This window comes from Ascaphus truei, chromosome 5 (assembly GCF_040206685.1).
Source record: "Ascaphus truei isolate aAscTru1 chromosome 5, aAscTru1.hap1, whole genome shotgun sequence".
NCBI lineage: Eukaryota > Metazoa > Chordata > Amphibia > Anura > Ascaphidae > Ascaphus > Ascaphus truei.
This window is the reverse complement of record NC_134487.1, coordinates 119,992,752-120,064,840: the sequence shown is the minus strand read 5'-3', so window position 1 is coordinate 120,064,840 and position 72,089 is coordinate 119,992,752.

Below are 72,089 nucleotides of genomic sequence, written 5' to 3'. Positions count from 1 at the left end.
AAAACAGTAACATTCATTACGCAATTTAAATCAGAATATAGAAAAATAGAACATATCCTAAAAAAATACCACCATATCTTACAAGAAGATCCGCTGTTATGTGATATTATAACAGAAACACCAAATATAATATACAAAAGGGCAGATAATATTAAACAACGTATTGCCCCAAGTATCCCTAGGGGAGAAACAAAAATGAATAACTGGCTCAACAAATACCTACCAATCGGTTTCTATAAATGTGGCAAATGCATTTATTGCAAATACAGCTGCCCAGGAAAAGAACTTACATCAACCCAAACAAAGGAAACTTTCAAAATAAATACAATTATAAACTGTAATAGTATGGGAGTTGTATACCTCTTGGTGTGTCCCTGTAACCTTCAGTACATTGGACGCACCAAAAGGTGTCTAAAACTGCGTATAGGAGAACACTATCTAAATATTAAAAAAGGTCTTGAAACACAGTGTTTAAAATCACTTCATACAATACCACTCATGTAACCCAGAAGGTCTAAGATTTATGGGAAATGATCAAATTGAATTAACTAATAGAGGGGGAGATCTGGTTCAAAAAATATCCCAAAAAGAAACGTTATGGATTCATAAATTAAAAACACTAATACCTAGAGGACTAAATGTTAATATCGATCTGGGATCTTTTCTTACATAGTTCTTTATCAGTATGAGATCTCTCTTGATAAATCCTTATTATTCTATAAATTGTTTCGGGATTCACTTAAGAACACAACTTTAATTAAATCATTTATTATATGTTAGTCACAAATTATATATTAAAATTATATATTACACATTCTAAATTATTAGTTCACTTAAATAATTATTCATAAGTATCACTTTAAATATGTATAAGTTAATTTTATAACGCAAAAATATAAGCATAAAACTTCCTCACATATTTTAAAAGTATTATGGATAATTAGGGAAAAAAGGGGGAAAGTTTGCGCCAATAAAAGAATTTTGCCTACTGTTCAATTTGTGGTTCCAGTCCTTTCCACAGAGTGATTTCGCTGCCTGAGTCTTTCAGAGGTTATTCACCAACCTCTGTGTGGATTTAAGTAGAAAAAAGGGTGAAATGTCCTCAGGCGCGTCACTCTGCTTGCGGCTCCACGGCGTGTATTATATGCAAGGCAAAGGAGAGAGAGAAGGGCCACAGTGAAAAAAGACAGCTCAAAGTTTTGCACACTTTTTCATCAGGGTAGAGAGAAGGGAGGGGGGGGTTGGGAGGGGTGAGAGATGAAGACAAGGGATGACTGATATTAAATCACACTTGTTGACTGGGGACACACTCACATAAAAAATTCTCGAAGCTTGATTTGATGTCTCCTCCTCTTTTTGTAGTTGGTGTCTTGAACAGATGTCTTCTCTTCTATGTGCAGTTAGATGGATTGAGGCCGAGGAAATGCCTCCTAATATCTTCAAGCGACCGATCAATTTGAGCATAGGAAGGAGATGCCGCCAGGCTCCACAGCTTGTCCCTTTCTGGGCTGTGGTGTCCCGTCTCGGCTGGTTCCCGCTTGGCAGATGTATGCTGTCTGTGGCTTGGGTTGCAGGTGGCCGCAGTGCGGATGTCCAGAGCCTGTGCACAGGCTATGTCCTCCTCCTCCGGCCGCCTATCTTCTCCGTGCAGACAATTCCAGGCTTCCCTGCTCCGCTGTGCATGCGCATGCGCAGACGGTGAGACGCTGGGCCAGGGAAATCAGAACTCCTCGCTATGGTGGCTTGTAGAGACCAAAAAACGTCAGACGCGTTTCGCCAATGCTTCCTCAGTGACGTCCTCGCGTTTCGCCAATGCTTCCTCAGTGACGTCACTGAGGAAGCATTGGCGAAAAGCGTCTGACGTTTTTTGGTCTCTACAAGCCACCATAGCGAGGAGTTCTGATTTCCCTGGCCCAGCGTCTCACCGTCTGCGCATGCGCATGCACAGCGGAGCAGGGAAGCCTGGAATTGTCTGCACGGAGAAGATAGGCGGCCGGAGGAGGAGGACATAGCCTGTGCACGGGCTCTGGACATCCGCACTGCGGCCACCTGCAACCCAAGCCACAGACAGCATACATCTGCCAAGCGGGAACCAGCCGAGACGGGACACCACAGCCCAGAAAGGGACAAGCTGTGGAGCCTGGCGGCATCTCCTTCCTATGCTCAAATTGATCGGTCGCTTGAAGATATTAGGAGGCATTTCCTCGGCCTCAATCCATCTAACTGCACATAGAAGAGAAGACATCTGTTCAAGACACCAACTACAAAAAGAGGAGGAGACATCAAATCAAGCTTTGAGAATTTTTAATGTGAGTGTGTCCCCAGTCAACAAGTGTGATTTAATATCAGTCATCCCTTGTCTTCATCTCTCACCCCTCCCAACCCCCCCCTCCCTTCTCTCTACCCTGATGAAAAAGTGTGCAAAACTTTGAGCTGTCTTTTTTCACTGTGGCCCTTCTCTCTCTCCTTTTCCTTGCACATTATGGATAATTAGCTGCGATCAGGATATCATTACTATCTAATTTGTCTTCGGAATTGTTTTTTTGGTATATTTTTATATAGAACATTTTATTTTCTGATATGTGTATTTTACTTTGCATCATTGTAATTTTTAATGGTCATATATGCCTTCTTTGTTACCTCATTTGCGCATTTAAAAGTTATAATTAAAGTTTTTTCATACTGTATAACATTGCGGAGAGAGATATAAAAGAAAGGAACACCAGGATATACCATACCTACCCCTGACGAAGAAGGACCACCTTTGAAACGCGTAGGGTTGCCGGGAGGACCAGTTACGGTGTAACACCAAAGACCGGAAGTGACGTAGAACGCCGGCTGGATCGGTGGTGGATGTCGCAGAAACCGGAATAGAACACACGAACTGGTCTGTCCCTATTTGTTTTTACACTATGTGTTTAACCAATACCTGAACTTTTATAAAGCTGGAACTTTTACAAAATAAGTCCCTCTTGAAGTTATTATTACCAAAACGGAGGTGAATTATCAGCAAAAGATACCATTACGTGCCTGGTATAGGCACTTTCATGTAAGTGCGTATCTTACCACTTCTATGTGCTGATAATATTATGTGAACGTACTTCACTATATTGCTCTTTTTCTTTCTTACATCTTTCCATATATCACGAGGAGCGCTGAACATTGTGAACGTTTTTGCTGCTGCTGGGAATTGAGAACAATTCAACTGTTCAAACTGCACCACACCAACGTATCTCTTAAAAGTTTGGACTTTATTTATGTTAGAGCGCTTCCTATCATTGCTATAGTATTGGGAGAAGAGAGATTCGCCTGTAGTTTGAGATAGTGTTTTTGTCCCCACTTTTGAAGATTGGGACAACTCTGGCAGTTTTCCTTGTCTTAGGGATATGGCCTGCAGACAGAATTGAGTTGACTATGGAAGCAATCGGTTTGGCAATGGCTGGGGCACCCAAGGGCCTATTCTATAAGCCTCAATAAGCTACTTATCGAGGCCTTTTCGGCCAAAATGCCTACTGCTATTCAGTAAGCCTCGATAAGTGAGCGATAAAGGCATGAATCACCATTTTTTTCTGCCGTCCAAAACACATCACCGGGTGAGCGGCGATAAGCCACTTATTAGCATGTTCTGAAACTCGTGCAATTCTAGTAGCCTTGGTTAGATTACTGAGGCTAATCGCGGCTCTAGAATGGCAAGTTTCTCCCACAATCCTCACCCCAGGAAAGGCGCAAGGCTGGGGCGAAACTGCTGAGAAGGCAACGAGAGAGGACTTAGAATTTTTTTAATTTTTTTCTGCATCGGATTGATGCCGGGAGTCTCCGGAGCTTATACCCATTAATATCACCCCCGGAGGCTCCCGGCATCAATCCCGTGAAATAAAAATGCATTTACAGGCAACTTCATTACTTTAGTGGCTAACCACCAGGGCAATGAAGGGGTTAACTACCAGTGCCAGGTTTATTGTGGGTAGAGGGAGGGAGTGGGTGAAGGTGTATTTGGCCCTTGGTGGGTGTTTAGGCCTTGCGGGAGGGTTGCGGGTTGAGTTAACCCCTTCATTACCTTAGCGGTTAATACCGCTAAAGTAATGAAGGCTTTAGCCCCTCCCGCTACCACCCGGTAGGGCTAAACATCCATCCTTGGTGTTACTACCCCCTTCACCCAATCCCTTTGCCCAAAATAAAAAAAAATACACACAACAACCCTACTACCCACCTCCTCTACCCCCAACAACCCATCTACCCCCCCAGCATAAACAGTACGGTAATGGGCAAAATTACTATTACCCAAATATGAATAATAGCTCATTTGCCCATTCAAAATAAAACATTAGCCTCTCAACATAAATAAAGTAAATAAAATGTTCTACTTACCCCTGCCATCATGAAGGGCATTCTCATCAGCATACTGCAGGTCCATGTCCTCCGTTGACAGCAAGAGTACATGAAAAAATACAATCTAATGGTCCTACATCACCTTAGCGATTAATAACCACTATAGTAATTAAGGAGTTAACCCACCCTCCCCCACTACCCACCCGGGAGGCCTAACCACCCACCCTGGCCCCACTATACCCATTGATTGGCACAGTGGTATATCATACCCATATAATACAGTAGCGACATACTTTATCGCACTGAATGCCGACGGCATGCCGGGATCTACCCCAGCTGCCGCCAGTTATAACCGCGCGCCGCCGCGTTTCCCCCACGCACCCCCCCTCCAACTCGCGCGCAATTTAAATCCCTTCCCGACCCCGTACAAGGCTCCTGCTATGCCGCTCTGCTTCCCCGCACCCCCGCTTACCTTCATTTGATCTCCAGGGGTGTCGGGGAAGCCTGCGGAAGCCGGGGAAGACGGGGAAGCCGGGCGCGCGTGTGACTGTGACGTCACAGTGCGCCGCCACGCGCCGCGGCTACCCGCTTCCCAGCCACATACAGCCAGCGGCTTTTGCTCGAATAAGAGCTGCCGCTGCTGTATGGGCATGATAAGCCACTATAGCACTCAATGGCCAACCTAATACAAATCATTAAGGCCAAAAATACACAATAATAAAATTAATACACTAGCACCTAAACACCCCAACAATAAAATAATTAAAAAGCCTAATAGTACACATGAATAATGATCTATTACCAAAACGGCAAAAGAATAGAAATGATGTTATTCCAAAACATAAGAATAAGATTAAATAAACACCTATCCACCCAATTAAAGAAATAAAACCACTAGCCAACAAAACAATTAATGAGCTTAAACCAGCAGCCAACAAAACAAATAATTAATTTAAAACGCTAACCAATCCTAAAATGTACTAAAAACAAGCCTTCCAAATTCCAAACAATTTAATCAAAACAATAAACAGAAATAGAAAAAATTACAATCAATTCAAAACAAGCATTTGTCAACAAATGCATTACCTGTATTTATCTGTACCCTAGAGGGGCAGTCAATGGGCAATCAAAAACATAAAAATAAATAAATACAATCAAAAAACCTTAAAAAAAGACATTTACATACATTCAGTATTTTACTTACCTTTAGAAGTCTTCACCCTTTGACTCACGGTGTTTCAGGAAGCTCTCAACCCGCAACATCATCACCTGCAATCCGTCGCCATCCTCCTTGAAGATCTGCATCTGGTAAAAAATATCTTCTTTCTTTGATTATCTTTCACGTTCTTCTATCTTCATCTGTCATTATTTTCTTCTTTTCTTTAATCTTCTTTCTTCTTTTTTTCAATCCAAAGTACCCAATGTTAAATCCACAACGGATGTTGACCCATCGTTTTCTTGAGCTAAAATGAGACGGAACAGTCTTTATAAGGTCCTGTGACGTCACATTTTAGGGTCAGATGGTACAGCTCCAATCAGATTGGATGCTGTATATTGTGCCCGCCTCCTTTTTCTTTTTAATAGAATGTGACGTCATCTCCAAGGGAGGTATGTCACATCCTTAAAACCACATGTCTCATATCACATGGTAATACAGCCAATGGGATTGAAGATAATCCCATTGGTTCCTGTACCATGTGATATGATTAGTTTAAAGGATGTGACATCATCCCTTAAACCGGAAACTGGTAGTTAACCCCTTCATTGCCGTAGCCACTAGCTAGCCACTAAAATAATGAAGCTGATTTATTTTAAAAAATTTATACTAATGTGCATGAGCAGGGGGTCTCTGGAGCAAAACCGCGTTGATTTGAGGTCTGGGGACACCCTGCTTCCTGAGATACAGGCTCTGTTATGGGATGCCGATATCTCCTATGCATTTAAATCCCACGGTCACGTGACGCGAGACATTTAAATGCATAGGAGATACCGGCACCCCATAATGGGGCCAGTATCTTGGGAAGCAGGGGGTCCCCGGACCTGAAATAAATGCGGTTCTGCTCCGGAGACCCCCTGCTCATGTACACTAGTATTCATTTTTTTAATTAAAACACTGCGATCGCTGGCGAGATATGCGCAGGGAGAGGCGTCTCTCTCTGTGCAGCTGGGCCAGCTTGCCGGGTGAGCCCTTTTGAGAGAGGCGAACATCACATCACTGGCTCCTCACCAGTTTTAGGCTTTTTGCTATTGCAGGTCTTTGAGGCTTTCTGAATACCATGATAGCAAAGCTCAAAAAACTGGCGGCGTAAAAGGCCCAGCGATTTTTTTTGTATGAAGGCTTATAGAATAGGTCCCCAAGTCTTAGGAATTTAGATTGCAGTAAGTCAGGGCCACAATGGACGCTTTGATTTAATTTGAGGAGCACTTGTGTAATCTCCTCTTCGGATATTGGGACAAATTGAAAATTGTGGCCAGTGTTGGGAGAGGGTGGGGCTGTAGGGGTACTCTCAGACTGAGGTTCATGGTTGTGGTTTGGGTTGCGTTTCGCTAATAAGTTAGTAGCACACCCCACAAAGTATTCATTGAATGCATTTGCAATGTAAGTGGGATTTGTCAGAGTAATATGCTCCTTAATGATATTACATGGTTGTTGGTGGCTAGAAGTCTGGAATATATTGTTGATAACCTTCCACATGTTAGCTGGGTTTGATGTATTCTGGCAAAGATTGTGCTTTTGCGTGTCTTGTTTGCCTTGTGCACATATTCTGTAGGCATCTGTAGTTATTAAGATTCTTGTTAGTGCCAGTTTCTTTGTAGCTTTTTCACAAGGAATCTCTAAGATGGTAGAGCGCTATAAAGTCAGTTGTAACCCACGGAAGGTGGGCCCCCGTACTTTTATTCTGCGTAGTTGAGCATGGGTATCACAGAGTTTTAACAACTCGGATTGGATATAGTCAAGCGCAGAATCAGGGTCAGGTATTAAGTCGATTCTGTACCAAGGGCAGCTGGTAAGGTCAGCCAGAAACTGTTGTGGGTTAAAGTTTCTAAATGTTCTAGTGAGGAGAACTTCAGGGCTTGATTGGGGTGGTTTGATATTCCTTACACAGTACACTATTGCATGGTCACTGAAAATGTCAGAAAGGATGCAGGGGATTGGATTCTGCTGGGATTAGAGGAGACAATCCAGTCTTGCAAGGAATGGCTGTGAGATGTGAGGTTTGCCCGTGTGGGTTGGGAAATTAGTATGTCTTGCTACATCTGTATACAGTATATGTGACACTAATTACTGGCCACATTTTTGCCTTAAAATACAAGGCGAATAGCAAACACTAATAATTTTCAGAAATCAAACATAGAAGGTCTTCATTTCTTGCGCTGACTATATTGCATATTCATAACTGGAAAACACATCCAGTGTGCTTGGTACTTTCTTTACATATTATGCTAGCTTAATGTCAAAGAGGGCTTTTATTTACATAAATATGAACATTTTAACTTTCTATAAATGTTAACTCTTAAAATCTACAAATTTGTCAATGTAAAATAATATCATCCTTTTTCAGTGTCCAGTTTTGGGATGGGCTATTTACTGTATGTTGTGAATATGCTAGTAAGAGACATTTTTTAATGTCACTGATTGGCTGGCACAGACAGCTGGGGAGGTCAAGTATGTAAGTGTATAAAACTGCTAGGCGCAAGGCTAGAAAATTGGTTTGGCTATATAACTTTTTTGCTTTGTATTTCGTTTTGTGTTGCTAACCTGCCTGCTGTGTAGTCAGGACCAAAATTGAAAACAGATGCACCCAGTGAATTTGAAAAATGAACTGTTCGTTAAGAGAACTGAACATTGTAATCTGTTCTGACAGCAGATGAGTTAAATAACTTTAAATGGGCAGGAATGCTTTGAAATTAGACGGTTTACAAAATTGGCTTCTGTAACTTTTTTTTTTTTTTGGTGTGTGTTTCCATAATGGATGTATTTGCTGAAAGTGCTTAGGTTGGTTAAAGATGAAAAGATGCAAATATTTTTGTGTAAATGGATCACTGTTCTGAACTTCCCAGTTAAAGGCAGCTTTAAATTTAGGTGAAACATCTGGGCAATTTTGAGTCCTCACTACACATAAAACGTTGGAATGTCTGTACAAATAAATATGAAATCTAAATCTGCCATGCAATATATTACCACAAATGTTTTCAAAAAGATTTCAGCTTGTCTTCAATACTGGTAGTGATTTTCAATCATATCCTATTCCTTAGGGAACCACAATCATATTATGTTTTGGGAATAATGAACCAACTAGCAAATCAACACACATACTGTATAAACTAAGGGGGGATGATTTCAAAAGTGCCATAGCATGTTGTCTTCCATTAAATGCATTTAAGGGGAGATTCACAAAAATGTAAATGTTACTCTGTTCCTAAGGTCTAGATCCAGAGAGGTCCTTTAAATGCTAATAATGAGATATTGTCAAACTCAATATTTTTTTTTACTGAGGTTAACACACGTGAACAAGCTAATTATATGTATAAACCACGGTCATGGTATATCTCATAAATGTAGGCTTAACGTCATGTTAAGTTAGCAATGTCTTGCGTTAGCTTCAAATAACATAGCTTGCGTTACTCCCATCTAGAGGAGAAAAATAGAGAGAGAGATATGCAAATCATATTTAAATGATTGAAATGGGAATGTTTCCAGGTGTGCTCCTTTATGTGCACAGATATTGACACAACTTCTCTCTCTGTGTCTGGATGGGAGTATGTATGTACAGTATGTATGTCTTTATTTATATAGCGCCATTTATGTACATAGAGCTTCACAGTAGTAATACACGTGACAATCATATAAATAACAAATTATACAAATAACAGATCATGGGAATAAGTGCTTCAGACATAAAAGTAACATTGTAGAAGGAGTCCTTGATCCGAAGAGCTTACAATCTAATTGGTGGGGAGAACGTACAAAGACAGTAGGAGGGCATTTAGGTAAGTGCATCTGCAGGGGGCCAAGCTTAAGCAAGTGTGTCTTAAGGTAGGTCTTAAAGGTGGATAGAGAGGGTGCATGTCGGGTATTGAGGGGAAGAGCATTCCAGAGGTGCGGGGCAGTCAGTGATAGGGCTTTAGATGCAAGAGGGCTTTAGATACAAAGGAGGTAGAGAGAAGACATCCTTGAGCAGAACGCAAGAGTCGGGATGGGCCATAGCGAAAAATTAGGGCTGAGATGTAAGGAGGAGCAGAAGAGTGTAATGCTTTAAAAGTGAGGAGGAGAATTGAGTGTGAGATGCGAGATTTGTTTGGAAGCCAGGAAAGTGATTTCAGCAGGGGAGACGCTGAGAAAGATTTAGGAAACAGTAGAGTGATTCTGGCAGCAGCGTTTAGGATAGATTGTAGGGGAGACAGGTGAAAGGCTGGAAGGCCAGACAGCAGGAGGTTACAGTAATTGAGACATGAGAGAATGAGGGCCTGAGTCAAAGTTTTAGCAGTCGAGTAACAGAGGAAAGGGCGTATCTTTGTGATTTGTAGGTTTTAAATGTGAGGGGCGAATGTGAGAGAGGAGTCAAGTGTTATCTCTAGGCAGCGTGCTTGGGCTACTGGGGAATTATGGTACTTCCAACAGTAATGTGGAAGGAGGTAGTAGGGCCAGGTTTGGGAGGAAGAATAAGGAGCTCTGTTTTAACCATGTTAAGTTTAAGTCGGCGGATTGCCATCCAGGATGATATCCCAGAGAGACATTCAGAAACTTTGGTCTGTACAGCAGGTATAAGGTCAGGGGTTGAAAAGTAAATTTGTGTTTCGTCAGCATATAGGTGATATTTAAACCCGGGAGATGTGATTAGGTCACCTAGAGAAAGTGTGTACAGAGAAAAGAGAATAGGTCCCAGGACAGAGCCCTGGGTACCCCCACAGAGAGATTGATAGAGGAGGAGGTGTTAGCAAAAGAGACACTGAAAGTATGATGGGAGAGGTAAGAGGAGATCCAGGATAGAGCTTTGTTATGAATTCCAAGAGTATGGAGAATGTGAAGGAGAAGAGGGTGGTCCACGGTGTCAAATGCTGCAGAGAGGTCAAGTAATATGAGCAGAGTGTAAGGACCTCTGTCTTTTGCAGCATGGAGATCATTAGTCATTTTAGGGAGGGCTGTTTCAGTGGAGAGAGCAGTGCGGAAGCCAGATTGTAGAGGGTCTAGGAGAGAGAAAATGTAGCAATCAAGAGAATACAAGACGTTCAAGGAGTTTAGAGGTAAAAGGCAGGTCGATAGAAAGACAGGTAGGGTCAAGCTTGCTGTTTTTGAGTAATGGTATCACTGTTGCATGTTTGAAGGAGGAAGGAAAGATACCAGAGTAGAGGGAAGAGTTAAAAATCTGTGTGAGCGTAGGGATTATAGTAGGCGCAAGAGGTTTTAGGAGACGGGAGGGAAAGGGATCAAGAGGGCAGGTCGTAGATGGAGAAGAGGAGATCGGCAGTGACACATTCTCCTCCGAGATAGCGGAAAAAGTCAAGGAAGGCAGGAGGAGAGTTAAGAAGCGGTGTGGGATGGGAGGAGGCAACAGATGGGATGTTCTGACGTATGGATTCCACCATACGGGAGTAATATCATCTTTAGGTATGACCTATCTAACATCATGTAAAATCCCTGCATTAACCATAATGAACCTCTGTAAACAGGCATTGTAGGTGGTAACACCTCTTTTGCATATAATTAGCAGTAACAGCGTTATACATATTCAATGACCTTTCTAGCCAAGAACAGCAGTTACACTGTTATTGAGCTTTTAAGATAGATATTAGCACTTTGGGTAGAACCTCGTTAAGGCAATAACACACTTCTGTGGATCTGGGCCTAAGTGCCTTGTCAGAAAAATGTATTTATACCAGTAGCTATTCTTAAAGACTGGTGTTGCTGTAGTTCCCAGAGTAAGGGGTAAAAAACCTATGTTGAATGAATGTCTAAATCCGATTTTAGGGGTTCACAGTGAGCAGAGCCATTAGAAATCTGCCTCCCCATGCTGCCTCCTCTTCCTCATTGGTGATGATGAGTAAAGATGGGCGAAACTTTCAATATCCATTTCCCAGAGCTTTCCATTCAAAATCCGTTCCGCGGTGTGAAATCTGTCGACGGATTGTGCCAGTTTCAATCAATGTGGCTTAATAAAAAACTGCTATTGGATACAATCCGCTGGTTGGGTTTTAGAATCCAATCCATGGATTCCACAATCCGCGCGCTTGATTCTCCTTGATTCTCCTGGTTCAATTCCCAGGGTCGGCTCCTTGTGACCTTGGGCCAGTCACGTTATCTCCCTGTGCCTCAGGCACCAAAAATACAGATTGTAAACTCCACAGCAGGGACTGTGTCTGCAAAATGTATCTGTAAAGTGCTACATAAAACTAGCAGCACTATACAAGAACAAACAATTATTATTATTATTATTATTATTAAAATCCACCTGCGGATTGCGGAATCCACGGATTTGATTGTCAATGATAAAAAAAAATCTTGGGAAAGGCGACTCGCCCTTTCTGAGATTCATCCGCGGACAAAAGGAACTGGCCGATCCACAGTGGGTCCAAATCCAGCCAGAAAAATGTGCCCATCTCTAATGATGAAACCATATCCAAGATGAGAAAGAAGGATTGGGGGACACTAAATCCTAAAAAAAATCTTTAGCTTTATTAAACTCCAAAAGATGAAAGAAGGAGTGATATAAACAAGAGATGTCATAAAATCACTATTTCAACAGTCTGTGAGCTAGAGCAGGGGTGCGCAAACTGGGGGGGCGCAATATTTTTTTGGGGGGCCATGGTGATTACAGAGGCTTCGTGCTCTTCCCCAAGGCATTTAAATGAAATGCTGGGGGACCGTGCAAGGCCTGCAAGTTCCCTTACCTTGACTCAGACAGCTTAGGGCGACACGTTGCAAATGACTCCGCAGGGTGATATGACATCACATGATCCGTGGCATCATTGGACGCTTGAGACATGGTAAGGGGGGGCATAATCATCCCTGAAGAAGGTGTTTGTACACCGAAACGTCAGATGGTTTGTGACTGTAACCAATCAATTATATGAACATTTTATAAATTATTGCATTTATTTTGGTGTGCTAAGCTTCCCTTCTGTTCTAAGGGGGCATAAGCAATGGGGGAGAGCAGGCAGGGGGGTGCAGGGCAAAAAGTCTGCGCACCCCTGAGGTAGAGTACAATATCAGTTTGTACTGTACATGCTAATTTTATTGTTACTTAGAGCAGGGGAGCGCGAACTATCCTGCTGCGCCCCCCTGTCTTCCTTGTCCCGCTCTCGCGCCCCCTCCCCCCCACCTGGTATCCACGTCAAATGACGCTGCAGGTTTATGAGATGTCATGTTGCCATGGCGATGCGTCACAGCCGGCTGAATCCCGGTAAGTGAAGTGTTGCAGAGGCCTCACGCGATCCCCCGGCATTTATATTTATTGTATATATTTATTATATATATTTATTGGGGATGAGCACGGGGCCTCTGCAACTGCCGGCACCCCCCAAAAAAATCTTCCGCCCCCTGTGGGGGGCACGCCCCCCAGTTTGCGCACCCCTGACTTAGAGTATGTAGAGAGTCTATTTTTTTTAGTCATAGTGATACTGCCCTATAGATGCTCAATAAGAATCAGATTTTTTCTGTCTTAGAAATAAGTTTAATGCTGCTGCTGTATAACAATTAACTGATCAGACTGTGGTGGGGAAGAGGTTAACCAGGCTTATAATAAAGGTCAAGCCCACTTGGTTAACCCTGACCCGTGTGTTAGGGTGTTAGAGTGTCAGCTCTGGCACCCTGATGTAAAAAATGTATTACTGCAACTGTATACTGATTTTGCGACATTAAAGAATTCTGTGATTTTTTGCCTTTACTGGGATGCTGGGATTGGGAGATTTCTAGGCTGTAAGTTTCAGGGTGGGTTTGGCGGAGAAAGTCTTTGCAGAATGTGGTCATGTAGCGGGGTTCCGGAGTTAGGGGATAACCCAAATGTTATATCTGGAGATTCAGTGATATCTTCGGATACAGCTAAACGCATTACTCCGCCAACCTCAGACCCTGGAAAAGTTCTTATCACTCACCGCCAGAGTCCCTGCTGCAGCATCTTCCAGACAAGGTAAATGGGTATGAAGGGGTTAAAAGATATCTGCACAAGGTAAATGGGTATGAAAGGGTTAATAGGATATCTGCAGGTATACACAGAATCCTTAGTATAGCAAGGGCTCCCCAGTATAGCAGAGGTATCCACATACATGCCCAGCTATACTGAACCTAGTTTAGGGGTTCAGGGAATAACGCCAGCTAGGTGATAAAGCGGAGAGTTTATTGGGGAGTAAGGAAAATGTTTAAGTCATGTTAGCATAAAACTGTGTAAGTTAGGTTTTAAAGTGTAGCAAAAGTTAAGGTTTTCACTGTCTCTTTCACCCCAACAGACTGTTAATACAGAATTGTAGAAAAGTATAGGTTATTGAAACCAGTATATTTTTTAAGCAACAGTGTTTTAAGATATGGTTAACCTTTATGCATTAAACTAGACAGGATCTTTAGTCCTGCAAAGACCCAGCGGGGGCTTACGGCTAATAGATGAAAGAGACATTTGTCTCAGAGGTGCGATCTGTTGTGTTAGCAGCAAAAGGCTAAATAAGCACCCAATATTCGCAGCTTCAGTCAGTACAAACACAAGGAACTAGAGGTGTGAATAGTTTGTTAGCCCTTCCGTGCTATTTGAGGCCCGTATCCTCAGATCAAAGAAGCCATGTTGCCAAGGCCAGACTTAGTGGCATTTGAGCCAGGGGGAGGGCTTTGAATAGTAAGTGGGCAAAATGGTGGTTCTGGCACATGTTCTCTCACTACTCTGAAGCCAGGTGACAGGTGGGGGAAGATGACATTTTTGTTGCACATGCTCAGTTGCGATACTGAGGCTGTGTGCCAATTGTTGCAGGACTTGAAGAACCTAACGATAGGTGGAGAAATTGGTTCCCATGCCAGAGATTAGCTGTACATTATGGAAATAGGACCTGTAAAGTTTTTAAAAGTTTGTGCAGTTACTGGGGAAGTTAGTTCCATCAGTTCCATCTAAGTTACATCAGTTCCATCTTGTGTGACTCACCTGAGATTCAGTCCCATTTGAGAAGTTCCAGCTCTGAGTAAATCGTCTAAATTTCTCAGAGGATAAGTGACCAGATTCCAACAGCAAGAGGCTAGGGGAATGAAAAGTGGCCGGGATAATTTTGCTGTGTGTTTGCAACTAAGAAAGATTAGTTTTGTTATCCCAGTTTCCAAAGTTAGTGTGTCTTTTTCCTATAATTTATGTTCCTTATGTGAATAAATGCAATTTATTTTATCTCTCTGCATTTCTCAATCAATGATCCCGGTAATTAAAGTGTTAATAAGCTTGGTCTACCGTGACACAGACTTTATATTATTATATTCTCTGCATACTGTAAATATACAGTATAATACCATATTGAAATGAGTCATGATCAAAGATGTCCTCATTACTGGAGTAACAGGGCAGTACTTTTACAATGTTACCAAAATGTTATAAAATACTTGTATATTAAAAACATATTACAAAAAAAAATATTTTCTTCTCTTAAGAATATGATCATTTAGCATCTACAACGCTGTATAAAATTTAGAGATTATATCTAGATTAAATGTATTTGATTTCTATACACTACTCATAGTGGATAGAAACTATTTAGCCTAACCTGGTTATTGGCTTTTCAATGAGAATCTATCTAAAAGAAGGTCAAAAATCCATTAACTACAGTCCTAGGCAAACCAATAGAGGATATTGATCACAAAAATACAAAAATTGATTTTTCATATTCTAATGGCAGCAAGATGTTTGATCTCTGTATATTGGAAGAATCAGAATTCTCCTTCAAAACGTATGATTGGGAGGAGAATAATTGAGGTTATTAGGATGGAGAGGCAGACAGCCCTCTGGCGCCATAGAACAAGTTCCTTTTTTTAAGTTTTGGGAACCTTGGATACATGTCTAAAAGTCAGGAGTCCTAAAATAGGGATTTTGATTTGCCATCCAAATAAATCCTTCGGGAATACTCAACCAGAGATTGCTGTTAAAAAGTGGCCCCCTAAAGCCACCCCTATTCATCTGCAAAAGTTTTGAGATTATTCAATGATGTTGATTGGTAGTTGAAGATTTTAACTATGCTGTTTTATGTGTTTTGAAATTATAAGTCAGTATTTTGTGAGCGTTGTGATGGTTCCTCGTTTTATGTTTCCCCCCACCCTCCCGCTTTTTCTTTCTTTACCCTCTCCCCTATTGAAAACTCAATAAAACTATTTGTACAAAAAAAACCCATTGTGGTTATGGTAAGTAAATAGTGGCTTAAACATTTCTACATATAAAGAAGAGTAAAAGCAAAAAGACTTTAGACTCAAGCATCCAAAACAATGAAAATATTATTCCTGTTCATCTGTTTTCCATTTGAGATGATCAATAAGGGTAAGTCAAATGTGCAGTCCCAGGTAGTGGGCTACAAAAATGAAAGTTAAACAACTTGTCAGTGTGATTTTATCACCCTTAGGGCCAAATCCACAAAGCTCTATTAAGTGACGACGGCCATTGTTTTAAGGATACGCGTACCAGAAAATAACTTACTGGGACTGATTTAGGCTAGAGGGGGGCTCTGACTGTGCACACGCTTGTTGAACACACTGTGATATAGGACACAAAGGAGTCGCCAGAAGAAATAAAGCCCACCATGATTACAGATTAACTTAAAACATTATTTCAAATACTAATCGATCCCACATGATTATAGAAAAAAAGGACCTCAATAAAACCTTAAACATGTCACTGCTATTAATACATTCTTTTTAAATGTTATAATGTTTTATATATTTTTCTTTCTTTGAGACCTTAGGAGGCATAAACCTCTCAAGCTAATGATCTCTGTCAAATGTAAGATATTTTCCTTAAGTTTATTACATTTCAGGCCGACTTAAGTGTAAAATAAAAAAAAAATGCTGTCTGACTGCAGATTTATTTGTCTTCACACATAGACCCATTGATGTGTAATCGTGGTGTGTTACAAACGGAGACGTCTGACAGATTCCAGGTCTTCTTGTGGTAAGCAAAGAATAAACATTTTTGTCTCCACTCTCAAATGTACATTTCCAAAGATATTATGATGATACTTCCAGGAGACAACATGGCTACTCTGTGCAACTGAAGAAGCCATGTAGAAATTAGATAAAAAATATGTTTTGGCAAGAGTCTGGTGAACACAGGAAGTGGACAAGACGAACTTGTAGATGTCAAGTACGAAAAAAAATCATTATTGGACCCATCTAAAAGGAATAATTTAGGAGTTTATGAGCTGAGGGAAGAAACAACAAAAATGATTGAAAATGATTACCAATTATTTTTCATTTTTCACTAGTCACTATCTCAGTGTTTTATAAGAAGAAACGTACATACAGTATATATATTTTTAAATTTAATGGAACTTTCTGTTAGTAAAAATACTCAAAATATATTATGGTGAGAAAAAAAAAAGGTGAGAAAAACCCTCCACCAGCAAATAGAAATACCACTTGTGAGCACATTCACATGTCTACGACAGGACTGCAAAACTGCTTTTCCCATTATCTTTTAGCATACAATGCTTCCACAGCAACCTCGGATTCTGGGTAGTGACATGAAAATGAGCACACCGTTTGTAACTTTTTGTTTCGTGTCCATTTTAACATGGAGCCCTGTAAGCGTATGCCTGTCGTATTACGCTGGCTTTTTTTCTCCCCTTTTTTAATTTTTTATTTTTTTATTTATCATAACTTATTTTGTGTCTAATTGTAGCCACTACCAACTTCATATTGCATTGCCAGTAACCAACCTCACACTGATTAGGACCAAAAGATTGAAACAGCACTTCTTTGACCCAGGATGTGCTGAAAAAGACTGCAGGCATAAGCTCATCAGGGACCATGTTAAAATGAACAAGAAGCAAGAAATGACACCCTGTGATTGCTCATTTGCATGTCATCACCCAGAATCCCTGGTGTAGTGGAAGCACTGTATGCTAAGAGATAATGAAGAAAGACGGGGTTGAAGACCTGTCCGAGATTTCTGAATGTGCTCACAAGTGGTATTTAAATTTTCTGTTAATAAAACAATTATAGTTTACTCTTTAGCTGAACATATTTAAATGAATGCCTGTATGGACTGATTTAACCTTTTTACTGTTGATTACAATGGACACACAAAAGACTTTAAGAATTCCACTAAAGCCTAACCTAATATTGCTCCTAATACCTGTGTAATTAGAGCAAATAAGTGACCTTGGACTTGGGGTAATGAAGATTTGCAGCATAGTCAGTCACTGCCAGTTTTGCAGTAATTTTCATGGCTTACACATGTGTAGCCAAGTCCCCTTTGGCTCCCCGGTTCCCCGTTCCTCTTCCCCTTACCTTCACCAGTGAGAAGGCAGTTGCGGGGGCGAGCGCGTCTCCTGTTAGGGTTGCCAGATGGCTTCTCCAAAAATACTGGACTCAATGGTGAAAGGTGCGTCAGGTCACTATGTCCAGGGAGGAAAATACTGGACACATACATGTCCAGTATTACAGTACCCTCACTTTTTACTGGACAGTGTATCCAAATACAGGACAGTCCAGATCAATACCGGACACCTGGCAACCCTATCTCCCGGTGGTGTCGGAGACAGGGCGCCGCCATCTTTGCTGTGTCCGCGCGGAGGCTCGCGCATGCGCAGACGCGATGCGGTGGCCATTTTGGTGTGGGAGTACTGGCCCAAGAGCCGATCCGTAGTGCAAGGACCCCTAGAAGTTGCACATGCGCAGTTAGGGCGATGTGGCCGCCATTACAGGTTTGCACAGGCTCCGTGGAAAGTAGCGGCGGCCATTGCACAGCACGCACGCGGCCCCAATGTTAAAGAGGGCTATAACGGATTACAACTCCCAGCAGGCTCTGGGGACTGCCCTTTCACCCAGATCACATGTAGCCAGACAGCAAATAGTGTTTGCATCTTCTCCTGCTGGAGAAGGATACATTGTATGGGCAATGTGCTGGAAGTCAGTCAGACTGAGGAGACAGTGGGGGAAGGAAGGGGGGCAGAGAGCTGCGAGCTTCTGCCCTAGGCCAGAAGTACCCCGGGCTAGAGTTGAGGCCCTGACTCCCCACTAGTGAGGGTGGGTGTTCATTGTGACAGGCCCTTAGGTAAGGACTCTTCAGCTGTGTGCTAGGCAGGGGACTTAGTGATAGGCCCTGCTGCAGTTCCTTAAGGCAGGGACTCAGTGATAGTGTTGCTGCATGTTCCTGTATGCTGGGCTGCTGATTCAGAGACTGTCCTTACGGTGGGACGTCCATCGTGAAACCATCCCACGTGGAGGTACAGATCAGCGCTAGACCAAGCAGATCCGGTAGACTCTTTGCGAAGACACCCAGGTGCAGGGGCACCTGGGCAGGTATTTACACCCTTCCACACGTGCACCAACTTTACCTCGCTCCTCACATGTGACAGGCCTGTTCACACACTTGGGTGGGCTTGGACTCTCTGGAAATGGGGTTGGGAAGGGGGTGTAAAGGTATATCCCAGTTAGGGGCAAGGGTATAGCCACCAGTTAAAGGCAGAAGGTGGCCTATATATATTGTTGTGTATGCTGATGTGTATTGTGTTATGTTTGATTCTTCATATAGTAAACTGTTATACTTATACTCCTGTGTATGTGGTTACTATATGTGGGTCCTGTGTGGGGAACATTCTACACTCCTAGAATCCTACACAGGTGGAGGCGCTGTAAGTAAGAACGTTCCAGAGGATTCACCCCAGGCTCTCACTGGTGAAGCCTCAGTCCTCCTGTGAGCCTGACAGGTATTTTGCACCACACCTGGTAACATATAGGTCCCCCCTCACATGCACTCTATCTGCAATTGGGGAATACCCGTTACACATGCATCAAGCCAGTCCCCTCTCCCGAGTCCCCAAGAACCACACCAAACAACTAACTGGGAGGAAAAACCGGACACAGCTGTATTATAATAACAACGTTTTAAACACAACATGATAAACATATCAATTATCCATATTAGGAACACAGCCAGATTGCTCAATTATCATTAACCTCGAGCTTGCGGGATACCCTCAGGTCATGCCCACATTGCCATTCGCCACCCATACTTAATGGTACAAAACACCATACGGAAGGGCACCACCATTCGGACTGTCTGAGCTGGGAACAGCACAGCCTTCCCCAAATTTCCAATTACAAGGTCCAACACGTCACCACAAGGAGCAAATACTGGCCGAGTCCCCCCTCATGTTATAGTACTTCTACCATGGGGAGCATATAGGGGAATAAGAGAACAAAATACACAAATTTAAGTGCAGACGTTTCTAAAACAAGTGTATTATATAGACTGTGTCTTGGCTCATATAGTTGCTCTACTCACAGGATTCTAGAGTTTATAAAGGCAGCTGGCAAATTGGGTTGCCACCCGTACAGGTACTGTGCACTGGACCCCCTATCGAATTCTCCGTCAGCAATGTTAGCATATAAAATGAGAGAGAAAGCTACATAGTGCGATCAAATTGGTAAACTTTATGTAATAAAAGAAGGGTTAAAAATGCGCACTTACAATGTGCCAATATAAAAAAAGCATGTATCACACAAGGTGAAATGGAGGTGTCCCGAACAGCTCACCGCCTCCCTTAGGTGTTTGGCTGGCTTCCACGGCTCTGTGTCCCGAATCGGAGCTTCCCTCTGTGCGCCCGTCTGAATCTGTGACGTCACGGCTGCAGGGTTGGTTTGCTACGGGTCGCCTCCAAGCCCAAAATTGGTCCACTCAATGTGTTTCGCCCAGCTACCAGGAACTGTTCTCGGCTTCGTCCTGACGAAGCCGAGAACAGTTCCTGGTAGCTGGGCGAAACACGTTGAGTGGACCAATTTTGGGCTTGGAGGCGACCCGTAGCAAACCAACCCTGCAGCCGTGACGTCACAGATTCAGACGGGAGCGCAGAGGGAAGCTCCGATTCGGGACACAGAGCCGTGGAAGCCAGCAAAAAAACTAAGGGAGGCAGAGAGCTGTTCGGGACACCTCCATTTCACCTTGTGTGATACATGCTTTTTTTATATTGGCACATTGTAAGTGCGCATTTTTAACCCTTCTTTTATTACATAAAGTTTACCAATTTGATCGCACTATGTAGCTTTCTCTCTCATTTTATATGCTAACATTGCTGACGGAGAATTCGATAGGGGGTCCAGTGCACAGTACCTGTACGGGTGGCAACCCAATTTGCCAGCTGCCTTTATAAACTCTAGAATCCTGTGAGTAGAGCAACTATATGAGCCAAGACACAGTCTATATAATACACTTGTTTTAGAAACGTCTGCACTTAAATTTGTGTATTTTGTTCTCTTATTCCCCTATATGCTCCCCCTGGATGTTTTGAGAAATTGCTAAACCTTGGAACCCGTGAAACAGGTCCCACCAGAGAGGGTTTGAGCTGGGTGTTTGGATAATTTATTTATTTTCATCATTTAAACACTTATTATTATTATTATTATTTTCACTTTTTACTAAGTTGTTCGCGCCTTTTATCACTTCTTTTCACTACAAATAGTACTTCTACCATAACATGGTATAGAACTTCTACCATAACATCCCCAAGCAGTGACGTTTTAACGGAGCAATGCCCAAGTCTTTTCAAACTTACACCCCATAATATCATATAAAATAGCGGGTGGGTCTCTTCAGTAGATTCTTGCAGAAATAGGGATGTAAGATCTCCTCCCCCCTACATAAATACCCCTCTAAACCCCTTACCCCTAACTGACCTCACAGCTCCTTAAGGGAAGGGCCCTTTGGTCTTAAGTCATGCCGCCCCTACCCATACAGGTCCAGGGCCCTCTTTATCTGTGCTGGTTAGACATTTTTCATGCATTTTACTCTTGAATCCCTTTTCTACTAGGTAAAATGTATAACAAAATATATTTTGAAACCAAATAAACGTATGTAAAGCTGCACTGTAAACTATGAACCTGCTGAATCTTGAGGCAGCATCATGTTTGTAATATTCAGCAAGCAATCAGTGTGATTGTAAAATTAACAATAATAATGAATCTATCTTTAATGCATTAAGAATGTGTCTCTTTTTTTGTCAGGTTTTTCTGTCCCCAGATGAATGCATGCATTTTATTCTGCACATCATCAAGGGTTTAACTGGGATGTGTACTGGAGGGCAGTAAAACAGGTAGAGCAGTTTGGAGAGAGAGTTAATCTTAACGATGTTACAGTATTCTGCGTATCCATGATATGCAGTACTTGTTCTACTCTTCTAAATCTTTTTTAGTAGACATAAGCATCTCTGTATAATTTGCTTTGTAGAGCTCTGACTATTTGTGAGTAAAGTACATCCCCAAGTATTTAATACTATCTTCCATCCATCTGAAGTTATTTAATTTGAGAAATTTCAACATTCCTACCGCTTGTGAGGGCTGGGGAGCCAGGTCGCCCTCGGCGTACTCCCCACAGGACTGTAGCCACCGCACCGGCGTGCGCACTCCCCTTACCAGCAGGGGACTCCGGAACCGCCACTCCTCCTGTCCTCTGCCTCTGATGCACGAACGACACACCACCGGGACAAAGGCGCGCACCCACGTCTGCTGCCTCCGGCCTTGGACGCGCGGTCGCATGCACGCCCCTACTCACGGACGCACGCTCTCCTCTAAAGTATAGGTGCCCCCTGCACCTAGGAATCTATTTTGCTGCAGGCTTCTCCCCCCAGCTTCTCATTGGTGAGTCCTCCTTTTTATTTATTTATAAAATATTTTACCAGGAAGTAATACATTGAGAGTTACCTCTCGTTTTCAAGTATGTCCTGGGCACAGAGTTAAGACAAATAATACATGGTTACAAATACAGTTACATAAATGAGCAGGGTATACATTATATACAAGACATTGGATGCACAGTTAAAGATAATATATATTATGGGCGTATGAAACAGTTACAGACCAGATTAAAATGTGTGACAGCCTTAGATTTGAAAGAACTTAAAATGGTGGTGGATGTAAGAGTCTCTGGTAGGTTGTTCCAGTTTTGGGGTGCACTGTAAGAGAAGGAGGAATGTCTGAATACTTTGTTGAGCCTTTTTTAAATTCCCTTTTCTCCATTCACTCAGCGGCTCAGCATAGTCTATGTTCCTGTGCTCACCTCTCTCATGCCTTGCCTTGTTCCCAGTCTCTCGCTGCCTTGCCCTGCTCTGCTTCAGTGACCTCCTGTGTATCGACCCGGATTTACTTTTGGACTCCGCACCTCTTGCTCCCCGACCTCGGCTTACCCACAATGATCCGGACCTCTCCAACCCCGACCATGGCTAAGTACCCGCAACGATCCGTACCTCTCCAACCCCGACCATGGCTAATACCCGCAACAATCTGTACCTCTCCAACCCCGACCTTGGCTAAGTACCCGCAACGATCTTTACCTCTCTACCCCCGACCTGGCTACCCTGACCAATCTACAATCAAGATGCGCCCTCGCGGCTGTGGGTTGGGGTTGTTTCTAATCCCCACCTCGGCCTCGCGGTCCCGTCTAGTTTGTGGTGAGCACAACGTGACACCTCAATCCCCAATGCCAAAGCTTCGGATTTTGAGTTGTGTATCCTATAATTTTAGAAACAAATTGAAAGAGGAAATGTCATCAAATAGATTAGGAAGGGATGTCAATGGTCTAGTGAGTGTTAGCTTTATATGCAGACGACATTTTACTATCTTGTATTCCTTAGAGACCCATTACATTCTTGTTATTTGGGATTTTGTTCACCAGCGGCTCCAAGCATAGTACAAACAAAAAGGGTTGTCTAGTGCCATTGTTTATATTGATTATCCTAAAGCTGATTCCAGCCATCTTTAGTATGTCCCCTTGTTGGTTATAAAGGGCCCAAACTAAATTATAATTATACAGCTCTGATCCCTGTTAGAATAGGACACCAGATACCAAATTTTTTCAGGCTGTGAACATGTAACACCAGTCTACCCGATCGAAAGCTTTTTCAGCGTCCATAGAAATTAGCAATATGGATATCTCGGAAACATTTGCCAAAGGGGTGAAATCTATCACTCTCAAGATATCTGCTGCATGCTAAAATCCCACTTAATCTGATTGCAATGATTTTGCCATCTGTGTTAATAAGGAAAATGGGGCAATAATTACTGCAAAAATGGTGATCTCTTCTGGCTTCGGAATGACTGATATTTGTGCCCTTAACATTTATGGTGGAATTTCTTTTCCTCTCATAAAGGAATTGAAAAGCCTTTTAAGAAATGGTGTTAATTTTGTTTTAAATGTTTTATAATAGACGTTAGGGAGGCCAACAGGGCCTAATATCTTTGAGTTTTTAAGTTCTTTTATCACTGCTAATATCTCATCCTGGGAGATTTCTGCATTTAATAGGGCCCTATCCTACCCATTCAGAGTCGGTAACTGGCAAGAGCCTAAATATGTTTCTAGTCACTTTTCGAAGGTTTTTTTTAAATTTCTTTTATGATTATTCTGTAAATTGTATAGGGAAGAGTAATAACCTATGAACTTACCCTGCACAATTTTGGATTATATGAAATCTTCCAATTTCCTAATTTGATTGATTTAATAATGGAAGATGTTTGGACTTTTCTCAGCTGGCGCACCAGTAATCTATTTGCCTTGTTGTGGTAAAATAGTTGCTCGGTCCATTTGAAAGCTTTTTTTGCTTTGCCCATCTAGAGGATTCTTAAATACCCTCTGAGTTTAAGTAATCTATGATCATATGTGTCTGTGGGATTTTTCTTGTGTGTGGAATCATCTTAAATTTAAGTGAGCATTTTATGGCTTTTTAATCTCTTTCTGTTTTTCTGTGCTTCCCGAATTGTTTATAAAGAAACATTGGGCGTATCATTAAAGGAGAACTCTTTCAGGTGTGAGTCCAACTCTTCAACTACTACTAAATCACTCAGGAGAGAGTAATTTAATTGCCACATAAATCGTTTTAGATTAGGATTTATATAAATAAATGTGCATGTTATTAGAGTGTGGTCTGACCAGGTAATTGTGTGCATCTTTGTGTCCCTCACCACTGAAATCAAAGAGTGCTCAATGAAGAAGTAATCTATTCTATGCTAAATGTGGTGCCAAATCCGGCTAAATCCTGTGTGCACCTTGAAAGGTCTGTACCATGTGGGTATTGTGTTTTGTGGGTTCCAACCAAAGGGTTTGATTTGTCTAATTTTGTTACATACCCTATTAAAATCACCTGCCATGATTATCCATCCTTGCATGAATTTAACTTGCTGCGGGAAACCCCTCTGGAAAAACTGAGCCTGTCCTTCGTTCCGTGCATAAATGTTAGCAAATATAATGGACATAGCCCCGATTTTGCCACTGAGAAAAAGGAATCGATTCTCAAAAGCAAATGGTACTGACTTTCTCACCATTACTCTTTTCTTCACATGTGCTGATGTGAAAAATACAGTCGGGAAGACCTTATCAAAGAACCAGGGCAGATCTCGTCTCCTGAAATTAGCCTCCTCTATGAACAAAATCCAACATTTGGTTATTAAATCTTGTATGGCCATTTCCCTTTTTTTGGTGATTTTTTTTTTTAGCTTTTTAGCATTTAATGAGCAAAGTTTTAACATATAACTAAACTGGATCTAATAAACATTTTTATTGCTCTAAGTATGTACTTAGCCTTTGTTTTACTTATTTTACAGCCTATATCTGGATTAAATTGGGGAGTGGGGGGGTGGGAGTCAAAAATAAACAGAAACATGCCCAAAACACTGAAACTGGGGCTCCCGGAAAGTGTGGAACTTCATCTTAACCCTTAGGGAATGTGATATGGAGGGATTCTCTAAGGGTGGGGGTTCCCTTTTCCCTTTTATCAGGGGTAAACTTCTCGTATACCCCCTAACCTAGGGTCTACAGAATAAGTAGGGTAAAAAGGGGTGTATAAGGGTGGGACCCCAAACATAAAATAAAACACAACCAAAATAACTTGTAAGGGCTTATACAACTCCAAAATCCTCCTCCCCAGTGCAGGGTATTGTAACAAGGCACAGCTGGCAGCCAACACCAATGTAACCTAAAGTTTGGCTAATGGGCCATCTTCATCTCCCAGGCGGGTATGATGTAAAGACCTCCAGACCTTCTTAGATGTGAAGTCCTTTCAAAGTCAATTTTTCCTCTTTTTGGCCAACTTGCCATTGTGCTTAAGTGTTTAATTGCCTGAGGCCTGGATTTCCGCTGATTCGTTGTGTTTGCTTTCTCTCTGCGATTCCTCCGGTGCTCTGTTTGGTGTTGGTGATCCTGTTTATTGTCTTGTTCATAGCTTGACTAGTGCTCTTTCTCCTTCTTCTGGCGTTTTCGCCACTAGTGTTGATCCATTACGTTATATTACCAGTTTAAAACGGGAACCCCCATGTGAGGTGGAGGGGGCGCAATTGCGGAATTTTTTAATCTTCAAATTCTATCTGGGGTTATGACATGGCGACTGACAATCGTCTCCTTAACTGTGTAGTAATGAGCCCGCAGTATGACATCCTTCATTTTGTTAGGGTCAGCATGTCTTGGTCCTAATGCCCTATGCACACTGTCCATCAACAATGGGGCATTTGGAAGCAGGGCTTGATAAGATTGTGCACAAATTTCTCCAGCGCTTTTGGAAGAAGAGTCCATGGAATATATCTTAATCTCAGATTATTTCGCCTGGATCTATTTTCTGTATCTTCTAGCACCTCAGATAAGGTGCTCAATTGTGCCTTTAAAGCTACTATTTCTTGGTCTGTCACATTCTGGGATGAAATGAGTTCATCCCCTCTAGACAATCAGTTCTTCCTCCCAGACCATGAATGTCCTGTTTTAGCTCAGTGACTGCTTTATTCATATCTATCTGTATTTTTTGTACCAAATATTTGACTAAATTGTCCAGATCACCTTTGGTTGTGGGTAGTGAATGATCCTCTGTCTCTGCCTCTTTCTGTGTCTCCACTTCTGATTCTGAGGGGAGCCACGTGACACTGTCATCTTCTTATCCTGTGTGCCCCTGCAGGTTTCTCCATTTGAAGAACTGCACTACCTCCCGTGAAGTTTGTTTCTTTTCTGACCTCGAATCCTTGTCCGTGGGTGTTCCGGCAATGTCGCGCGGTCTGGAGATTTTTAGCATAAAATGCACCCGGTATCGGAGGAGCTTCTCAGCTAGGTGGCCAACTTGCCTGCATGCCGCGCATGTGCCTGTCAATTTTGCACCTTTCTATTGGTGACATGAAAGCCATATTTGTAGTTTTTTGTGTCAAATACCAGCATAAAAAACTACAAATATCTTGGGAACTGGGTGGTACCTATATGTCTATCGGAGGACCAAGGATTAGCTCCTATTGTAGAAGATATGCTTTAAATCACAGGAAAAGCAGCTGTCACTGAGTAGTATTAATGTAGTGAAATGATACAGCTACCGTTGAGGGAGAATAGACACACATTTTGGATTAGCAGCAGTTTTTATTTGACAAAAGTATAATGTACTGTTTATGCCTAAATTATTTTAACAATGACATATCTGTCGTAATCAGTAGACGCAGTGGCCTAATTTACAAGGTTATAAAAGTGTAATGTCAATATTTGTTGCACAGTGAGTGTGGAAAACTGTAAATGAAAAAATACATGGTGGTATTTAAAAAAATAATAGATAATGTAATGTTTTCCTTTTTTAATGAATACTACTGATAGTTAAGAGGACAGTTGAGGTGAAAAGTAAGCTGCCGTTACCCACATTGTATGTGTGTAAGTTCTTGCAGTTTTCTCTGCTGACGGTGTTTGACTGGCCGCAGGGGAACCAGGGTAAACATTTACCATGTCTGAAGAACTCACCAGCCTTCTCTACAGTTGCGTGACTGCAGGCTATGGTCTACACTATTAGGCTAGCTGCTGTTTGATTTGCATCCCATGCAGCAGAGTCACGTATCATCATATAATCCCGGGTTGGAAAGATGATGCTCTGCGGCTGGACCAGCATCATGTAATGATCCTGCCTCCATATTGGGTGAGGGGGTGTGGAGGTTGAGCATGGGGTAGCGGAGGGTGTAGCCACAGTCCAGAGCAGGGGCAGAACATTAGGTACCCAGCACATAAGGAACCAAAAAGCATTGACAATGGGTGGGTCCTTACAATCAGTTTTGCCAGTCGGCCCTAAATGCTCGATGTCACGGGAGACCATGTTATTTACACCTTTTTACCAGGATCATTCATTGAGCAAAACAAGGTAAAGAAATAAATTGTAATTTATTCGGCATAAATTTGCTTACACACAATGAAACACAAAATAAAGATGAAAAGACACACTTACTTTGGGGCTGGGGTTGAAATCTAGACTTTCCTAGTTCAGGGAACTCTTTGGGAGAGTTTTACCCAGACTGGGACTTAGCCCGGAATCTCCTAAAACCGAAATCGGCATAAAATTACATACACCACCGCTACGTTCTCTTCTGAGAACTTAGTCCCTCTTGACCACAAGTCAGACCAAATCTCCTGGAACTCAAATTGGCATAAAATCCCAGCTGCGTCTGCTACGTTCGATTCTAAGAACTTGGGCGCAAAAGTCGTGACTCAGTCTCTGGCAGGCAGGCTTTTCAGGCTTGAAATCGAAGCCGGTTGCTTTGCTATTAGAAACAAAGCATCTTTGAAAAGCCCGCCCACGCTCTTTCAGGTCAGACTCAAGTGGAACACACAATCTGATCGGCTCACGGCTTCTTATATATTTCTGGCTTCATTTACAAAAAAAAGCAGACTGAACAACCAATCAGTGCGTGGGAACTTTCCCAAGCAGCTAATCAGAGCCAAGCCGGCTAGAAAAGCCTGGTCAGCGAGAAATTCGAAATAGCCAAGAGACATGCGCAAGAGACACCTCTCTCCCTGGCTATCTCAATGCCACCCACTGGGCAGGCTCCCCTATGTCTGGCAGAACATCTGGTATCCCGATGGACTGCCATTGATCTCCGGACCTAGTTCTCTGCCTTTCCCCGCTGACAAAATGCTATTCACACCTCTGGGCATCATCTGGCTGCTTTGAACTCTGATGTCCAGCAGACATACCGGCGCCTTTGGGTTTGCACGGGCTGCCTGTTTGGACATCGATTCCGAATGTTTAAACACATTATACTACATTAAAGTATATTTTAATACACTCTGAGTCTTGGGGAACCCCTACAGCTATGTGGGACTTTAGGTGAAGGTCTTAGGGGTACAGGGAAAAGAAAAGGAAAAATGTTGTTGTTTTATTTCTGCTTGCCTTATTCCCCACACACTTTCCCTCTGACTCAGTTTGGTCTCTCAGAGTCTCTCCAACCTTATATACGGTTGGGCACCCACAAACCCTATACTGATTGTTGGTCACCTTGGCACTAGCTGGGGTACCCCCCTTAACCTAGGGATTCCATCAGCTACAGGAATACATATTTATCCCTGTGCCTCATTCTCTTTTCTGGGCTGTGCTGAAGCAGGTTACCCTAGTGGTGAGTCGCGCTTACATTTTCAAGGGGAAGCATTCTGGGACAATGTGCCTACATGTATCCAAGAATCAGGCATGATTCCCGGGTACATTTATGGGGGAACCGGCAACTCCGGACCCCAACCTCCTTGACACAGTCAACGGTTCATCCGCAAACCCCCCCTTGAAACTCATACACTAGCAATCCCTGCTTGATGGCATGCCCGGAAAGGGAAAAAACCCCCACAAAAAATGGGTTTATTACACAAAGTACAATGTGATCATGCAATGTTACTGGGTCCAAGAGCTAGCTCTCTGGGACCCTTATTCACAGAGCAGGGGTAACCAAACGGGCTTGACCTTTACTATAGAGCCTGGTTATCACCTTCCATCACACTTGATACCTAGATACTGTCTACTGTGGAGGAAGGCATTCCTGGCACAACAAGGTAGTTTTGTATATTTCTTGAGACAAAATCGAGCATGAAATGGGTAGAGGCGCAAAGATGGTTTATAGCGAACATATCATTTTTCACAACTTTAGAGTATTACACTATCTTAAAACCAACAGAAAAGCAAAACTGTTAAAAGAACTTTTGACACCTCATAATTGCCAATCTTCTCCTTATGAGCTGAAAAAAAGATTGGAACAGAATGACATGTTAAAAGGTTTGCTGATTGAATGCTCCAAATTTAGAGCCAGCGTTGAAAGAAAACAATGTAGGGGCAGCGACTACGCTGACAGATTTATTTATTTTTGTCTACAATAAGTGATACTGCGTGACCTCTGAAACTGTAATGCTTTTGAGTTAAAATTATTGAGATTTTTGTTGATTGCAAGCATTTGATGTATAGTCATGCTTGGAGATGACAGAGTCAAGAAATATGATCAATCAATAATAATTTTCCACCAATCTTCTGTAAACTAGAATTACAACATAGAAAATTATATTTAACATTTGAGAAGACATAACAAAATCCAAGACGCTATTATTTATGTTCTTTGTTCCAATCAGATGTATGCACACCCCTTAGGCTGCGCGTATAGTTTTTGCCAGCAACTGCTATTCACAAAGCTCCAATATGCAAATTGTGGGTTAAACACACACATTCTTTTCTCACTACCTGGTGGTGAGATCGGAATCACAATTTGCATACCACAGAGTTTATTTATTTTTACTGCATATGATTGAATCCGGTGGTCTCCGGAGCTGACACGCATTAAATTCAGCTTCAATCCTTGATTATAAAAATAAAATTACAGCCATATCTATTACATTAGCAGCTAACCACTAAGGTAATGAAGTTGTTAAATGGCAGGAACTGATTTGTTATTGGTCAAGCTTGTAGTTGCCCCAGGGTGGGTGTTTAGGTCTCCTGGGAGGGCTGCAGGAGGAGTTAACCACTTCATAACCCTAGCATTTACAACTGCTATGGTAATGAAGGGGTTAACCCCTCCCGCAAGGCCTAAATACCCACCCAGAGGCAATTACCCCTTTCACCTAACCCCTCTAACACCACACCAGAATGGGTAAAAGTGCTATTAGCCAAAGATGGATAATAGCACTTTTCCACATTCCAATAACCATTACAGTGCAATACAATAAAATACATTACTATAATATATACATTTCTATAAAACAAAACTCTAGTCATTTAATCCATTGATTGGCACTGTGCTCATCTATACCCTCAACGGGTCATAGATAGCCACATTGGTAAGCAATTAATACAATACATTACAATTAAATTAAAACAAACATTTGGCAAAAAATGCATTGTTTCTCACTGTTCTTATCTCTACCCTGAAAGGGGCATAGATAAACACATTGCCAGTCAATGGGCACCCTAAAAAAAAAATACAATTAAATAAAATACAATCAATGTGTTTCTTACCTTTGCCGTGATGAAAATTCACCCTCCTCATCCAACTGTGACACCAACTCTTGACCCAGGACACAATGATCCTTAACAGCATGATGTGCAGAAGTCCATGATCCTCATTTGATTGCAGAGGAATCTCCATTACGTTCTTTCTTCTTTCCTTTCTTTTCTTCTTTTTTCTCTTCTTTGTAATCCAACAGGTCAGGTTCATGACAGGAGATGCTGATCCGATGGCTTCTTGGGGTCAAATGAGACGTGGCAGGCCTTATATAAGGCCTGTGATGTCACAATTGACTGACTAATAGTACATCCCCCAATCCAATTGGCTGATGTGGTGGCTTCCATTTTTTTAAAATGCTGTGACGTCATCAAAAAGGAGGGAAGCCAGCCAATCAGTTAGCATGTCATGTACTGTATGTGTTTTGCTGGGGGAGGGGTTGTTGTTGGGGGTAAAGGGGGGGGGGGTGTAGTAGGGTTGTTGTATTTTAATGTTTATTGGGGCTAGAGGGGGGTGAGGGTGGTAGTTGCCCAGGGTGGGTGGCTAGACCTCTCAGGTGGGTAGCGGGAGGGGTTAACCGCTTCATTGCCAAAGTGGTCACTACCGCTACTATGGTAATGAAGGGGTTAACTCCTCCCTCGACCTTTCTGGTAAGCCTAACCACCCACACTGGGGAAACTACCCCCTTCACCCACCCCCTCTACCCCAATAAGCCAGATACTCTGGCTTAACTCCTTCATTGCTGCTAGCTGTTAAGGTAATGAAGCTGTATTGAAGCAGAGGGTTTCCGGAGCTGAGCCGCATTCATTTTAGCCTTGGTAACCCCTTGCTTCCTGAGTTACAGGCCCCAGTATGGGGTGCAGGTATCTCCCTGCATGTTTAATTCTTCCGCATCATGTGACCGGGCCATTTAAACACACAGGAGATACCGGCATCCAATACTGGGCCTGTAACACACCAAGACTGAAAGGAATGCGGTTCAGCTCCGGAGACCCCTACTTCAATACGGTGTTATTAATATTAACATTAAAACTATGCGACCGCCTGCAAGAGCTGTGCACGTAGATGCTGTATTTCCCTGTGCAGCTGTTCCACACGGCTGGAGCGAAATAGAACACTAAGTCAATTTTGCTCATTAAGCAAATTCAAACTGGTGCAATTTGGCATTTTTTTACCAAACGCAAAAAAAGTCACGAAAGTCTTAGTGAATACCGTTTTTACACAAATTTCATCGTGTTCGGTAAGAACATTCCAACCAGATCAGTAATGCACTGAACTTACCTAAGTAGTATTGCATGATTTGTCAGGGAATAGTTTAAAATAATGTCAGAAGAAAGTAAAAGTTTAGTAAATTCTGTTATCCTCACTATTATTTGACAAAGCTTTGTAGAAGTCTCTATTGAAGCCAGCGAGAGAAGGAGCAGTTTATTAATAGAGATGTAAAAATCTTGAAGCATAATATATGGGGGAAAAGCATTGTTTTCTGTTTAGCTGCCATGTCCCTGATAGATTGATTGTCACTAAAGGTTTTCTTTATTCGATCCTTGAATATCTACAGTTATGCCCAGGGCTGATGACAGGGGGGACAACTCTTGTCCCAGGCCTGGTGAGTCAAGAGACCCGGGCCCCCTGCCGGTAACCTAACATGTAGTGCTAGATTCGCAGAGGTGCCAATCAAAGTAATGGGGGCCTTCTGGTGGGTGTCGAAGGAGGTGCCTGTCAGAGGAAGCATGCTTGAAGCCGGTGGAATAGAGGTCCCTCTGACATGCACCTCAGTGCGCACCCTCCAGCAGGCAGTTCTGTGCGCCTCCTCAATCCTCCAAGGCAACGAGTAGGCACATGACTCACACCCCCTCTGTTTTAGCTCTCGCTGCCCCCCAGGTTCCTACCTAAACCTCCGGGTCCCTACTTCATTCTCCTCATCCCCCCATGTCCATACTTCCTTTTCCTATCTCCCCCCAGGTTCATAACTCCCCTCCCTCTCAGGTCCAATCAATAACACCACCTCCCCAGATCCATTATCCTCTTCCTCCCAAGGCAGACTCATATTTCCTTCCCCCCCACCCCCTCAGGCATATCTTCTCCTCTGCACCTCCACCAGGCCCATATCTCCTTCTCCTCAGGCCAATAACTACCCCTAGCCCACCCACAGGTTCATAATTACCACTTCCTTCCAGGTCTCAAATAATTTAATCTTTAATGAATTTTGTATGGGAGAGGGGAAGGAAAAGTCTGTAACAGTAATCTTCATCTACCATTATATACCACAACACTACTTATCCTATTCAACTTCTGGTGAACTGTTTTCAAATAATAATTATTTATGCAGAAATACTGTATGCATGATATTTTCAGGAATATACAAAAATATATATTGAAATATAATTATACTGTATATACATTTATTAGTATATTTATAAACAGTGGTCGACAAATCACCCAAAAATCTACTTGCCACATAGCCCCGCCCCCAGCCCTGCCCCTAGTCCTGCCCCCAGCCCTGCCCCTTGTCCCATCCCCCGCCTTGCCCCTAGTCCCCCCCCAGACCCACTTTTAAAAAAAAAAAAGGAATAAATTCCTAATAAGAACAACATTCGTTTTTGACATTAGTTTATTTATTGTATTACATTATACGTCAGAGAATGTTCAGTCCGCGCTCTTGCTTCGTATGGATATGGAAAAGTGATTCCTCTCTTTCCTCTTGCAGCTCCTGTGATTCGAAGTGTCTCCCCTCACTTTAAAGATGGATCCCGGTGGAGATCTCCGTCGGCAGAGCCAGGCAACCAAAAAAGAAAACACAGGTGCGCACTAAGGTAAGAGTAATATAGTGTATTACAGTAATAGAAAAGTAAACACTTAACAATAGAAAAGTAAACACTTAACAATAGAAAAGTAAACACTTACATAAGTGTTTACTTTTCTATTGTTGTAATACACTATATTAATCTTACCTTGGTGCGCACCTGTGTTTTCTTTTTTGTATTACATTATACTACAATTAGTCCTTGTTACGTGTGTGTGTGTGTGTGTGTGTGTATGTGTGTGTAAATGTTCCTGAACCCCATAACTAGTGCCTGGACGCCCCCGCATCACAATACCTAAAGCAGCAATTCCGCCTGGGATCTTACCTGATCCGCAGTCCCTCAATGTCCAGGTACCCTCATTCCCGCAATGTTATACATTGGAGGGGAGTTGTTACCTACCTGTCTTCTGGTTTAGGGGGGATTCCGTTGTCTTCCGTGTGAAGCTCGAGAGTTAGATCTGGAAGAAAGCAGTATAGGTTATTTCGGTGTAGGTATAGGGCAGTTAAGATATATAGGGTAAATAAGAGATCCAGAGTGTGAGAGAGAGAGAGAGTGTGGGTGAGAGACAGACAGAGAGAGAGACAGTGAGAGACACACACACACACACACACACAGAGCGGCACACACACACACACACACACACACACACACACACACACACACACACACACACACACACACACACACACACACACACACACACACACACACACACACACAGAGAGAGACACACACACAGAGAGACACACACACAGAGAGAGAGAGAGACACACACACACACACACACACGCAGAGAGAGAGAGAGAGAGAGAGATGCACACAGAGAAAGAGAGACACAGAGAAAGAGAGAGAATGAGAGAGACACAGAGAAAGAGAGAACACACACAGAGAGAGAATGTGAGACAAAGACAGAGAGAGAGTGACAGAGAGAGGGTGAGAGAGAGAGGGAGACAGGGAATGGGTGAGGGCGACAGGGAAAGGGTGAGGGCGACAGGGAAAGTTTGAGGGTGACAGGGAAAGGGCGACAGTGAAAGGGTGAGGGTGACAGGGAAAGGGTGAGGGCGACAGGGAAAGGGTGAGGGCGACAGGGAAAGGGTGACAAAGGGAGAGGGTGAGGGCAACAGGGAAAGGGTGAGGGCGACAGGGAAAGGGTGAGGGTGACAGGGAAAGGGTGAGGGTGACAGGGATGGGTGAGGGTGACAGGGATGGGTGAGGGCGACAGGGAAAGGGTGAGGGCGACAGGGAAAGGGTGAGGGCGACAGGGAAAGGGTGAGGGTGACAGGGATGGGTGAGGGCGACAGGGATGGGTGAGGGCGACAGGTATGGGTGAGGGCGACAGGGAAAGGGTGAGGGTGACAGGGATGGGTGAGGGCGACAGGGAAAGGGTGAGGGTGACAGGGAAAGGGTGAGGGTGACAGGGAGAGGGTGAGGGTGACACAGGGAGAGGGTGATACAGGGAGAGGGTTACACAGGGAGAGGGTGACACAGGGAGAGGGTGACACAGGGAGAGGGTGAAGTTGACACAGGGAGAGGGTGACAGGGAGAGAGGGTGACACTCACAGACACACACACTCACTCACAGACACACACACACTCACTCACAGACACACACACTCACTCACTCACAGACACACACACTCACAGACACACACACTCAGACACACACACACTCACAGACACTCACACTCACACACACAGTCACTCAGTCAGTCACACACACACAGTCAGTCACAGTTACACACACACAGTCACTGTCTCACACTGTAACACACTCACACACTCACACACTCACCCAATGTCACTCTCACACAAACACACTCATCCGCAAGGCAGGGGGGGTCGCACATTTTTTAGCAGTGGGGCCTCCGCATGGCAGTGGGCCCTCCACACAACAGGAGGGCCTCTGCAAGGCAGGGGGGTCGCACATGACAGCGGGGGCCTCCGCAAGGCATCGGGCCCTCCACATGGCAGGAGAGCCTCTGCAAGGCAGGGGGGCCGCCCCCCTCCAGAGGCGGACACAGCCGCAGCACCCCCCCCCCCCCAGAGGCGGCCGCAGCATCCCCCCTCCCCCCCAAAGCGGAAGCGGATGCCGCCGCAGCACTGCATCACCCCCCCGGAAGCGGATGCTGCTGCAGCCCCCCCCTGAAGCGGACGCTGCCGCAGCCCCCCCACCGCCCCACCAGGCAGACGCCGCACCCCCTCCAGAGGCGGACACCACCGCTGCCGCCCCGGGCAACAAGCAGGGACCCCCCCAGCCTACCTCCTGCCCCAGGCAGCAAGCGAGGATTGAGGGCAGATTAGGGGCAGGGGGGGGGGAGATCAGGGGTAGGGGGGAGGAGATCGGGGGAAGGGGCTAACCCAGCGCTGCCAGCCGGCCCTCTTCCCCGCGTCAACCCAATGAGGGAGGGGAATTATTTATTTATTAAAAAAAAAAAAATTGGCGCGAGCAGGGGAATTCATAGAGCCGCAGCACGACTCGCCAGCGGCCTAAATCCACTCGCCACGGGCGTGTGGTTATGCCTATTTGTCGAACACTGTTTATAAATATATTATTTAATTTATATTTTTTCCATATATAATTCATATTTTAATACTTACATTATAACCGTCTACCCACAATTTAATTAGGTTAACTAATGGTGGTGGTATATAAGGACATTAATATCTCTCTCCGACAGTTTGATCAGGGTAGGTGACTTGAAGAAGTGGGGCCTTACTGTTATTCTGTCTGCTAAACTGTTGGTTCAAAGCTTATAATGTTGCTTTTAAAATGCAATTGGTTTAAAGGAAATTTGATTTCCCGGATTACAATCGTTTTTAAAGATTAGGTTTATAGAGGCTGCGCTAAAAAAGGGCACATTTCTAAAACAAGTGTAACATGGCTGGCCCTGTTGCTTCTCTGCCTCCTGTCACACAAGCCCGTATAGGTATTGCAGGCTGTGATAGGATGATCCAGGGCCATTGATCCCCTTTCTGCTAGCCTCTGATTGACAGGAGAGGAGGTGACATAGTGTGTGTAGCCAATGGTGGTATAGACACTATGCCCTCCCCTTCTTGATATCAGGGGGAAGTGCCAAAAGTTAGTTGGGCAGTCCAGTCTGAAGTTGGAGACTGGAGGAAGGGCTGTGAGTCTCTCCCATCGGGGATGAGCGTGTCCACTACAGCCCCTAGGAGGCTGGGGAACATCTGCTGCCACAAAGGCTTCAAACCTAACAATTAGGCCTCAATACTACCGGAGATCATGCACCATCCTGAAGACTGGGAACTTTTGATCAGCATCTGCATCGCTGTGTATGTGTACCATCTGCCGGTGACTGCAATAAAGTACCCCTTGTCTATATATAGTCCTGCCTGAGTTCTCAGTCTATTGGGTAGGGGTATGTCTGTAATGTGCACCAGTGGGAGACTGACTCTGGCTACCCTAGAGCCACTGGAGCTGGAGGCGCTGACACCAAGAGCGAACTAAGACAAGCAACCGAAAGCCTGTCCTGTTGCCCATGCCATCGCGGACCTCTCAGCATCTCTTGGACCTCCCAACACCGGTAGCAGCCGTAAGATCTCCCAGAGGAGGGGGGGGGGAAGGGAAACAGTGCTACACAATTAAAATCAGTAAGTGGTTTATTAATCTGGGAGGAAAGGGATTTACAAATTCAGAGGAATAATCGTGAAACCACATTTTATTTTTTAGCAGGATATCATACAACCTCAGCGTTATACCCACAGTGATATAATATTAATAAATGTTGTCCATAACAGGGAATTCCCTGAAGTGTGTAAAAAAACAAATAAACGTGTATACAGTATATGAAATATAATCACGGGTGTTTAATGCTCACCTCTATTTCGGAGGTCCTGCAGCCTGGAGATCACACGAATTGTCCAAATCCTTCTTGATGTTTTTTTGGGAAATAGTCCTCCTTGGCGCTGGTCTCCAAAAGTCAGTGTAACGTGCAATATGTGAATGAAAAATACATAAAAAGAACAATGTATAGTATCAAACAGTAGAAATGGTACACTTCAATATCCATACAATATTGAACATTTGGTATCAGGAGAATCTAATATTAAAGGTCACCATACATATAGAGATTTAATACCTGCAGTGGTTTGGGTATTAATTCAAGAGTACCCTTGATGTTTTTTTTTTTAGATGTAACTAATTGCTTATCCCCTATGGTTCACACAGTGCATAGTTATATCTCACAACAGTGCTCCTATAATATAACAAGAACTCACAACGCTAATGCGTCTTGATTCGAAATAGAATGTTCTAGAAGCAGGTTTCTTGGAAGTAGCAGTGGAGAGGACCTCACTGTAAATTAAGTATATATGTCCAAGTGTACATTTATGTGTAGTAAGGATCTCCTGTCACCTTTATTGTTTTATCTGCCATAAACTGGCAGAGAAAGAGTAAAAAAAAGGGAAACTAGCTGGATACCTTGATGCTGAGAGATGCAAGTTTCAAATCCATCTCTTTGTGTAAATGATCGGGCAACGTTATTATTAATCTTAGCACCTTTATGGTTCTGTTTTTTTTTTTTTTTTAAATAATGCAACGTTTTTACCTTATTGATTTGCCTAATTGTACCAATAAAATTGTAGAAAAATATAGTAATGATTCTTTTTATCCATTGGGTCTTTAATTAATTGTGCCATTCTACAAAAAAAATTATCTTTTGAAAAAAACATTATACAAATACCAATTGTTTTACTGTTTAGTAATTGGAGTTTGCCCCTTTTTGATAACTGGCACCGATATTAGTTACTCAAAGTTTTTAGTTATTTATTATAATTATTCATTATCATTATTTTTTATAAATAGATTGTAATGACATACATACTTAAATCAGAAGCCAATAACAGCTCCAGATTACAGAATAATATATAATAACCCAAAAACAAAACTAGACGTAAAACCGAAACCCGGGATGTAAGGCAAAACTGGAACCATAGCCGAAGCCTGAATTGTTTTTAAAGGGAAATCAAAACACTTGATCAATAGCACATCTCTACTCTACAGCACTTCAACATATGCTGCTTAGACTTGAGCATGTTTGACCTGCTATAGGAAGGTAAATATTAGACAATGTAAACCAGAGAAGGAAGTCAGTGGAATGAACAACTGCCAGCTGTCTTTCCACTACAAAGTGATAGACTTCAAACTAGACATTATAATAGGGACAAAATCCACCTCCATATAGATCTCAGAGCATAATGAAATCTCTTGAGCTTACTCATATGCCACATGCATGCTTTTCATCCCATTCCAGACGCCTGAATATCAGACATTGTGAGACAGTGCAGATGGAATGGATCTAGTTGTGGGCATGGAAATGAAAACATGTATTGGTCACTTACAATCCAAAATCCTTTCAAATGAATTTCCCTAGGCCCATTTCAATTGAAAGACACATATTGTACAATTCAATCATGAGATTAATCTTATAAATACAATTTATTCAAGTATACAGTACATTTTTTTAAATGTAATATTACCTTACTCTAAATGTTGAAAGATTATTTTGTAGTAGCAGTTTTAATACGAGTATGTCATGTAATTGTAGATGAATACAAACTTTCATGCCATGTCTACTGATGTACAGTATACCAATTTCTAAATTACACAAAGACTGCACATTTTGCACAGCTGACTTCCATAAACGAATACAGTATGTAGTGTCACTGTTGTATGATGACTTGCTTATTGGCCTCCACTTTAGGTAAAATAAAGTCAGTTACATTAACAGTACAAATTAACAGCTAGAGCACAAAGCAATAATGTTTTCAAGGACAAACGTAAAGTGATCAAGGATATTTAATGCAGAATTTCATGTTCAGATAAATTACTATTTATTAGTGCTTTTTCCCTCCTTTGAGGCTCACACTGTCCAGATCTTCTCTCCTCTCCCTGTCCATGTGGCGTCATCTATCACCCACCTACCTCTACTCATTCCCCTTCTGCCTTTCTCTCTCACTTTGAATCCTGGCTCTCTTTCTTTCTCTCCTCAGACTCCCCTGTTCTTTTCCTTGGGGACTTCAATTGCCACCTTGATGACCCCTCTCTCCCTTGGGCTTCCCGCTTTCTCTCTCTAACATCTAACATCCTCTAACAAGGATGGCCACTACCTAGACCTGGTTTTCACTAAAAACGTATCTCTCTCCGATTTCTCCATTTCTCCTTTTCCTCTCTCTGACCATCACCTCGTCTCATTCTCTCTATCTAACTTCTCCCCTTCTCCACCTCCATCTACCCAACGATTCTGCAGAAACCTGCGCTCTATTAACCTACCAGACTTTGAGTCCCTGTACGCTCCTCCCTCTCCTCTCTCAGCTCTGCTACAGACCCTGACAACCTGGTCAGGAACTACAACTCTGCCTTATCCTCCTCTCTTGATCTACATGCCCCTCTTTCTCTCTGCCGTCCTCGCCCCTCTAACCCCAGACCCTGGCTAAATTCCCACACGCGTATGCTACATTCCTCCACTCGTTCCTCTGAAAGCCTCTGGAGGAAATCTCATACTCTCGCAGACTTCTTTCACTACAAATGTATGCTATCCTGTTTCAACTCTGCCCTCTCGCAAGCTTAGCAAGTCTACTTCTCTTCTCTAATCAACACGCACAAGTCTAACCCACGCCGACTCTTCTCTGTCTTTGACTCTCTAATCAAACCACCCTCAGCTGCCTCTTCTTCCTCCATCTCAGCTCAGGACTTTGATGACTATTTTAAGGAAAAGGTGGAATCCATACGCCATAAAATCCCTTCTGTTTCTTCCTCCCATCCTACACCTCTTCCTAACTCTGCTCCTGCCTTCCTTGACTCTTTTTCCACTGTCTCAGAGGAGGATGTGTCATTGTTGATCTCCTCTTCTCCCTCTACCACTTGCCCTCGTGACCCCTTTCCCTCCCATCTCCTAAAACCTCTTGGTCCTTCTATAATACCTACACTCACACACATTTTTAACTCCTCCCTCTACTCTGGTAACTTTCCATCCTCCTTCAACATGCAACAGCTATACCATTACTCAAAAACAGCAAGCTTGACCCTACCTGTCTTTCTCACTATCGACCTGTCTCCCTCCTGCCTTTTGCCTCTAAACTCCTTGAACGTCTTGTATTCTCTCGCTTGCTCCATTTTCTCAACACCTATTCTCTCCTAGACCCTCTACAATCTGGCTTCCGCACTGCTCACTCCACGGAAACAGCCCTCACTAAAATAACTGATGACCTACATGCTGCCAAAGACAGAGGCCATTACACTCTGCTCATATTACTCGACCTCTCTGCAGCATTTGACACCATGGACCACCCTCTTCTCCTTCACATTCTCCATACTCTTGGTATTCGGAACAAAGCTCTATCCTGGATCTCCTTTTACCTCTCCCATCATACTTTCAGTGTCTTTTTTGCTAACAACTCCTACTCCTCTATTGATCTCTCTGTGTGGGTACCCCAGGCTCTGTCCTGGGACCTCTTCTCTTTTCGCTGTACACACTCTCTCTAGGTGACCTAATCACATCTCTTGGGTTTAAATATCACCTCTATGCTGACAACACACAAATTTACTTTTCAACCCCCGACCTTACATCTGCTGTACAAACCAAAGTTTCTGAATGTCTCTCTGCTATATCATCCTGGAAGGCCTTAAACTCAACATGGCAAAAACAGAGCTCCTTATACTTCCTCCCAAACCTGGCCCTACTACCTCCTTCCACATTACTGTTGGAAGTACCATCATTCACCCAGTAGCCCAAGCACGCTGCTTAGGGGTCACACTTGACTCCTCTCTCACATTCTCCTCTCACATTCAAAACGTTTCTAAAACCTGACGCTTTTTCCTCTGCAATATCACAAAGATAAGCCCGTTCCTCTTTTGCTCGATTGCTAAAACTCTGACTCAGGCCCTCATTCTTTCCCGTCTTGATTACTGTAACCTCCTGCTGTCCGGCCTTCCTGCCTCTCACCTGTCTCCCTTACAATCTATCCTTAAAGCTGCTGCCAGAATCGCTCTGCTCTTACCTAAATCTGTCTCCGAGTCTCCCCTCCTGAAATCCCTCTCCTGGCTTCCGATCAAATCCCGCATCTCACACTCAATTCTCCTCCTCACTTTTAAAGCTTTACACTCTTCTGCCCTCCTTACATCTCAGCTCTAATTTTTCGTTATGCACCATCCCGACTCTTGCGTTCTTCTCAAGGAGGCCTTCTTTCTACCCCCTTTGTATGTACTGATTGTAAACAGCAGAATATCAACGTATAAAACAAACCAAGTTTTTCTCACAACTATTAAGTGCTTACCTGCAGGTCCTATATCCTCCCCTTGTTTTCTGGTTTATGTTATTACATGTTGGTTTGTTTTATACGTTGATATTCTGCTGTTTACAATTAGTACATTATCAAGATTTGTCCTTCACCAATTCTTTTTAACTAATATAATAAAGTAATAAGTATTAACTTTCAAAACCATATCAACCGAGACAATGAGTGCATGTTAAAGGGTGTTTCCTTTTCTCATATTACACTATTACCCTATTCCCCCTTTGCACCTTTGTCCCTATCCATTTGTCTGTGAATTAAGCTGAAGCGAGAGTCATTTCCCATCTCCCCTTCCCCCTCCCCTTACCCTATTAATATTCTACTACCCCCTTTGTATCTAAAGCCCTCTCCCGCCTTAAACCTTTTTCGCTGTCTGCCCCGTACCTCTGGATTGCCCTTCCCCTCAATACCCAACTAGCACCCTCTCTATTCACCTTTAAGACCCACCTTTAGACACACTTGCTTAAAGAAGCATATGAATAGCACTGTGGATAATACTGGACACATGATACATAAAGCTTGGCCCCCTGCAGATGCACTTACCAGAATGCCCTCCTACTGTCTCTGTATGTTCTCCCTACCAATTAGATTGTAAGCTCCTCGGAGCAGGGACTCCTCTTTCTTAATGTTACTTTTATGTCTGAAGCACTTATTCCCATGACCGGTTATTTATATTATTATTTATATTATCTGTTATTTATTTGATTACCCCATGTAATACTACTGTGAAGCGCTATGTACATTAATGGCGCTATATAATTAAAGACATACAATACAATTAGAAAAAAGAATTTAGAGATGAGTTCTACTACCTATTAATTAAATAAGCCAATTCATTAAACCCCAAATTATTTGAACAAATATATATATATCTCAATGGTGGTGCACACAATGAGTCTGCTATACGGCAATACCGTCTAAAAACACAGGTGGGCGTTCGCGAGCTGTTGTCTTAAAAGTCTAATAGCCATTCAACCTACAGTTCAGCCGTACATTTTTTGCAAGCCTGTGTGTGTGCGCGCAGTATTTGTAAAATGGAAGATTTACAGTATACAGTATTACAAAAATATAATGTTGCGTCTTCTTCGAATATAAAATTATTACATTTCTATATGGACTGTATTATTTTGTAATCAGTACTTTTACTTCTTTTCATACTGTTTTTATATTATACGTGTACTGTACCGTACTGTATGTCTCATTTGAACATTGTTGAAACGCATAGGCGTGTTACAGTATCACATTTCGGCGCATACAGTACAGCGCTCTCCCTCCCTTTCGCCCCCGCACACACACAAGGCTAAAGTACTATTTCAACTTCTTATCTACAGTACACCTCTCCCAGCCAGATGGCTTTCTGAAAGCCAGATTGCTTCCAGGCTTCAATCATCCCGAACCTGTCATCACATTCCTGCGTGTATAACGTACAGAGCCTGGTGTCACATTTCAGCGCATGCGTGTATAACTTCACATTCATTTGGAAGTTCAAGTCTGAATTTTGTTTTTGTTTTTTTTTGTTTCGTTTCCAGACATGTGCCTGCATAAAAATTCTTGGTATTCTGATATTCAATCGGCACTGTAGCTTTTTAATGCGACACTAGTCGTTCAAATGCTTTAAGTGATTTTTATTGATTTGGGGGTGTGGGGAATATGAAAATATTTCACTGAAAATATTTCTTTGAACTACAGTACAGCTAATCCAGTATGATGACTCATCCATCCACCCCCCCCCCCCCCAACCCTTTGAGGCTTTGTTTACGGTAAAGCATGCACACTTGTGATACACCCTTCTCGAATTGAATATGTTAATCTGATTAGCCAATGAATAGAAATGTGTATCCACACCTTCCCCAATTTTATATGTTAATCTGACAAGCCCTTCTTGGCAATTACAGGAAGTAGTGTAGCCCCTAAGCACTTCACACACAAACCCAAAGCCTTCTTGAAGAATCCCCCCACACATTCAAAGTGAATTTAAAGTTAAAAGAAAAAAAAAGAGATTTAAAAAATATTCTTAGGGGGGTGGGGGTGGCTGTTTCAATTATTATGATTATCGTGAATGTAATGAAATATTTTTTTTTTTTTTATCAGGAATAAAAAATACAAATAATCATGAATAATACAACATTCAGTGTTTATCTTCTTTGTACACGTGTACAGTAGTGTACTGTAGTTCTTCTGTCAGTTGAAAATTGAGGGCCGGTGCATAATCATGGAAGAATGAAAAATACAAATAATCATGAATAATGCACATTTAAAATAATAAAAACAGTAATACAAATGATTAGTCTTTCTCTTCTTCGTCATGGCCACATTTAATTCTGTAGTTCATTGAGAGAGGGGGGTTTGTGTAAATGTGTGTACTGTAGATACACTATACACACAGTTCACACAAATTACACATGATACCTCCCCTCCCCCCACCCGTCCTTTTTTAGTGCAGCTCTCTGTGAAAAGGAAAGAAACAATTAGTGCAGTTACAGTAAGTGCATATAATGGCATTGTGTACTGTATTGCTACTCCATATTGGACTATGCAGTTACTACTGCCAAACTACTGTATACTGGAACTACTGTATGACTACTGTTAAATACGTTGTAATAAGATTGGGAGTGCAGCTCTCTCTGAAAAGAAAAAGATAGTGCAGTGAAGTGCATGCTGTATACTGTAAAACAATCTGTGCCATACTTACCTGTATCATACTGTACTTGTTGTGCCTGTACTTACCATACTACAGTACAGTACTGTACCATACTACCTTCCTGATGCATGCTCATTACGCTGTATGACAATGGGCAACATAGTCGCAATATGGTCGATATATTTATTACATCGTTCCACGGTGAGTACATCATTCCAAAAACTCAGTATGCCATTCACCAACTCATCCTTTTTTGAGGGTTCACCACTTTTCGGATATAATCCTTCAGCTGATGTCAGACCATTTCGATAGGATTGAAGTCTGGCGATCTGTCATTGGAGGGGGAAAAAAGGAGAATTAGTTAAAGAGATACACAGTAAACAGTGGGAAAAAATGAGACACGGTTACCGTACTTACTCCGCTGGCGTCTTCACCCAGTTGATACCGCAGGCAAGAATATGCGCAGTTGACGCGGTGTGCTTAGGATTGTTGTCCTGGTAGAAAGGGTGACCATCTGGGAATTCACGTGTGATGTATTCCACAATCTCAGGCACTATTTGCTCTTGGAAAAAAGCTTTATTCATGATTCCTGTAACAAGAAAAGAGAAGTGCTCAAAATAATGAACACTACAGTAGTACAGTGCAGTGCATAAGGCAACAGCATGTGACTTTGTGCATTATTATACTGTACCATCAAAGAAGATGATGCATCCTGGTCCACGCCTAGAGATGACACCCCACACATGCATCTTCACTGGGTGTTTTGGACGTGGTTTCATAGATGTGCGTCCTTTTTTGTGGAATGCAAAGGTTGCAAATCTCTCCAGCGATACAGTAGACTCGTCAGTAAAGATGCAATCCCGAAACGTTTCGCCACTGTCAATCCATGCCTGTGCCTGGACTACTCTCTTGATCTTGTTGATGTCCCTTATCATAGGGTACGCTCTGCAATGACAAGGAATAATTTTATAGGCACAGTACATTTTATTAAACCACACTTTTACCTCCTGCACTGTCCAGTACTAACCTCCCATGTCCATATTTCCATCCGATTATGCGTCTCATCTTCTTGATGCTGGACTCTGATACGGTTAGATTGTGATTTTTATGCAGAGTGTCTTTGACCCTTAAGGCACTCTTCTCATCATTCTCTTCACTTATTTGGTCAACCAGAAGAGTTGTCTCCCTACAGGAAACAACAATAAGTTACAGTAGCCCACAAGTACAGTACATAATTTATCATAGAATAACATATATATATATGTTATTCTATGATAAATTATGTACTGTACTTGTGGGCTACTGTAACTTATTGTTGTTTCCTGTAGAGAGACAACTCTTCTGGTTGACCAAATAAGTGAAGAGAATGATGAGAAGAGTGCCTTAAGGGTCAAAGACACTCTGCATAAAAATATATAACAGATATAATATTAACGGTACTTAATATATGTGTGTGTGTGTGTGTGTGTGTGTCAGAATGTGAGTAAACTGTGTACTGTAATGAGGGGGTTGTGCCTGAGTCATAATGAGTAATAATGAAGTGAGTGATAATTAAGGAAAGAGGTGCAACTCACTTTCAACTTGAATTGATTATAAGAATGTAGGAATGCAATTATGATAGTAGAGGAAGGAGGTGTACTGTAACACAAAAAAAATTGTACAGTACAGTTTATCTAATAATTGCTAGGAAAATGGTTCTGTTAAAACGTTAAAAACCTCTTGCTCCTACTATAATCCCTACGCTCACGCACATTTTTAACTCCTCCCTCTGCTCTGGAACCTTTCCATCCTCCTTCAAACATGCAACAGTCATACCATTACTCAAAAGCAGCAAGCTTGACCCTACCTGTCTTTCAAACTATCGGCCTGTCTCCCTCCTGCCTTTTGCCTCTAAACTCCTTGAACGTCTTGTATTCACTCGCTTGCTCCATTTTCTCAACACCTATTCTCTCCTAGACCCTCTACAATCTGGCTTCCGCACTGCTCACTCCACGGAAACAGCCCTCACTAAAATAACTGATGACCTCCATGCTGCAAAAGACAGAGGCCATTACACTCTTCTCATATTACTCGACTTCTCTGCAGCATTTGACACCGTGGACCACCCTCTTCTCCTTCACATTCTCCATACTCTTGGCATTCAGAACAAAGCTCTATCCTGGATCTCATCCTACCTCTCCCATCGTACTTTCAGTGTCTCTTCTGCTAACACCTCCTCCTCCTCTATTGATCTCTCTGTGGGGGTACCCCAGGGCTCTGTCCTGGGACCTCTTCTCTTTTCTCTGTATACACTCTCTCTAGGTGACCTAATAACATCTTTTGGGTTTAATTATCACCTCTATGCTGATGACACACAAATATATTTCTCAACACCCGACCTTACACCTGCTGTACAAACCAAAGTTTCTGAATGTCTCTCTGCTATATCATCCTGGATGGCCCTCCGCCGCCTTAAACTCAACATGGCTAAAACAGAGCTCCTCATACTTCCTCCCAAACCTGGCTCTACTACCTCCTTCCACAGTACTGTTGGAACTACGATCATTCACCCAGTAGCCCAAGCACGCTGCCTTGGGGTCACACTCGACTCCTCTCTCACATTTGCCCCTCACATTCAAAACATTTCTAAAACCTGTCGCTTTTTCCTCCGCAATATAACAAAGATAAGCCCTTTCCTCTGTTGCTCGACTGCTAAAACTCTGACTCAGGCCCTCATTCTCTCCCGTCTTGATTACTGTAACCTCCTGCTGTCCGGCCTTCCTGCCTCTCACCTGTCTCCCCTACAATCTATCCTTAACGCTGCTGCCAGAATCACTCTACTCTTTCCTAGATCTGTCTCAGCATCTCCCCTCATGAAATCCCTCTCCTTGCTTCCGATCAAATCCCGCATCTCACACTCCATTCTTCTCCTCACTTTTAAAGCTTTACACTCTTTTGCCCCTCCTTACATCTCAGCCCTAATTTCTCGTTATGCACCATCCAGACTCTTGCGTTCTTCTCAAGGATGTCTTCTTTCTACCCTCTTTGTATCTAAAGCCCTCTCCCGCCTTAAACCTTTTTCATTGACTGCCCCTCACCTCTGAAATGCCCTTCCCCTCAGTACCCGACTAGCACCCTCTCTATCCACCTTTAAGACCCACCTTAAGACACACTTGCTTAAAGAAGCATATGAATAGCACTGTGGCTATTCTGAACACATGGCACATAAAGCTTGGCCCCCTGCAGATGCACTTACCAGAACTCCCTCCTACTGTCTCTGTACGTTCTCCCTACCTACCAATTAGACTGTAAGCTCCTCGGAGCAGGGACTCCTCTTCCTTAATGTCTAAAGCACTTATTCCCATGATCTGTTATTTATATTATCTGTTATTTATTGGATTACCACATGTATTACTGCTGTGAAGCGCTATGTACATTAATGGCGCTATATAAATAAAGACATACAATACAATACAATACAATACAATAAGCCATCTAACCAATAAAAGTGCTATTGCAGTACTGCACGGTACAGAAAACATACAGTACAGTATTCAAAATACTTTACAGTATACTATAGTACAGTACTTACGCGTTAGTTACCGTTGGTGTCCTCTTGACTTTTTTGGTCTTACCGTGGGCATGATAGCTCACGGTGGCTGCTGGTACAATGAGGCCTGATGTACTTGACCAGCGTTGAATATCTGAAATTCGTTGTCCTCTCATGTACATCTCCTTTATTCTCATGCTGAGATCCTTAGAAATCTTTTTAACAGGCATTGCTGCGTGTAGAAAGAAATACAAGCACAAGAATGTATATTCAATGTGTATTCAATGTGCAGTGAATCCACAAAATGGATGGTGTATTTATACTCTACTGACTCACATTAGAGTACGCCCACTTTTAACACCTGCACCTCGTCGCCATGCATAAAAGGTGACACACATTGCATAGCCTCCCACTCGATGATCTGTATCTGAACTTGCCCTTGTCCAGATACTGCATTGTGCCATCTGCTTCCATGGATCAACCCCGATTCTACGGAAGCAAGAGCCAACTCTCTTCTGCCGTGCCTGTCGTGCAGAAAAAGCAAAAGGCGGCAGCCGTTTCCAAGCCAAGGCCAAAGCGACAGGCTAAGGCTAATTAAGAAAACCTTCTGATGACTCCATAGGCTAAGGCTTTTAAGAAGCCTTATTATGTCAAGAAGAAATTCAGTGATGTACACTCAAAGCAAAACAAATGGTCACCTTCTCCATCAGCCCTCGCCACCGCCGCTGCCGCTTCTCTCCCGGAAACCCAGAGGACACCTCCTCCATCGCTCCTCGACGACCCTGCCGCTTCTCTCCCGGAAATCCACAGGCCGCCTTCTCCATCACTCCTCGATGACTCTGTTGCTTCTCTCCCGGAAATCCACAGGGCACCTTCTCCATCACTCTTCGACGACTCTGTCGCTTCTCTCCCGGAAATACACAGGACACCTCCTCCATCACTCTTCGACGACGCTACCGCTTCTCTCCAGGTAACCCCTATTATCCTCTTCAGCACCCATCCACCCAGATGTCCACAGCACCCCATGCACAAGATCCAGCTCGTTAGACTGCATACTGAATGGTTAAGTGTCGATATCCCTGGGAACTCTATGCTGGTAAAGATAGATCTTCTTTTAGAGACCATGCTAAATATGGATCAACGGATGGAGAAGATGGATCAATGGATGGAGAAGATGGATCAACGGATGAAGAAGATGGATCAACGGATGGAGAAGATGGATCAATGGATGGAGAAGATGGATCAACGGATGAAGAAGATGGATCAACGGATGGAGAAGATAGAGTCTGACATAGCGGGGACCCTTAATTTGCTTGGAGTTCATGCCCCCATATCACGGACGCCGGAGCAGGATGGTGGCATGGATGGGATGAATGGGACCTTCAACCTTCCATCACCAAGCGCACCCCCTCCATCAGAAGAATATGTGTTCATGTATGCCGTTGACGAGGATGACATGACAACCCCGTCAAGACAACGCCAGGAGACAACACTGACAAGGCGACCAAGACAAGAAGAAAGCATCCTCCCAGACAACCTAACCTAGTCCGCCACCACAAGCACACCCGCTCCCAGAAGAAAACCCGCTCCCAGAATCCAACCCACATACGCTTGCATTGAGACGGTGCCCGACATCATCCTGCACGAGCTGCCCCAGCCACTCAGGGAGAAGTATAGGTTTACAAGTGCTGGTATACCCCAGAGGCATGCCATGTTAATTTTCAAGCACCACGTGCCCTACTCGGTGTACTGTGGTTGGGCCCACAAGGCAGCTTGGAGCCCCTCAGTGATGGGGCTCATGACCGCTGGGGCCAGGCTCCCTCCTCTTCCCAATTAACCCCCCCCCTGCGGGGTCCCCTCACCTGCAGCGCTAGGATGCGCAATGCCTCCCTGTCCCGGCCGGCCGGATTCTGCTTCCACTCCCTTCTGCCTACGCGCCACCCCTCCACAGGGGTGGGGGGGTGGGGCTTAGGGGATTTAAACTGGGCAGGGAGCGGGAAGGCTGTCTGGCACAAGAAGGAACTCCCGCCCACGCGGCCCTTGTGTGATAAACATGACAGTGTTTAATTATATTGTGTATGCTGTATTTTTTCCCCCTTTCAGAATGTGGATAAAAGAAAGACTTGATGTTGACATACCTGAGGTGGGCATTTTAAGGCATGCGTTGCCTTCGTCATGGGGGCTGTTGGGGGGGCTGAGTGCGCGGTAGCCTTGTCAGCGGGGGCTCTATGGTGCAGATAACCCCTAAAGCCTTCGGGTGGGGAGTGAGTGGGCAGGGCCTGAGCCCAGTATCGCTTAAAAGCCGGGCCAACAGGCGCCCGGCTTGGTGGGTGTGCGGGCCGTGGTTGGGGTGCCAATGGCCTTTACCCGGAAAAGAGTACGCTGGCAGAGGTAGCACTCACCAAGGTTTATTATTATTTGTGTAAATAAAGCCGTGGCCCTTGAACCTCCAGACCTTTGTTGTGTTTATTTATGTGTGATAGGGGGGGGGCGGGATCAGAGGGGGAGCTTCCTCACAGGCTCTGAGGTCATGTAAACTACGAAGGGAATCGCGACAAAAAGGCTCTTCCTGAAAATTTAAGAAAGACTATTGTGGAGGAATTGCGGCGCTATTTTAGAATTACCGATCCTTTAATGAAAATCGTGAGGGACTCCATTAATGGCATTTTGCGGCATACAAGGCATCGGCCCCGGAAGGACAATCTGCTGGGGATCGAATTCGCTGCGTGATTGGTCGTCTGTTAAAATGTTGATTCATTTCTGACTTGTTCATTGTTTTAAATTGTATTCTAATATGTTTTTGCTTACAGTACACCAGAAATGTTTTTAGAATTAATAAAAAAAATTGCTGCTTGTTTTAAATATACCTGTATGTTTTTACTTACTGGACACAATTAATGTTTTTTTACTTACTGCGCCCATCAGTAAAAATGTAGTGTACTGTACTATACAGTTCCATGAGGCATACTGTACAGTACTGTACAGTATACTGTAGGCATGCGCATTACAGTACATCAAAACAGTATTAAAACGCATTATCGGCATTAGTATTATTATTAGAACACACATACTGTACTGTAATACATGCACAGAATAAATGCATACTTTTTCTTTTTGGGGTTTATTATACAGTACAGTAAGCAAAAAGTTGCTTCCCCCCAACTCCCAGACTCTACGGTGGTGCATGAGGGCAGATTACATGCGGTGTGGTGCATACCTGTGAGGAACAGGAGGGCCTGAGCTTCCCCCGATGTTATTGGGGAGCCAGGACCGGGCTTCTGGGGTGGTAGCCTCCATGATCTCTTAGTGGTGCAGCGCCTCCATCTTCTATACTCCCAGGAAAATGGGACAGGACCTGTATAGAAGAATCCCTACGGTCCCCGGGTAATAGCTTCCAACACACAGTCTTTGGTACAAAGGATCGTCTCTTTATTGGCAGATCAGCACTCCCAAATGTAGTGGCTTCCAGCAGGCGCAACAACAACAGCAGAGCCTTGCTAATTACTCCGCTCTCCTCCCACACAGATATTTCCTCCTCTCCTTCCTTCCAAGTCTCTCGTCCGACAGGATGGTCTGGGCTGGGGCTTCAATACCCCGCGGCCCACCTCCGAGGTTATCCTCGTGGTGGGGATTGGATTCTCCCCATCACCCCAGGCAGGGGGTGAGGTGCATTGATCCACCAGGGCTATAGTGCTATCCGCTCTACTAGAAGCGGCGGAGTCTCTCCACTCCTCTCTCTCGGTTCCTGCACGGCTGCGCAGGTGAGACCGCGGTCTCCTCCAACTCCTTGGACCGATCCTCAGAACTCTCTTGGCAGACTCCCACGGCAGAACAGACTCCTACGGCAGACTCCCACGGCAGAACAGACTCCTACGGCAGACTCGACTCGCCACTTACAGGAGTTGGCTGCTAAATATAGAGCTAGCCCCACCTCTCGTCAGCATAACCTCCCCTCTTGCTCACGCCTGCAGCAGAGTCCAGGCCTACATCTATCAACTCAGGGCAGGGCTATGAAGGGGGGAAAACCCATGATGATTACTGGTGCCGGATCTTAACAGGACTTACCACAGTAGAAGGGAGATAGGTATAGCCTGTGCTGTTTACAGCGGGCTACACTCTCCTTATGGTGGAATCCAATGGTCCCCACTTGGACCTAGTTTTAGCAGACCCATCCTGCGGCGAACCACCTGGGAAACAACACACATAAACATTGTCATAATACATGGCATAATGAGGTAGTTCAGTACAAGTACAACCGGGTACTCCCAACATGGAGAACCCTACAGATAGTGCTTTGGATCAGGCTTTCTTACCCGCCGTCCATTATGATCCGTGACAGTCACAGCGAACTATTGGACCAGCCCATGCTCAGGCCTGTATGTAACACCGTGCATGTAGATACATCTACCAATGCTCCATATGCGTACTAATTCACTAATCTTATCCTCATTGTGATACCCTCCCTGACCGAACTTGGTCCGAAGGTATTCCTGGACTGCCTCCCTGAGCCAACTGTCTCGGTTCTCTTCAATTTCCCTCATGATGGGCTCAGGCACATAGGGATACTCATACCCGTGGGATTGCCGGTATCTAGCGACTATGGCCCTGTCAGCTCGACTTAGTTTGGTGAGTTTGCGGTGCCCTGCCCTGCTCGGCAGTACCCAAAACACAGGCTCTTCTGGAGCTACTTCATCATACAAAATACTGGGGCATCGAGGTACAATAAGTTTCTGTTCTATCTCTCGAAACCGGTGATCTAACTCATCCTCCACCTCCTGCGGAGTGAAAGAACCAGCCGCCCACCAATGGTCTACTACATTATCCTTAATTAATAAGAACCTTGTACGGTCCATCCCCTCGTGGTATCCGGTGAACAAAGGCGCCCACCATTTGTCGCTGTGTTCGTACTCTGCGGAATGACTAGTGCGTTCTACATCAGACTCTACCTGAGATGATACACCGGACGTACCCGCATCAGTAGATCGCGAGCAATCTCTCCTCCCCTTGGCATTATAATACGTAGTAGGATTCATTTTGTGCACCACTTTGCTGGTAGACCCAGCCTCTACTGGAGTGTGAGACCCACGAGCCCTCCCTCTAGCTGCAGGAGAAAACGGCACAGGGTTAGGCACAGGTATAAGACTTGAATACGGTATCTCCCCATCAGACCCTTCATCACTCAACTCACAATCCCGTAAGTCCTTGGAGTATTTGGGGTATTTACATAACTTATCCCTGGTAGGTCCCGGTGGCACCACTCGTGACGGGGCAGGGGCAGTGGCCGGGGCAGATGAGCTATGGGCCGGGGTTGGGGGAACGTCCATGGTATTGTCCAGCAAGCGGGTGATACCTCGCCCAATGAACATTTTCTTTGAGGCACTCTCCGCCATACTTCTGGCTTCTCGGGAGGGGCCTCGTCTCTGTAGGGTAGCCAGGGCAATGGCTGAGTCTATGCTTCGAGAGGAGAACACTCCTCCAGGCCTTCTCTTTCCGGTGGAACCGGAAACGACATCATCAGGATCGCCCGCAGAATCTCCACCTGCTCCGTGGTTACGCACCGGAAGTGCGTCGGGGACCTGCAGGGGCGGTGGTGGAGCATCCGGTACACGGTCGAACAAGTAGGCCTCAAGCCTCTCTTTCTTGTTCGCCGGGGTTGCGGTCTGCGCCTGGCGGGAGTAAGAGGGTGGTGGAGTCTCCTTACCGCTCCGCTGCTTTTTGATGACATCGGGCTCCTCTAGGATCGTCTCGGTCTCCGTCTCCGTTTCCGCCACACTGGGAGTCACCACTGGCCGCACCAGCGCTTGTCGTCGGATGGTGTCCGGACTTGTCTGCTCTCTCTTGATGCCTATGGGGTGGTTCGCCGGTAGGCGCATCGCCACCGATGTCACGCCAACCTCTTCCTCCGAGGAAATCGTGATCGTTTCCTCCGCTAAGGAGTCACCTGGTTCTTCGGTGATACAACCAGTGGGTATAGGTACAAAGTAGTCTCGCTCTGGTACCTCCACTGCGGTCGCGCTCTTTTCTGTTGCCAGCTCGCTCAGTTCAATAGCGGGCTGAGCCTTGGTTCCTCCCGCTTGGGTGTGACAGGGAACCAGGGCAGTCTTGTCTTTGTCTTCCGCCACCTCCGTCAATGTTCCCGGAGAGGCACCCCGCGGGGTTCCGAACAAAGGCCACGGCTCGTTCGGCCAAAGGTAAAACGTGCCACATTGAGGGCATCAGGCCTTGGTGCTTGGTACCGCGCCCGGTATCCCGCAGTGAACGCACAAACATCGGATGTATTCGTGCTCAGCTACCTCCACTACCAGTAGGCCTCCTGGTAATTGGTAAATGGAAGTATTCATCTCGGACATGGTTCGCTCAGGGTTGGAACAGCTCAGTGTTTCAGCTCCTTGCTCCTCGACTGCCAGACAAAAGTGAAGCTCTTCGCTCAGGCTTCCGGTCCCTCACTTCGCTGGGGAGGACTCTCCTGATTGGTTCTCCTTGTGCCCCCCCCTCTGGTGGAATCCAGAGGCGGGATCTTTTCTTCTTCAGCGTGACTCGGCCTGGCTTGCTGAACAGTCACGGCACAGGTGGGTGGGCCCTCGGTTTTCGCGCCGCTCCTCTCCCCTTGCAAAGAATCCGGGTTTGGCACCAGATTACTACACATTTCCAGCCACATTCTCCTTATAGTCTCGATGCATGTGCTTGCTCCAGGCTTGGCGGGAACCGCCATTTTGGATCACTTTTCTTGCTCCGCGGAGCACATGTAGGGATGGACGCCATTTTGGATGGGTCCTCCAAATGTCCATGTGCCCTATCCTCAGTGTCTAACGGGTATCTCGTACCTAAACACTGACTGACTGACTGCATTCTCTGCATTCTGTGTCTCACTAAATTGAGGTGACTTTTACCCCAGGCTTAGCGGAACTCCTCTCCTCCATGCACTGTACTCGATGTCTACCATGCAAGTGTTCTGTGGTGCGTGTGTGTGGGTAATAGCTAGGGTACCTCTCTTCTAGGTACGGGCGTCTCCTACTTTTGGCCACTCATAGCGCGGGCCCTGGGCCATGGTCCCTGGACTGGTTAACAGGCTGACCCCCCCAGTTGCCTCACGCTACCTGCCTCAAGGGACTTGGTCAGGTCTAACTATTCACCCTTCCTACGCCACCTCCTATGGGCGCCGAAGGTGTACTTTGCGAGAGTCTGAGCTCCCCTGACTACCCTCGGCATATGCAATTGCGCCCATCCTTCTCCAACACTTACACGGAGAGTGCATCTCACTCATCCCGTTCCGCCTTGCTATAAGCCGGTCCTGTTCTGACATATATCTCAGCAGCGCCTCCAAATGTAACCCTGCTTCCCCCCAACCTCCAGACTCTACGGTGGTGTCTAGGGTGCATTAGGGCAGATTACATGCAGTGTGGTGCATACCTGTGGGGAACAGGAGGGTCTGAGCTTCCCGCGATGTTATTGGGGAGCCAGGACCGGGCTTCTGGGGTGGTAGACTCCATGATCTCTTAGTGGTGCAGTGCCTCCATCTTCTATACTCCCAGGAATATGGGACAGGACCTGTATAGAAGAACCCCTTCAGTCCCAGGGTAATAGCTTCCAACTCACACACAGTCTTTGGTACAAAGGATCGTCTCTTTATTGGCAGATCAGCACTCCCAAATGTAGTGGCTTCCAGCAGCCGTAACAACAACAGCAGAGCCTTGCTACTTACTCCGCTCTCCTCCCACACAGATATTTCCTCCTCTCCTTCCCTCCAAGTCTCTCTTCCGACAGGATGGTCTGGGCTGGGGCTTCAATACTCCGCGGCCCACCTCCGAGGTTATCCTCGCGGTGGGGATTGGATTCTCCCCATCACCCCAAGCAGGGGGTGAGGGGCATTGGTCCACCAGGGCTATAGTGCTATCCGCTCTACTAGAAGCGGCGGAGTCTCTCCACTCCTCTCTCTCGGTTCCTGCACCGCGGTCTCCTCCAACTCCTTGGACCGATCTGCAGGACTCTCTTGGCAGACTACCATGGCAGAACAGACTCCTATGGCAGACTCCCACGGCAGAACAGACTCCTACGGCAGACTCGACTCGCCACTTACAGGAGTTGGCTGCTAAATATAGAGCTAGCACCACCTCTCGTGATGTCAGCATAACCTCCCCTCTTGCTCACGCCTGCAGCAGAGTCCAGGCCTGCATCTACCACTCAAGGCAGGGCTATGAAGGGGGGAAAACCCATGATGATTACTGGTGCCTGATCTTAACAGGACTTACCACAGTAGAAGGGAGATAGGTATAGCCTGTGCTGTTTACAGCGGGCTACATAAACTTTATGAAAAAAACAGCATACTGTTTCAGGTTTTCTATAAAGCTCACAGTTATTCTATCCTAATCAATAAAAATGGCAGATTCAGATTCAGCAGTGTGCAAGCATCGTTACAAAAAGCAATATTATCCATCGAAATCCCTCCATTTGCCATTCTCAGCCTGATGACAAAGTTTATTTTCTGAGGAAAAAAATAAAAGTATTTCTGTAATGGTTAGTTGAAATTAATCAGTCCCCTAAAGAAGTTCCCACAGTCAGTCCCTGCAATCCCCTCGGTCAGTCCCAACAATAATTTTCTCAGGTGGGCGTCTCTTGTTCACATACTGTACACGCATGCCCCTACAGTAGATGTGATGAGACGCATATGCGTTTGAACAAGGTTCCAATGTGCATGCGCCTACGTAGCTGTCCACCAATTGTTCAGTATCTACTGTAGAAGCTGCTCAGCCAATGATATTGCAAGACTACATTTTGGCGAATTGTGACTAAAAAATAGAACTACTGTAAATAACCATAAGCAAATCGATTGATTACAGGGGAATTACTGTAAATACTGTACGGCTGCTGTACCCACCATAGACGTTGCCAAGCGGTTGGCGCTGAGCCACTGCCAGTCCCGTAGTCTTGATTATACACGTAGTTGACAGGTGACAGCGGGCCCACTACACCTGTAGTTGACAGCTCATGAAGCTGGAAATTGTTTTGGTACATGCAAGCTTGCTGGTATCTGTACGTGAAATCCGGCCCAGGCAGCAGGTATCCAGGCGGGGACAAATAGCAAGGGTTACTGGTCAGCAGGTTTTCACTGACGGTCAGACCGTTATTGGAAGCCGGTGCTGGCGCTGCCGCATTGCTTGCCTGGGACTGACGATTCTTCGTTGGTTTTACCATGACCTTTCGCCTTTTGAAGTCTCCATGATCAAAGATACTGGAAAATTCTGGTGCAACACACCAATACCCTCCTCTAACCCCGGGTGCGGAATCAATACGAAAAAAACACGGATCGATACATAACTTTTTTCTTATTGCACGCTTCCACACACGATCATCTGGTGAAAATTTGTAAAAGTCATAATTATCGATAAAATATTGATATATTTGACCAGCTGTGGCCATCTTATCATCTGTTGCATTAATTGCCGCCCATATTAAATAAGCGTACGTTCTGTCGGGTTTTTTGAACACGGACTGCAGTGGTGCACTCATCTCGGGACTCTCAGGACAATAGAACACCAGACACTGCGCATTTAGTTTTTAATATGAAAAGCCTAAATTGATACATTATTGTAACTTCTTCAGTACCAAGGTCAATTCACAATGGACCACTGTTTTTAAACACCTGCAAGTCGACACATTACTGAAGCACATGTACAGTACTGTAGTGTACGCATTAGAATTCATTACAATTCATGAATATCTGCCACCTGGCGGATACGCAAAGAATTGCAACAAATTAAATCCGAACCATTATTATTAAACAGATCAAGCGCGGGTGACGCCGGCATGAATGCGACATGAATACGGCATGAATGTCGCATGAACGCCGTATGAACGCTGTGAAGCGCGTGGCATTCGGAAAAGTCACCGAAAAATATCCGAGAAGTTTTAAAATAAAAGGGGCCGCGGCTGTATGGCCTTCCATGTAATTCCCACTGAGTATTGATGATACTATCTTCGACCTAAATGATTACAGCATTCAAACTATCCACTGTTTAAATACTGAGGTGCTCACTGTAGTATATATCACACAAATGCTGGTCATAATTAGCAGTACACTCTGCTCCATGCAGGCAAAATACTTGCCAAACTGTTGGGTCAAAATTTCAGCGTTACCCGCATGAAATGTGCAGCAGGCAGTTCCAAATATGCAAATGTTTTTTTCTCCCCATCAGTGCCAGGGGGAAGACTGTCAGCTGTTAACTGTCTCCGCATGCAGTTCCACTGATCGTGGGGGACTAACATCCGGCAACATACAAAGTACAGCAAACAGACCCAGGGATACGCAGGGTTCTTTTCACCGAATCAGTAGGGAAGAGAAGCTGTTAGCTGCTATCCGCCTCCTCGTCCGGCTCCATCCACCACAGGGTACACAGGATATGCATGTAGATTACAGACCACCACGGCAGACTCAGGATCCCCAAAAGCTTGCTAACCGATCAAGAATGCAGAGAAGACGCCCAATGCAGCGTTTCGCTAGATGCTTCGTATGGGGCGTGTCCAACAATCAAACAGGGGAGGACTAAATACCCAAAGCTCGTGACGTGGCAATTACATTCAGCTGCTATCAATGAATGCAGAAAATTAAATGTTTAGTAAAGGAAAAATATATGTAAAATAAAAATAACATACATAAATGCAATTCCTATACCAAAAAAAAAGGGGGGGGGGTGTAAAAATAAGTGTAGGCCTCTTTCCCTGTAGTGTGAAGAGTCTACTGGTGCTGCCCTTTTATCTGTTGGCTCACAGGAGCCTAAACCTCCATCACGGGGAGCCTGGGGTGATGTGCTTACAAATCTGATGCAGCGCCTCCACCTAAGAGGGATCCCAACGTAGTGGGAGGAGCCCCTCACAGGACCCAACAACATTTATCACACCCACACAGTGTAAAATAGAACCACCTTTACTTAGCAATATATTTCTTATCACTCTAATAATGTTATAACTGTATATGACTAATAGTACAACTGCCCACGCACCATGCAAGGCGTAACCTCCATCGTGTTACCCCACACCGTGTCCACAATAATGTATGAGGCCCTGGGCCACTCTTCCTCTTAAGTGTCCCCCAGTTATGACCCCCACCCCTTAGGTGTGATCAGCACCGTACTGTACAGTATGTTGGTGCACTTTATAACGATACCTGCCGGGTGCTCCAGCACCTGGGCCCGCCGACAACTTCACAAAGGATCCGCCGATCCACGATCTCCTCCGCGATGTCCTGGACTCCACTGGAGATATTGTCCAGGGGTGATCCCACCCTGAAGGCAGTCTCTCTCTCTTAGTGGAGCTCTGGTCCCAGAACTCACTTCTCAGGGTTGCGCAGCATGGCAGCTGTGTCCCTGACTATCACTCCTAATGGGGCAAAATCCCTACCTAGGGCCTGTCGCTATAGCAGCCACAAGCTTATAAATGAATGGGGCCTAGCTGGGGCCTAGGGGAATATCTGACCTAATGCAGAGGGTCACGAACGCCTGCACACACAACCTCCCCTTATCTTATCCCAGCACCCACTGACAAACGTGGTGTCAGTCTGTGGTAACTATATCCTGTTAGCAGGGATTCTAGCTACTGTACCCCATTGGCTATCTCAGTGCATGTGACCTCTTACATGGCTCATGGGACATGTAGTCCTTGCTTGCAGCTTCTCCCTATTGGTTGTGGCTTTGCGCGCTGTAACACTGCGCATGCATGACATGTAATGGCCACCGCAGGTCCTCTTGGGCATACGCGAGCTGTCTGAGGGTCTCCACAACTCCCGCCCTCACTGCGCATGCACGAACCTCTCGCAAGATAGCGGCGCCCTTGTCAGATGCTGCCGGGAGCTCCCGGCAACGCTCTCGCCCAGCGCAACAGCCCTCTCCCAAGCTGCATCGGAGGTAGGAGACTGAAGGGGAACCCAGGCCACATAAGGGCAAAGCCAGACATTAAAAAACTAACAAAAATATTAAATAACTCTTGACCATAGGTTAATAAAATTACAAAAATGATGCAAAACTGAAATCTTCATTTAAACCCCTCGGGGCAACACTGTCAAAATTAAAAATCCAACGATTTTCACGCTTTAAATGTTCCGTTTCTAAGTCACCTCCTCTATTATTGAGGGTAACCTTTTCAATACCCCAAGCTATTAACCGTTTAGTGGAATAGCGTGTTTTGAGTATAAGTGCCTGGCAACACTAGTTAGTTTCTTACACCTAACCAGGTCCTTAAGAGCATTCCTGATATTATAGGCATGCTCTAAGATTCGGGATTTAAATTCCCTGGAAATCATCCCTACATATAAAAGGTGACAGGGGCACAGAAGGGCATATATGTCCCTTGGTATTGCAGTTGGAAAAGTCCCTCACCGTGAATGTACGGCTACCATTGCTATTGGTAAAGGTTTTTCTTTTACTTACATAGGTGCAGCATTTACATTTGCCACATTGAAAAGTGCCACTAGTGATGTTTTTTTAAAGAAGTGGTCTTCTAAAAAGTGCTATGTACTAGCTTGTCACCTATGTTTTTTGCTCTTCTTGTCGTCATTTGGACATGAGTCCCTATATGCTGGTCCAAACTGCGTTAACTCTGAAGGATGCCCCAATTACGTTGAAAAAAAAACCCTTATCTCTTCCCATTGCTACCAGAAAGTTTAAATAAACCTAATTGGTGGATGTCATGATAGAGGGGGTTTGGCCCGGGATTAAAGGGGTTAAACCCCATTTGGCCACCTCCTACTCTCACTCACAAGGAATAAATGATATTTTATCATATCTAAGCCTCGTTCAGTTCAACCCAGTTATATTTTTGGTGTGTATTATTAATAGCCTGTCACAAAGTTACCGTCACAGTGGAGAGGGGACATTAGTTACATCCTTGACTTTCGGGATCAGTAGAATGTTTTTATCTGCATGGTTTACCCGATATAGTGCCCTTTTGCTATATCCTCTCTCCATATATAGGGCCTCCTTCTCCTTTACCCTGGTTTGGAATGTAACTGCAGTCGAGCGATTCCGTTTCAATCTATACAACTGCCCCTTTTTTTCCTGGCTTGCCACACACATGTGCTTTCATTGTAACCATAGGATGCAGAGTTTATATATGTTTTTTAGTTGATTTTATTGTCTGTTCACTTCAATTATAATTTTTTACCTCACAATAAATATTCAGATCAGTCAATTGCTATATTCGTTTTTGAGGGCCCCTATTATGCGTTTCTGCAGCACCCTTCTTTTGATGGCTGCATTTCTTCTCTTTTGGTAAATTACTAGGGGTGTATGTCTTAGGCCTAGTCCAGGAGCTTGTCTGCTCCCTGGACACTACCTCACTCCTGCAGGCTCCTGATCAACTGCCCATTCTCAACTGTCAACTGTAAACTGTCCTCGGAACACGGAGGAAATTCTGCTTTGTCAGGACATGCTTTCTCTGTCTCTCTATCTGGTTTGGGTGTACCAACATGGTGGCCACACCATCTGTATAGCCCGATCTTAGTGTACCAAGATGGCCGACGCAAATGCACTGTTTCTCACAGCCACGGAGATGATCTGCCCCCAGGAGGTACCTAAAGTAAATGTGGTTTAGTTAATGTTTCCTTAGCATCTTCATAAAGCACTGTATGAGAATTTTTTTAACAGAAGGAGTGTTTATTGTTCCAAATAATAATTACTACTGCCTTAAAATTGGGTTTTTGGATGGTCATGTGTATAGCCATATGAATGGTACATTATTTGATAAATATGAGAGATACTTACAAATTGAAAAGTCGTGTATTATATAGACATTTTAATCTGGATAAATGTACAGTACACTGGTACATATTTTCGAAAGTCAATATGTGGCATCCTTAACCATGTGGTAAGCAATGTAGATAATTAAGTAATAATAATAATTGTTTGTTCTTGTACACTGGCGACACACTTTATTCGAGCTCGGCTAGTCCCACGAATTCGGGTATACCCGGGTGTATTGAGGTTTGTGACAGTTTTCTGCCCGAGTGCATTGCGTTATTTTCCAGGCAGGGATTGAAGCATTTTATTCCCGCTGGCTGCAATACTGCACAGTATATATATATATATATATACTGCATTACAATTCATGAATTTATGCCATCTGGTAGACACGCGAAGCATTGCAGCCTATTAAATCCTAATCATTATCATTTAACAGATCAGCCGCCCGTCAGCCAGGCATGAACCCAGGCTGGGAAGGCAAACACAACGGGGCTTGTCAGAGGTGAGGAGCGGCGAATTTCAGGTATCTGCCAGGTACATACTGGGTATTTGTTCGAATAAAGTGTGTCGGTGCAGTATAGCGCTGCTAGTATTATGTAGCACTTCACAGAGACATTTTGCAGACACAGGTCCCTGTCCCGTAGAGCTTACAATCTATGTTTTTTGGTGCCTGAAAACAGAGAGATAAAGTGACTTGCCCAAGGTCACAAGGAGCCGACACCAGGAATTCAACCAGGTTCCCCTGCTTCAAACTCAGTGACAGTCAGTGTCTTTACTCACTGAGCTTCTCCTTCTCTTTCTCCTCCTTCTTCTTCTCCTTCTCCAAATTTCATATGAGTTGTTTAAGTTTCAAAGCAGATTGGATATATTCATCAAAGAAACAGTTCTTTGATCAATAAAAATGTCTGGTTATTATATACAGCTAGTTAAGAGAAAGGGGATGGTGGTACATTCTTTCTATGTTCATAGCACATTTTTTCTGGTTGTCTGGATTTCTGCCACTGTTTAAATTTAAGCAGATTTTTTATTCCAACATCTGTTGTTTGATTATTTAACTATTCCTTGGCTTAGAATCAAGCCACAGTAGAACACACTATCCTGTGATTAACAACGCCGGTTATGATTCCAATGGCTTTTATTTGATCTAGACCTCGATTTTAAAGGCTCATTTGCATTAGTACCCAGTGTTAGAACAACAGTGGTATAATTCTAGAGTCTAGTAGAAAGAGGTACAATTACGTTGTAGATACAGGTACAAATAATTTGAAGGTGCAATGTCTTAAAAAAATATTATTGAGGAAAAACAAGTTATGCCTCTGTGGTAATACATGTTCCAGTTAGGCCCAGGCGAAAGACTATTTTTATTGACCCTTTTTGCTACTAGAGTGGTCTGCAATGCTTTGCAATGCAATGGACTGCAGGCTCCTTTGATAGCAAAATGGTTATAGTCTCCTGGCTGTACAATTGGAGCAAAGCTGATGCAAACTATGATCCATGTTTCTGAAAAAGAAATCTCAATGAAAGTAATGGGATTTTTTTCTGTTTGTCTGAAATGGGGGGATAAACCCCTCCTGTACTTTTTCATCTTTAGCGTGTGTTATCAGCTGAATTCCTCTTGCTTTATTTCTTAGTCCTATGAAAACTCCATAAAACTCCCAATATTAATAACGTTTTATCAGCAAATCATTCGGGGGTCGGAGAAGAGCTTAAACTAGTAGAAGTTCTACTTTTCAAAGATATGAACCAGAACATATATTTTATGACATGGTCACCCTGCATCTATACAATTTAATATTTACAGCTCTGGAGCCAGTAAGGGGACACAACACTTGGATGTACAGTATATAACAAATTTATATATAAGGTGTATATATATATCTATAGATATATATATAAACACACACAAAGAATAGCGCTACTTAGTTAAGTGAAACAGTGATTAAGCTAATTAGTGTACATGTGAAAATCTAAATATTAATAAGTGTTATAACTAACAAATCTAATCATAAAATATGTGAATGTATAAATAATTAATTAAACCAAACAAGTGATGCAGTGAAAATACTGTGTGAAAAATCCAAAATAAGGATAAAGTCCAAATGATTTCACTTAATAATAATCCAGAGCGAGTGAAAGAGTCCCAAACAAATAGATCCCAGGAGCTCCTTGCAGCTTCAACGAAGTGGTGTAGCCACCCACTATATACCTAAAGAAACAAAACAAAAAGAAGCGCAGGCCCCATAGCACGTACAGTAACTGGATATAAAAATGGGTTTATTTAATAAAAAGAAGCAGTCCCTAGTACATTTACCGGATGCTAAAAGAACACAAACATTTGAGAGAAATCTCTAGGGGTAGTCATCAAACAGAGGTGGAGGAGTCCGTGTATGATACTGTGCACCAGATCATCAAGGTTTTCTGTATGCAGCTCCAGCACGAGCTCCCAGCGTCTTCAGCCTTTCACACTGCCTCACTTAGTTCCTTCCGTGTGGAGTAAACAACAGGAGGGGGGGGGGGGGGGAGGATCAGCTGGATAGATTTTGTAGGCAGATCAGGAACTCCGCTCACACATCAGTATGCAATGACGTCACCACGTCCTTACGCGTTTCGTCGTGTTGCGTGACTTCATCAGATGTTGTGATACTGATGTGTGAGAGGAGTTCCTGAGCTGCCTGCAAAATCTATCCAGCTGATCCCCCCCCCCCTCCTGTTGTTTACTCCACACGGAAGGGAACTAAGTGAGGCAGTGAAGACGCTGGGAGCTCGTGCTGGAGCTGCATACAGAAATCCTTGATGATCAGGTGCACAGTATCATACACGGACTCCTCCACCTCTGTTTGATGACTACCCCTAGAGATTTCTCTCAAATGTTTGTGTTCTTTTAGCATCCTGTAAATGTACTTCCTAGGAACTGCTTCTTTTTATTAAATATACCCATTTTTATATCCAGTTGCACGCTATGAGGCCTGCACTTCTTTCTGTTTTGTTTCTTTTTTTTATATATATATATATATATATATATATATATATATTGCAGATATATATATATATATATATATATAACAAACAAAGAATAGACTGCGCTCCTCAGGTGTAAACTCAGACTGATTACCAATTGATTGTATTAAGTGGATATAGCAAAGGTGAATGGCAAGGGTGAATGCAACAATAATATGGATGATTGACTCACACTAATAAAAATACATGCAATATGTTATAATAAAATGCTGAGTGCCAATGTTTAAAAAGCTGCTGTGAACACAAATATATGCCAGTGAACAATACAAATATAAAAAAATATAGCATGTGTTGGTGGTTATGACTACTGCACTAATGAATCCCTCCTGGATGATACTAAATAATGATGAATGGAAAAATACGAAAAAAATGACACTAAGTGTGTCAAAAATAAAAATAAAAATAAAAATGAAAAAATATGAAAAATATAAAAATATATCAACCAAACCAAGGGTCCATGCTAGGATCTGGCTGCTCTCATCAAGGACCAACGAACTCCCAGAAATCCCCTGATGAAATCACTTTATGTGAAGAAACACGTAGGGAAGAGCGTTTTTCAGCTGCTGTCACACTGTGATACACAATTCTACTCTATCCTCACTGCCCACCTCATTACGGACTGCCTTTGGGAGTGCAGAGAGACTTCTCTGATCAGCCCCTGCATCGCGGGGTCACGGACTGCAGACCTCACATCCGGAATACACTAACATTGTGGAGGACTTCCGGGTCACATTGTGGTGAGCTGTTTCCTGTATCCCCTGCTGGATGTCGGTTCAGAAGAGCTGAGAAAACCTAGACAGAGAGAGGGTGCGCCATCCAAGGCACATCGTGGGCGGTTGGCGAATGAGTATACTCATTATATGCTTTTATTTATCCTGTGTTTGTGAGTTCGCATTTGTTGGTTTTATTCATTTTTATTAAATTGTATTTTTTCATGCTGCACTAGGATCGGGCGCTTTCTTTTCTTGTAGTTCATATATATATATATATATATATATATATATATTGCAGATAAATAACTGTAACCTTGTGATCCTTAGAAATAGGATCACTGCATACGAATCACAATACACATTATCATCACAGTTGACCTGTATGCATTTGTGTGTGTTATAATCAACTTAATAGGCCTCCCAATCCTGGGGGTCAGGCCTATATCTAGAGTGCCAGTACACCATTGGAGCTTGTGTATTATCACTGTGTGTTGCAGGCCTGTACTTCACAAAGGTTTGTCTTTTGTTACCACTATTTCAATATTCCATCGGTGAATACCCTCCATCAGCTGTCTATCTCTCAGGGCACCGGTTCTCTGAAGATGGACTGTCCGTCCAATCAACCCTCCTTGTCTCCATGTGGGATTTGTCCAGGTCCCATTTCACAAGGGGCTCTAGTACAAGCCTCACTCTCTAAGCTCCGTGAAGATCTCTCTCCTATCATGGCTGCCCCGTCTCTTAAAGCTCATTCTCCCTCTTAGTCTCTCCTTCTTCACCAGCCTTCCTAGTGGGTTTTCACAGTCGATGTCCATGGAGAGGAACCTGCTGTGGATCAGTGTTCAAGTGTTCAACTGTTGCATACTGTACACAGTGGGTTACACTATGAATGCTGCTAAGCACAACCTTTATTGCAACAACAAAATATCAAAACTGGTGTTAGGACATTATTTTGGGTCACTCCAAACTCCATCCTCCCTCCTCCTCCATCCTCACTGCTCCTTGCTGCTAAACTCCCTCCTCCGTACTCCTAAATTCTGTGCATTGGCCTACAAAATTCCCTGCTCATAAAGCCCATTCTCCCAAACTCTCTCTTCCCTCCTTCAAATTCACACCTCCATTTCCCCTGCTCTGAAACTCCATTCTTCCTCCTCCCTTCTCCTAAACTGCCTCCCCCCAAACTCAGAGGAGGGAGTTTAGTAGGACAATGAGGAGGGAACTTGGGAGGAGGGAATTTAGGAGAGCAGCATTTATTAGTATGAAGCAGGGAGGAGGGCGTTTCGGAGGATGATGGAAAGAATTTAGCAGCATGGAGGGGTTTTGGAAGGATGATGATGTGGGAGAAAATAATTTAGTATTGACTGCCACGGGAGACCAGTACATTTAACACCTTTACCTACGGGGTTCATTCACTAGGCAAAACAAGGTAGTGGAATAAAATGAGGTTTATTCTGGTGAGACCAGCAGACATACAGATATTTCACAAAATATAGAAAATATACACTTACTGGGGGAGACACTAGCCTAACTAAGTGCAGGGCACCTTCTTCAGAAGTCTTACCCTGTCTGCTCCTGGTCCAGAATCTTCACAGTACCTTCCTCTGGGAAGATACCAGCCTATATCCACTAACTGCGAGCAAAGCGGAAAATAGAACTTGGCCGCAAAATGCAGGACTAAGACTTAACTACAGTAGGCAGCTTCTCTGGCTAAAAACGACGCCGGTTGCTCTGCTATTCGAAACAGAGCAACTTTGAAGAGCCCACCAGCACCTCACCGACCTAAGCCTGAAATCGTCTGCTTCTCTGATTGGCCAGTCCCCTTACATAGACCTCTGTGTTCTATGTCAAGATAGAGCAGGGGCTTGCGATCAATCAGAGAATGGATTGTAACCCAGCCAGCCAATCAGAATGGGGTTTCGTCAAGCTGCTGACGTAAGAGGAGGAAGTGTGTCGGCTCGAAAAGCAGGGTGAGCGGGAAATATGAATTGGCCAATGGAAATCGTGCTTACGAGCAGCAGCTTCCCCCAGCCAACACATTGCCTCCCGCTGGGCAGGCTCCAGCAGGTCTGGCAGTCCAGGGGTCTTCCCTGTGGGACGCCCCTGTTTTCCGGACTCAGTACTCCGCCTTTCCCCACTCACCAAACTGTTCCAACAACTCTGGACTTCCCTTCTCCCTTTTGATCCACGATCTCAAAGCAGACACCCTAGCACCTACGTAGGTGAATGGGCTGACTGTATAGATATTAATACATACACTATAAAACATAATACATTGTTTTATTAAACTTCTAACTCATGTGGAACATTATACATATGGGGGAAGTGGGGCTGGGATACTTGTGGACAAAAAACAAGATTCTGAGGGACACTGTGTAGCCCAGGTGTAATTCACCTCACGTACCCGCAGACACTGCCTAAATATCAGTGAGAATTATGGGACTACCGGTAAATTTGTCCCCCGAACTCCTATACAAAATCTAAACACATTTTGATTCAAATATCCCCCTTGAAATACCACTCATGAAATCCAATGTTTATTGTATAAGGTGAAAAAGTAAAACACATTATCAGGCAGGTTTTGCAATACATACAGTGTCCCCGGCTTATGGTGCTACTTAGCTACCAGGGACCCACAGTTTTCAGGGGTAACAAGTCAGGATTCACCTTTATTATGAAGACAGGCTATCCCCTACTGTCACAATGACCCACTAAGGTGTCCTAAAATGGACACCGTACAAGACAAATCTAGACCATCCCTCATAGCTACATTGCTACAAAAAGTAATACATATGGTTTAGTCATGTATGCAGGAAGGATTGCATATTAAACAGGAGCTTTACAATTTTATTAAATGAGTTAAGGCAAATGGAACTATCTCCAGACTATTGCTCGCTCACTAAGGGCCCAATGTGCTTATACAGATGTACAGCTGCGCCAGCCTTTATTCTAAAGCGGCCAAAGCCGAGCTGCTCTGATAACCGCGGCCAGACACGCTCTGTTTTCCAACCGTTTAGAAATGTACTTTTTTTTTTGGTCGGTTTTCGATATGTTTGCGATCGTTTTTTTTTAGCATTGTCTGCAATACAGTCTAGAAACTCAAGTAGGCGATCGCGAGCTGTTGTCTTCAAAGTCTAATAGCAATTCAACCTACAGCCGTACATTTCTGTATACTGTTCATACTGTATACAGTAGTATGTATACAGTAGTATGAGGCTCCTTAGCCATACACATAAAAATATATGAGGACACCTACAGTACTGTACTATATACAGGATACTAAAGGGAAAAGAAGTACAGTATTACAAAAATATAACGTTGCGTCTTCTTCGGAATATAAAATATTTTTATCCCAGATTATCCCGCTCATGCGAATACTATATGCGTGTCATCACATTTCTATATGTATTATTTATTAATCAATATTTTTGCTAGGCTTGCTCTTCTTTTCATACTGTTTTTATTTTATGCGCATGCGTGTATGTCTCATTGGAACATTGTTGAAACGCATAGGCGTGTTACAGTATCACATTTCTGCGCATTAAACATTATGATGACCTGTTGAAAATATTTCTTTGAATTGATAATCCATCATACAGCGCTCTCCCCCTCGCCCCCGCACACACACAAGGCTAAAGTATTTCTATTTCTTATCTACACCTCTCCCACACCATTCTTCTGTAATGGGTGGCTTTCTGGCTGTAATCTTCCAGAGCCTGTCATCACATTTCTGCGCATGCAGAATTTAAAGTCTGAAAAACTTTTAAACTTTTTCCTTATTGCACGCTTCTACACACGAGCATCTGGTGAAAATTTGTAAAAGTCATAATTTTCGATAAAATATTATAAATTTGACCAACTGTGGCCATATTATCATCTGCTGCATTAATTGCGGACCACATTAAATAAGCGTACGTTATGTCTGACTTTTTGCACACGGACTGCGGCGGTGTACACATTGCAGGACAGGAGAAATCCAGTAAAGTTATGTAAAAAAGACACGGTGCATTTAGTTTTTATTATGCAACGCCTAAATTGATACAGTATTGTAACTTCTTCAGTACCAAGGTCAATTCACAATAGACCACTGTGGTTTTTTTTAAACACCTGCAAGTAGATACATTACTGTAGCACATTAGAATTCATGAATATCTGCCACCTGGTGGATACGCAAAGAATTGTCCCCAATTAAATCCGAACCATTATAATTAAACAGATCAACCGCGGATCAGCCGGGTGCTGGGCGACGCGACTGCGGCATGAATGCGGCATGAATGCGGCATGAATGCAGTGAATTTAGAAAATGCAACCGCTACGCCCCTGAGAAATTTTAAAATAAAAGCTGCCGCAGCAGTATTCTAGCGAACCTTACTGTCATTGGCATCACAGACAAACAAGTAAAAGTCTGCAGCTCTGGCAGCAGTGTCTGCCATGTTGGAGCTGCGTGGGGGTCCATGCTCCTTAATGGTATCTCCCAAGCAGCATTAATCCTTTTATGCTGTGACCATAGCGGTTGAGTCACCGTGCATGGCAGGGGCTCTGAAGACAGTAAGTCTTGATTCATCTGTATGTAGTAATGTCTTTGTAGCACAATGGGATATATCAAAGAAACTGCACCCAAATCCTGTATATGTAAGAATTGTCCTGCTCTCACTTGCACCATGAATTGTTACATTTTTACACTTGTCTTGCACCAATCAGTTATGTTTGAATATTCATTTCACGAGCTACATGCATTTATGCTTACAATAAATATATATATTAAATTTGCAATTCATTTTAAATAAAATTAAGTCTCTTCGCCCCATCAGGTGTTTATATATAGGTGAAGCAAGGGTTATTACTGCCACTGGCATGTTACAGTATAGTGGCATATTGTATCCTTTGATATTCTGCATTATCATTATTATTTAGAAAGTAATATTCATCAATTGGACTTTTTGGTTGGAGCTAGAATATCTCTTTCTGTCTTTTCTGCATTATCACTGCCATTAAATCATATGGAAACTTTTTGATATTTAGCAAGGGGACACATAAATTAAAGTAATTAGAAGACCACTTTTTGAGCCGACCTATTAATTGAGTGGATTGTTTACTAATAAAACGATCAAAATCCTTGGCATATATCACAACACAAGCCTAAATGATTCTACTTTCTTAACTGCCATCCAGATGTGTTTATAAGTAGAGCAAAAATCTGGGTAATCACTTTACACATAGTGAATATGCACACCTCATTCCATAACATGGCTAGTTCTCCTCTGTCTTACCCTCTACAGATGCAGTCATTATATGCAATAAATTAGTGAAGACATTGGTATGCATTTCCCCCATATATGTGTACCCCGTAGGCCCCTAGGAGTGTTCCCTGAAGTCACCGTAGGTTGCTGTGCTGCAGGGACGCCCTATAGTGGTAGCGAGCATCACCCTTACTGAGTACCAGTTAGGGACAAAGCACAGAGTTGCGGTTGTGGCGAGTCGTTTGGGACCAGACGGCTGGACATTGAGACCCAGGAGGCAGGCCGCTGATTCGTCTGACCCTTTGCGAAGTTGTTGCCGGTCACCGCCATGACCGGAAGGTATTATTACATCAAGTGCACCAACACCGGTCAACAGGCGCTGATCCCGCCTTAGGCATAACTCTTTGGGGACACTAGCTAAGTGGCCAAAGGACTGAGCCTATACGAATATAGTACTATACATGGACACGGTGTGTGGGGCACGCGGTGAGGGGACGGAGACGTTACTCCTGATGAGAGTGGCCGAGCCACTAAGGTTATATGAGCGTTAGAGTATAAGTGTGTAAGATATATGTTATGTTCAGTAAAGCCCTTTGCTATTTCACATCCAGTGTATGTGTTCATTTGTATGTGTCCTGCGAGGAACAACTCCCGCTCTGCTGGGAGCCATCGCAGGTGGAGGCGCTGCACCATATAGTAGTTTTAAGAGTAATTCACCCCAGGTTCCCCGTGGTGGAAGCTCAGCCCTCCTGGTTGCCAAACAGGTACAGCACCACTCTGATAAGTAGTCAGATACACCTACCCACCCCAATCTCACTTAGAGTGGGGGTAAGAGGGCTACATATGTGCAGAAAAACAGTAACATTATTACATAGTAAACGAGTTTGAAAAAAGACATATGCCCTTTCAGTTCAACCTAAATTAGGTTTAGTCGATTGAGATACTGATCTGGTATTTGTATTTATATTTGTCTAGAGGAAAGCAAACAATAAACCCCGGTGAAACATTAGATAATTGTGTCTCATGAGGGGAAAACACAATAAATTCCTTCCTTACTCCAGTAATTGCAATCATATTTCTCTCTGGACCAACATCCTTCCTATGTTTATCTTATTTGCTATATCCATACAGTATATACATTTCCTTTCTAAAAAGATATCTTACCTTTCTTAAAGATATCTATAGTTTCTGCCACCATAGCCTCCATTGGTAGTAAATTCCACATTTGAACTGCCCTTACTGTATATAACCCTTTCTTTTGCTGCTGGTGAAATCTTCTTGCCTACAATCTCAAGGGATGGCCATGTGTTATTTGTACTGTCCCTGGGTCGAAAAATTCCTTGTTTTAACCATAAATATATTTGCAAATAAGAA